The sequence below is a fragment of the Oryx dammah genome, unplaced genomic scaffold, assembly GCF_014754425.2.
Source record: "Oryx dammah isolate SB20612 unplaced genomic scaffold, SCBI_Odam_1.1 HiC_scaffold_21, whole genome shotgun sequence".
Taxonomy (NCBI): Eukaryota; Metazoa; Chordata; class Mammalia; order Artiodactyla; family Bovidae; genus Oryx; species Oryx dammah.
In genome coordinates this window covers 39,645,229-39,717,317 of record NW_024070205.1, presented here as the reverse complement: position 1 = coordinate 39,717,317, position 72,089 = coordinate 39,645,229, and the positions used below count along the sequence as shown (strand labels likewise).

The window sequence follows — 72,089 nt, the reverse complement described above, 5'->3', positions numbered from 1 at the left end:
TCTTCATGACCCAGATAATCACGATGGTGTGATCACTCATCTAGAGCCAGACATCCAGGAATGTGAAGTCAAGTGGGCCTTAGGAAGCATCACTATGAACAAAGCTAGTGGAGGTGATGGAATTCCAGTTGAGCTCTTTCAAATCCTGAAAGATGATGCTGTGAAAGTGCTGCACTCAATTTGCCAGCAAATTTGGAAAACTCAGCAGTGGCCACAGGACTGGAAAAGGTCAGTTTACATTCCAATCTCAAAGAAAAGCAATGCCAAAGAAGGCTCAAACTACCGCACAATTGCACTCATCTCACATGCTAGTAAAGTAATGCTAAAATTCTCCAAGTCAGGCTTCAGCAACACATGAACCATGAATTTCCAGGTGTTCAAGCTGGTTTTAGAAAAGGCAGAGGAACCAGAGATCAAATTGCCAACATGTGCTGGATCATCGAAAAAGCAAGAGAGCTCCAGAAAAACATCTATTTCTGCTTTATTGACTATGCCAAAGCCTTTGACTGTGTGGATCACAATAAACTGTGGAAAATTCTGAAAGAGATGGGAATACCAGACCACCTGACCTGCCTCTTGAGAAACCTATATGCAGGTCAGGAAGCAACAGTTAGAACTGGACATGGAACAACAGACTGGTTCCAAATAGGAAAAGGAGTACGTCAAGGCTGTATATTGTCACCCTGCTTATTTAACTTCTATGCAGAATACATCATGAGAAACGCTGGGCTGGAAGAAGCACAAGCTGGAATCAAGATTGCCAGGAGAAATATCAGTAACCTCAGATATGCAGATGACACTACCTTTATGGCAGAAAGTGAAGAGGAACTAAAAAGCCTCTTGATGAAAGTGAAAGAGGAGAGTGAACAAGTTGGCTTAAAGCTCAACACTCAGAAAACGAAGATCATGGCATCCGGTCCCATCACGTCATGGGAATTAGATGGGGAAACAGTGGAAACAGGGTCAGACTTTATTTTAGGGGGCTCCAAAATCACTGCAGATGGTGACTACAGCCATGAAATTAAAAGACACTTACTCCTTGGAAGGAAAGTTATGACCAACCTGGATAGCACATTGAAAAGCAGAGACATTACTTTGCCAGCAAAGGTCCATCTAGTCAAGGTTATGGTTTTCCCAGCGGTCATGTATGGATGTGAGAGTTGGACTGTGAAGAAAGCTGAGCACCGAAGAATTGATGCTTTTGAACTGTGGTGTTGGAGAAGCCTCTTGAGAGTCTCTTGGACTGCAAGGAGATCCAACCAATCCATTCCTAAGGAGATCAGTCCTGGGTGTTCTTTGGAAGGAGTGATGCTAAAGCTGAAACTCCAATATTTTGGCCACCTTATGAGAAGAGTTGACTCATTGGAAAAGACTCTGATGCTGAGAGGGTTTGGGGGCAGGAGGATTAGGGGAATACAGAGGATGAGATGGCTGGATGGCATCACTGACTCGATGGAGGTGAGTTTGAATGAACTCCAGAAGTTGGTATTGGACAGGGAAGCCTGGTGTGCTGCGGTTCATGGGGCCACAAATAGTCGGACACGACTGAGCGACTGAACTGAGCTGAACGCTACTGGAGTTTGTCAGGGCAAGTCATTTTGATGGGAACCAGGTGTGAGGGCTCATCTTGGGTGGTTGTCCTATACAGCATCCTAAAAGGGGCAGCAGAACCCCAGCAGCAAAACACTGGAGATGAAAGCCAGATTACTAGAAACTAGAGGATGCACAAGCAACAATCCAGATTAGGGAAGTACCTTCTCAGAACAAGAGAACTCGTAGTCCGAGAGACTTGATCTTGGCCACCAAAGTGCTTCATGAAGAACTCTGCTTTAAACAGCTGACACACCTAAACTGACTTTATTAGTCAGTTCAACTGATGCTTTTTCTATCCCTTTTATACTCTGTGACCAGCAAGTTGGGGAAGGATGAGAAGATGGGCAGATGGAGATGCAGCCAACCACATTCCTCTTTCCCTCCAGAAGCTTCTAGGCTAAAAAGGTTGATTCAGGAGTAGGAGACGATAAGCCATTAAATCACACTTTGATATCTATTTAATATCTTCTCCTGGATATTCTAATTACTGAACGGGTTTGTTACTTACTTACCTCCTGAACATAAAAGCCTTGGGATCCACCAGTTTTCACTGGAGAATAGGAAAGAGTTCTTCTTCTGAATAAATATTAAATATATTTTAATGTTAATTTAATATCATTAATACTAATTTAAATAAATTATTGAAAATAAACATTAAAAGGATGTCATTAAAAGACGATGAACTTGTACTCTGCTTATGTCGTGAGTTATCCGTGGTCACTCTACCGCTTAGACTTCCTGTGATCCACTTGATAACCACTGAGGGACGAAGGGCAGTTCTAAAGCCAAGACCCACAAAGGTTATCTAAAGGGAACAGAATGTCAGTGAGTTCTCTTAGTTGCAAAAAGAGGATCTCTAGCAGCTAGTTTAAGCATAAAGGGAATTTATTATGGGATATTGGGTAGCTCAAGGGACCAGAGAAATAAACTTATGGCTGAGATTCCAAAATCTCCCAGAACTTCACCAGAGAATAGCTCTTCCATCATGGGTCGCAGAACCAAGCCACTACCATCTGTACCCAGCCCTGTTCCTCACATTATTTACTCCAAAGCTGCATGTCTGATTGGTGGAATCTAGATGACATGCCAGCAACATTCTATTCAACAAAGGTGGGAATTGTAACAGAACAGTTGAAGTATAGGGTCTATTTAAGACTTCGGACAGCCACAAATGACAGATGTCCTTATTCTGGTTTATTCTGGCTTCTCATCCTGTTTATTTGCACTATGGAGTAATTCTTGACTTTTTTCTGGAAGCCTGAAGGAATGTCTAGGTTTTGTAACTTTTCTTGGCAATAGAAGTTTTGTTCTTATTAGGCTTCATGAAGATTACAAGTTATAGGGCAAGCTGCCTAGCATTTTAATTTTTTCTGCTACTTAATCAAATCTCAACATTCAACTATAGCTTACCATATCCATGAAGATGTCTCAAGGAGCTCCAACTCACAATGACTTCTTTTGCCAATACAACAGTAGTTCATGTTCATCCCATTCACCAGCACTCGTAGAACCTTCCACTGTGTTGTTGTTGTTTCCACTGTTGTTGTTGTTGTCTTATTTGTAAAAGTAGCTGGAGTGGAGGGAAGAGAACTCCATCTGCGGATATTTGCCACAGACATTCATACATACACCTCCCATGCTTGATACCTGATAAACATTCAGCAAATATTTGTATAATAATCACATTTAGAAGCTGGGACACCACTAGGTAGTAAGGTTCTGAAAAACAATCCAGTCATGTGATCAGAGTTTCACCACTTTCCCAGCATGCACCCAGCCCTACCTAGTGGCTTACTAGGATCCTGCCCAAGGAATGTACCCAACTCAGTGCTTGCTGCCCATCACCCCTGTCTCAGCGTCTCTGTCCACTCCAGTGTCATCCCAGAAGGACTGCTGTCTTCCAAGCTGTTTTTTCACAATTCTCCGAAGAAAGTTTCTATGGTACCAAAGTATGAAAAATGAGGACATGTCATAAATAAGCTGTGTGACAGAAGTTGTAGGTCAGTGTCTCATGAAGAGCTTCTAGGACCTACGCAAGCCCTCAAAAATAGCTGGGTCTGCATTAGCATCAGATGCCCTCCTGCCTTCTTCCTCATATGAGTTTCTTCTAACACTGTGTTTCCTAACCAGAGGGAATAGTTCTGTTTGTTGGTTTCGGTGCCTCTTTTTTCATGTTGTGGGATTTCCTAAGGTTTTTGTCCATCTTTGTGTTGGAGAACTTGATTTGTTTTGCGTAACAATTTTGTGTTAATTATTTTAGACCCAAGATTATTCCAAAAAATCATAAGCAGTGTAATTCACTCTTGGCTAACAAATACTCCCAGTCAGGTTTCAATCTTTCCAAGACACAGATCCCAAGGAGGGCTAACATTTGGCAAATTATCCGTTCAGGAGGGAAACAAAGATCATGAAAGTGTGGGTAACAAAAACTGGGGTGAAAAGTCAATCTTACACAAAGAGTCAATGGTATCTGTGCAGCACTGGACACATGGAGACATTCTCCTCTAAACCCATTACTTAATCTGAAAACAGCTAGTCTGATTCCTTAGGTTATGTTTCATTTAAATTAGAGATGGTCTTCTCTCTGAAGAAATAGTCATCCTTGATTGAATTTTTACCTAAACCATGCTATGTGGGAAGAGGAGGAGGAAGAGTAAAGAGTACATATTGATAAGGGCAAATTACAGACAAAAGTGGAAATCTGCTGTCGTCTCCTGCTCCTGGGGAGCAAGAGGCTGTATCATGTGATATCAGGGGAACCAAAAAGGACCACCCAGTTCTTACATAGGAGCTAAACTCTGACATCTTTTTACAGTCAAAATAGCCCAACTAGAAGAAGTTCATTCAGATAAATCAAACGTTTTCATTTTGGTATTAATTCATTCGTTCATTCATTCATTCATTCATTCACTAGTCACCACAGAGTTATTGACTGCCTCAAAGGTGCCAGGATTGCTGCTAGATTTTAGAAAGAGAACTGTAGACATGACATAACTCTTGCCTTCACTGACCCTAAAACCTAGTAAAGGAAGCAGACAAGCAGTTTATCACTTCCAGTTGCCACCAGACAAGACAAAAAGTACAGGATTTAATGGAAATAGGAAGGGTAACTGTCTAGACTTAGAATGAAAAGGAAGCTTTCCTGGAATCAGCAAGTCAACATCTGGGCAAAGCAAGTCAACACTGCATGTAACTCAACTCTTTGGATATCACTCTAAAACTGAGGAAACTGGAGTGCTTATCCCATGATTTTTTAAATGCTATGAATCCATTCTTATTATATATGCACATCCATTTATATAACTTTATATATATTTGTAAATAGGACTTCACAAATCCTATTGTTTTTGATGAAGTATTTGATGCATGCAAAATAATATATACATTATAGAACATAGTGATAAAATACTCATTACTCCCTATCCAACTTAAGAATCAGAATGTTAGTGATACTTCCTTATGTTTAAAAGCCCTCACCCACAGACAGTCAAAATATCCATGCTTCTTGCTTACCTATGACCAGTTCTTTATAGAAAGAAGTGACAGCAATATGAGACCTCAAAGGCCTCATATTTCCCCCAGTGCCATAAGTTACCCAAAAGCCATAACAATAACACCATAAAAATAAAAACCATAACATTAGTTACCCTAATTCATAATCAGTGCTTACTCTATGCCAGGCAATCTTCTAAATATTTTATGTACATGAATTAACTTAATCTACTCAGTAACTCTGTTATCTAAATATTACTACCCTCCTTCTTATTTTAGAGAACAAATTGAGGCATGGAGTAGTCCAGTATTTTGCCCACGGTCACACAGCTAGTGAAGAGTAAAACCAAGATGCAAATAGTTCATCTGATTTTTGAGTCTGTTCTAGCCACACTATCCCACTGCAGCAGACAGGTGATAATGATGATGGTAATGGTGCTGAAGGCAGTGCTGGTGGTACCTTTTCCTCTTAAATATGGCTGGTCCTCTAGTAGAATGTTAGATTCAAAGTTTGAGGGAATATATTGACAGATTCATCCATCCCATAGATTTAGAACTTCTTGACAATAAGAATTAGGATGAGAAATTATAGATCTAAGGCTCATGGTTGTGAAGTGAGTGGCAGACTTTGTTCTGGAACCTGAGGATCTTTCCCTAAGTACATCACTGATTCTAGAACACCAGATTGGCTAGGTTTCACAGGATACCTTAACTCTTGACTTGGAAATAAAGCACGAGTAATGAATTAAACCAGAAAAGTCAATGGTGAAGTTTTCGTCTCTCTGCTTGATTACTACTGCAACGAATCTAGAGATATTATGTTTGTAAAAATTTCAAGTGAGTCATTTTAAATCTCTTTGGAGCAAAGATGTGGACTCTCAGATCTTTTTGGGGTAGTGGTGGATAAGGTTCTACTCCAGGCACCTAAAACAGTGCCTGCACGTATAAGTTCCATGAAAATCAACTGCTAACATCATAACCACTATTCTATGATTTCAAACTAGGAAAAGGCCCCTGGGAAATAATTGATTTGAAGATCTCACTGCTGTTTGTATTCAAGACTTTATTTTAATGGTTGTATTAAATATTTAGACTTCTGAAGAATAATTTGTAGTACTGCCATATTGCATGAATTAATCTGTACAATTACATTAGAAAGTACACAAAACAAAGCATCATTTGATTACAAGAGTGATGGAAAGCTTACATCTGACCACTTGTATTTTTAAGACAAATATAAACATGATTACTCCCCACCAACATGCATTAACCTCAGCACAATTAGGAACCAGACCAAGCACAGTTTTACAAGCTTCAAGCTATGTCCAAAAATATAATAGGTGTAAAAATGATAAAGGTAGATTTGAGCTGATTCCTTGATGCTCTGAGGTTTCTAACATGGCTCTGAGTTGTTCTTTATACCGTCAATTTCTTATTCTCTCCAACTGTTTTAGCTAAGCAATCCTAGTTACTGTGAAAAATAAAAAAACCAAACCAGACTCTCAATAACTTAAAGCAGTGGAAATTTCTTGTGTATATAGACCAAAAAGGTGTTTCTGATTGGTGATGAGAAAGGGGAAAGATATTCTATTGCATGTAGTTTACAGACCTAGGTTGAAGAGGGTTCAGAGTTGCCCTGGAGATCAATATTCAGTCCGCATATAGGAGAAGAACATGGATGATGACAGTAGGAAGGGCTATGACTCACATCAATTGGTCAGAATTCGAGCACATGGCCACCTCCAACTGTGAGGGGGGCTGAGAGTACCAGAGAGAAAAGACAGTTTTGTCAATTAGTTAGTAGCCTCTGCTATTGTAAATCTGTTTTCTCATCTGCAAAATGATAAATCTGTCTTTTGTAAAACTTTCTTAAGCCTCTATGTGTGTGTTAGTTGCTCAGTCATGTCTGACTCTATGCAACCTCATGGACTGTAGCCCACCAGGCTCCTCTGTCCATGGGATTCACCAGGCAAGAATACTGGAGTGGATAGCCATTTCCTTCTCCAGGGAATCTTCTCGACCCAGGGATCAAACACAGGTCTCCTGCATGGCAGGCAGATTCTTTACTGTCTGAGCTATCAGGAAAGCTTGATGCGAAAGTCACGCAGTCATGTCCGACTCTCTGTGACCCCATGGACTAGAGAGTCCATGAAATTCTCCAGGCCAGAATACTGGAGTGGGTAGCCTTTCCCTTCTCCAGGGGATCTTCCCAACCCAGGGATTGAACCCAGATCTCACACATTTCAGGAGGGTTCTTTACCATCTGAGCCACAAGTGAAGCCTTCAGGAAAGCTTAAGCCTATATAATTTTCAATAATAAAACAAAAAGCTACAGGTCCACTGCTTCATATAGATCATAAAGTCTTTGCTGTTTGCCAATGATGCAAAATATTCCATTTATCTTATTCATCTTTCTTGTAAACCCACAAATTTTTCTCTCTCTCTGCTTATTTAAGAGGCTCTTATATCTCTGATTTCTGTTACATAAGACACTACAGGTAGTGACTAAAGATTACTAAATATCTTGAAAATGTAATGAACTGAACTGTGCTTAGGGCTTCATTTCACCTGCACAACAGTCCAGTGAGATGGGTTTCATTATCCCTATTTGTACAGTGGTAGAGGAGAGGAGGCAATGAGTTCAGTTCAGTTCAGTCGCTCAGTCGTGTCTGACTCTTTGCAACCCCATGAATCGCAGCACGCCAGGCCTCCCTGTCCATCACCAACTCCCGGAGTTCACTCAGACTCATGTCCATTGAGTCGGTGATGCCATCTAGCCATCTCATCCTCAGTCGTCCCCTTCTCCTCCTGCCCCCAGTCCCTCCCAGCATCAGAGTCTTTTCCAATGAGTCAACTCTTCGTATGAGGTAACCAAAGTACTGGAGTTTCAGCTTTAGCATCATTCCTTCCAAAGAACACCCAGGACTGATCTCCTTCAGAATGGACTGGTTGGATCGCCTTGCAGCCCAAGGGACTCTCAAGAGTCTTCTCCAACACCACAGTTCAAAAGCATCAATTCTTTGGTGCTCAGCTTTCTTCACAGTCCAACTCTCACATCCACACATGACCACTGGAACAACCATAGCCTTGACTAGATGGACCTTTGCTGGCAAAGTAATATCTCTGCTTTTCAATATGCTATCTAGGTTGGTCATAACTTTCCTTCCAAGGAGTAAGAGTCTTTTAATTTCATGGCTGCAGTCACCATCTGCAGTGATTTTGGAGCCCCCTAAAATAAAGTCTGACCCTGTTTCCACTGTTTCCCCATCTATTTCCCATGAAGTGATGGGACCGGATGCCATGATCTTCGTTTTCTGAATGTTGAGCTTTAAGCCAAATTTTGCACTCTCCTCTTTCACTTTCATCAAAAGGCTTTTTAGCTCCTCTTCACTTTCTACCATAAAGGTGGTGTCATCTGCATATCTGAGGTTATTGATATTTCTCCCGGCAATCTTGATTCCAGCTTGTGCTTCATCCAGCCCAGTGTTTCTCATGATGTACTCTGCATAGAAGTTAAATAAGCAGGGTGACAATATACAGCCTTGACGTACTCCTTTTCCTATTTGGAACCAGTCTGTTGTTCCATGTCCAGTTCGAACTGTTGCTTCCTGACATGCATATAGGTTTCTCAAGAGGCAAGTCAGGTGGTCTGGTATTCCCATCTCTTGAAGAATTTTCCACAGTTTATTGTGATCCACACAGTCAAAGGCTTTGGCATAGTCAATAAAGCAGAAATAGATGTTTTTCTGGAACTCTCTTGCTTTTTCGATGATCCAGCGGATGTTGGCAATTTGATCTCTGGTTCCTCTGCCTTTTCTAAAACTAGTTTGAACATCTGGAAGTTCATGGTTCACATATTGCTGAAGCCTGGCTTGGAGAATTTTGAGCATTATTTTACTAGCGTGTGAGATGAGTGCAATTGTGCGGTAGTTTGAGCATTCTTTGGCATTGCCTTTCTTTGAGAAATGAAAACTGACCTTTTCCAGTCCTGTGGCAGGGGACCTACAATTAAATAATAGCCAAAGAACACAGCTCATAAGTAATGGTAAAATCTCAGCTTGAAGTTAAGCCTCTGTTGATTCCAAATCTTGGGTTTATACCAATCAAATCACTCTGCTTCCTTTTTATATATCTCTCTCAGATTCTCCAGAATACCTACAAGTGTCAGGCACCTGGTGAAAGAAACTGAACAAATACCTGTTCAAATAAACTGAATTGAAATAATAATAAACCTTTCTTGTAAACCTCAAGTTTAATAAGCCTCTATTATAAATCTATGCTCTTATAGGACATTTATACTGTCCCTTCCTAGATTTGTTTTGTCTTCTCCATGCCAGTTTTGTATTTGCTTTTACTTCATTGCATTCCCTCATTCCCTTTCTCAGTGCCCCCAAGGGCCATCTTAAGCCTTCCTAAGAAGGAAGCTTTTATTTAGGAAATTATATCATACATTGTGCTGACTGCCACTTAGCCACTCAAGAATTTCTGGCAAAAGTCTTATGAAGAGCATGACTTATAATAATTTGAGAAAGCTTCCTATCTTATTTAACTTTATGGGAAAAACTAATTCAATGGAATGTGGATTTAGGCTCAACTGTCTGCTTGTCTAGACTTAGCTTGGGTCATTCATTTCCTTGTCTCCTTAGCTAGACATTTATTCCTCTTCCAGCAATATTCCTGTTGCATACTAACTGAGTTATATTTTCAATTGACATGAAATTAATAGGGAAGTCAGCCAAGCCAGAGGAAAATCTTTTTTTTTTTTTCCTAGTCTAAGAGCAGCCAGCAGAAGCTTCCTGTTACAATTGTCTTCTGTGTGTAAGCACGTGACCAGGCTACAGACTCAGAATGAATTCTATCGCTACTTTACAGTCTGTATAAGGTAACCTATTCTATGCACAAAGAAGCTGTGGGCAGGTGATTAATAATGATATGATTTTGTGTGGGGGTGGGTAGCTAATTATGGTTTATGAGACTTGTCTAACAAATTATATCCACAGGAACTAACTACCTTCAGAAAACAATAAAAGTATGGGTCCTTAGGGACCTAGTTCCATACTACCAATGTAAATAAAAACAAATCACTTGGAGGCAGGATTCAGGCTTATATAAGGAACATTTCACTATTTCATAAACTGACATTATTAACAAAGATTCTCTATTGTTCAGACATTGCAACATTTTAGAAAGCAAGAAATATGGACCCATTTTATTAGCAATATCAAGGTATTATCTCTGTATCTGCTGTTTCTTCCAGGTAAATCATTTATGTGTTCACAAAAAATTATGGCACTGGCCAGCCTTATATACTCAGCACTGTGCCAGGTATAGAAACTCATCATTATGTTGCCTGAGAAAAAAACTTGCTTCATCACTATAGCAAAAATTTTAAATAATGTGTCATAAAAATAATTCTATAATGAGAACTTAAAGAATGGAAAAGAGCTCTTCTTCCTAGTAGAATTAAAGGAGGACTTAACAGAGAAGCTTTCTTTGAGTTAATCCTTAAATGATGATTGTACCTTTATTTTATTCCACATTTCTACAACAGTTTCAAAATAGCAATACTAATATAACTACCATCTATACAGTTTAAAATATATTTTTAATATATCTTCCCCTTCCCATTTTAAAGTCATGGTGTTAGAGGATATAGCCATTGTATACTATAACCTCCTCCTTTCAAGTCTTATCTTTATTAAAACTTGGTTTCTCAGATCACAAGTCCCTACATCAAAGTCTATCTAGTTGTTATAGTTTATTTTCTAATAGATTCTTCAGGAAGGGTTCATGGGAACAATATTTCCTGAGTTTTTAAAGTTGAAAGCAATTTTTCTATGCCCATTGTACTTGAATGTTATTTTTGCTGGATATAAAATTTTTGTCTTGTATTTTCTTGAGTATTTTAAATGTTTTCCATTTTCTTCTGGCTGTGTGTTTTTAGTAGACTGTATAATGCCTCTCCCCACTCAAAAATCTCTATGTCCTAATGTCTGCAATCTGTGTATATGTCAACTTATATGGCAAAGGGGGTGTGGAAGATGTGATTAAGAGTCTTGACATGGGGAGGTTACCCTAGATTTTCCAGATGGACCTAAATGTAATCACAGGTATCCTTATGAGAGGGAGGCAGGGGCAGATTTAACTACAAAAAAGAGAGAGGGCAATGTGATGATTGAAGCAAGGGGAGAAAATGTGAGGTGAGCCAGGGTTACTGACCAATGAATGAGAACAGCCTATAGTAGTTGGAAAAAGCAAAGAAATGGATTCTCCTTGAGAGCCTCCAGAAGAGTCGGCCCTTCTGCCATCTTGATCTTAACCCTATAGGATTCATGTCAGACTTCTGGCCTCTAGAACTGTAAGAGAATAGATTTCCATTGTTTTAAGCCCACTAGTTTCTGGTAATCTTTTACAGCAGAAAAAGAAAACTAATTAAGTGTTAGTCTCAAAGAGTCTGGTGAAAACATTTCTGCCAAGATGCCTATTAAATTATTTTCTTTTTTTAAGTTCAGTAATTTTACTAAGTCTTGGTGTTGGTCCTTCAGGGTCAGTATTCCCATGCATGTAATATGTGGTTTCAAATTTTATCATTTCAGAAGAGATTTTTTTAAACTATAGTTTTTGACACATGTTTCTGTTTTTAAAATTGGTTTCTTCCTCAAGGACTCCTATTATCTTACATATTGGAGCTTCCTTGCCTTTTCTCCATGCTGTCACTTTCTCTTGAATACTGGACCCAGGAAGATGACATTTTTATCCCTTAATAGCTGCTCCTTCATTTCCATCTTCTAAATTTCATGCAGTCTTCTCCCTGCAAGCACACAGGAAAAAGAAAGCTAAGAATTAAACTTCAAGGTTAGCTAACTTGTATTAGTACAAACCCACCCTTGGTCAACACAGCATCTTTTAATCATACCAATTTCCAAATAAAAATAATACCAAAATGATGCTTCCACCCAATGATGGAGCTATTCCTTGTATAACCAAAAACATGTTAACTCTCTCCCACAAATAAGATACAAAGTTCACTTATTCATTTTTGGATGATGTTCCATTGCTCTTCCAGCTGAGTCACACTAACATATAAAGTTAACACTGTGAACACAGTTACAGTGTTCACAGTGGAAGGAATGGGAAAGTGGAAGGAAAAGAGTGGTTAATTTATGTGTGTGCTGTGCTATACTTAATCACTCAGTCATATCCGACTCTTTGCGGCCTCATGGACTATAGCATACCAGGCTCCTCTGTCCATGGGGATTCTCCAGGCCAGAATGCTGGAGTGGGTTTCCATGTCCTCTTCCAGTAATATATACATAAACATGGTCATATCAAAATAACAAAAATACCCATAATTATTATAGTTCTTATTTATAAAGTTGGTCACATGGTCATAGAAGTGACCGATTTTTTAACTTCCTTTTTCATAATCCACCCCCACCTCATGATGTACTCTGCATATAATTAAATAAGCAGAGTGATGATATATACTCTGCATATAAGTTAAATAAGCAGGGTGACAATATACAGCCTTGATGTACTCCATTTCCTATTTGGAACCAGTCTGTTGTTCCATGTCCAGTTCTAACTGTTGTTTCCTGACCTGCATACAGATTTCTCAAGAGGCAGGTCAGGTGGTCTGGTATGCCCATCTCTTTCAGAACTTTCCACAGTTTATTGTGATCCACACAGTCAAAGGCTTTGGCATAGTCAATAAAGCAGAAATAGGTGTTTTTCTGGAACTCTCTTGCTTTTTCCATGATCCAGCAGATGTTGGCAATTTGATCTCTAGTTCCTCTGCCTTTTCTAAATCCAGCTTGAACATCAGAAGTTCACAGTTCACATACTCTTGAAGCCTAGCTTGGAGAATTTTGAGCATTACTTTAAGCATGTGAGATGAGTGCAATTGTGCGGTAGTTTGAGCATTCTTTGGCATTGCCTTTCTTTGTGATTGGAATGACAACTGACTTTTTCCAGTCCTGTGGCCACTGCTGAGTTTTCCAAATTTGCTGGCATATTGAGTGCAGCACTTTCACAGCATCATCTTTCAGGATTTGAAAGAGCTCAACTGGAATTCCATCACCTCCACTAGCTTTGTTTGTAGTGATGCTTCCTAAGGCCCACTTGACTTCATATTCCGGGATGTCTGGCTCTAGATGAGTGATCACACCATCATGATTATCTGGGTCGTGAAGACCTTTTTTGTACAGTTCTGTGTATTCTTGCCACTTCTTCTTAATATATTCTGCTTCTGTTAGGTCCATACCATTTCTGTCCTTTATTGAGCCCATCTTTGCATGAAATGTTCCCTTGGTATCTCTAATTTTCTTGAAGAGATTTCTAGTCTGGACTGGAAGAAACACAAGCTGGAATCAAGATTGCTGGGAGAAATATCAATAACCTCAGATATGCAGATGACACCACCCTTATGGCAGAAAGTGAAGAGGAACTAAAAAGCCTCTTGATGAAAGTGAAAGAGGAGAGTGAAAAAATTGGCTTAAAGTTCAACATTCAGAAAACAAAGATCATGGCATCCAGTCCCATCACTTCATGGGAAATAGATGGGGAAACAGTGGAAACAGGGTCAGACTTTATTTTAGGGGGCTCCAAAATCACTGCAGATGGTGACTGCAGCCATGAAATTAAAAGACGCTTACTCCTTGGAAGAAAAGTTATGACCAACCTAAATAGCATATTCAAAAGCAGAAACATTACTTTGCCGACTAAGGTCCGTCTAGTCAAGGCTATGATTTTTCCTGTGGTCATGTATGGATGTGAGAGTTGGACTGTGAAGAAGGCTGAGCACCAAAGAATTGATGCTTTTGAACTGTGGTGTTGGAGAAGACTCTTGAGAGTCCCTTGGACTTCAAGGAGATCCAACCAATCCATTCTGAAGGAGATCAGCCCTGGGATTTCTTTGGAAGGAATGATGCTGAAGCTGAAACTCCAGTACTTTGGCCATCTCATGCGAAGAGTTGACTCATTGGAAAAGACTCTGATGCTGGGAGGGATTGGGGGCAGGAGAAGGGGATGACACAGGATGAGATGGCTGGATGGCATCACTGACTTGATGGACGCGAGTCTGAGTAAACTCCAGGAGTTGGTGATGGACAGGGAGGCCTGGCGTACTGCGATTCATGGGGTCGCAAAGAGTCAGACATGACTGAGCAACTGAACTGAACTGAACTGACCCCTACTTCATCGGCCCCTACCAACATGTTTGCTTCAAACAGGTAGTTTCTTCTGATTTTCTCATCTTGAGTTAAATGGCATCTCCTCAACAAGGTCTCTTCCCCATTTGAAGTCAGTAACCTCACATTTATTTTTCTCATAGCATTAATATTTTTATTTCTTTTATTTTCACTTGTTTCTTATGTCTTCATGACTCTCAAAATATTAGTTTTAATGAATGAACAAATGAATTCCTCACCACAAAAATCTACAGCTCACATCTTACCAATCAACAGGTCGTATTAGTTTTCATTCCTGATATCAAATCGATTCCTTTCTTTATAGTTATCAACACCAGTTTTTATTTGACATCCTGATATCAGATATCTAGCTTCTCCTTATTCCACTTAGCACTACATACTATACTCAGTACTTACTGGAAAGAACTGATTCTGTATTTTTCGTTATATTTTGACTACCTAGCATAGTAGGCACACCATAATGCAAAGTAGGAATTCAACAATTATCTGCAGATGAATAAATAAAATGTTATCAATGATATGCTGCTGCTGCTACTGCTAAGTCACTTCAGTCGTGTCCAACTCTGTGCAACCGCACAGACGGCAGCCCACCTGGCTCCCTCATCCCTGGGATTCTCCAGGCAAGAACACTAAGGAATGTTATATAAGAAATCAGGCTTCCCAGGTGCCTCACTGGGAAAAAAAAAATCCATCTGCAATGCAGGAGATGCAGGTTCGATCCCTGGATCAGGAAAATCCCCTGGAGGGCATGGCAACCCACTCCAGTATTCTTGCCTGGAGGATCCCATGGACAGAGGAGCCTGGCAGACTAGAGTTAGGGTCACAAAGAGTCAGACAACTGAAGCAACTGAGCACGCATACATGCATATAAGAAATGTATTAACTCAGCCTCTAGTCTCTTTATCTTATAATTCAACATTCTAAAAATGAAAATTCATAGGCAAACTTATTTTGAACTTTCAGATGTCTGTGCTTTCAAAAATGCTATGTATTTGACCTCTAATAAAGTGAGATTTAATTGTAAATGGATTGAGAATTGCTTATTGCCTAAAAGAGCGTGTTTGCATAGATTTTCAAGAGTTTAAAATAGTATGACTAAATGGAAATAGTATAAATGAAAAATATACATATAATGTATATTTTATCAATGTTTTTATTAACTGAATAGTATTCTATAGTGCATCTGGATAATACACGAGTGCTGGTGCTACGGCTTGCGACCCCATAGACAGCAGCCCACCAGGCTCCCCCGTCCCTGGGATTCTCCAGGCAAGAACACTGGAGTGGGTTGCCATTTCCTTCTCCGGTGCATGAAAGTGAGAAGTGAAAGTGAAGTCACTCAGTCATGTCCGACTCTTAGTGGACTGCAGCCACCATGGACTGCAGCCCACCAGGCTCCTCCGTCCATGGGATTTTCCAGGCAAGAGTACTGGAATGGCGTGCCATTGCCTTCTCCAACATGAGTGCTAGGAGAGGCATAAACAATAGACAGAACAGCAGCAAGTATTTGGGGTTTGAGGGTAAAAGATAAAAAATAATGGCTTATTATCATTTCTTATGAAGAAGAAAGATATCACTAAATGCTAAGTATAATGCCTGGTATACAGTAGTAGTAGAGCACATTTATACTGACTGCCTATTGCTTAATTTATAATAGTGAATGAGATTTTTATAAATTGAAAGTTTCAAGTTGCCTTACTTAAAGAACAGTCAAAGGATAACAGAATATTAACTCTTAAAACTGATTATAGGGGGTGGATATAAATTGTCATATCTTAAAAACCACTAAGATGATAAATGTCCTTACTAATAGTACACCCTAAATAAAAGTAAAGAGCTGGGTTGAAATGACCTTTAGAAATTATTTCCTGCTTGTATTTCTAGAAACAGATTACTCTGTTACTGTTTTACTTTTAACCTCAAACCTCCAAAACTAAAGGTCAAGACTGAATAAATCAGGAGAAAAATAAAAGGTCTTTTATATCTATCATCAATAAAGAGAATGTATGTGAATGTAAAAGTATTTTTTCAGCCTCGGCACGACTCCAAGAAGACCCAAGTGCTGCGGTCTGTTTCAGTCCTAGCGTTCCTCTGTTCCTCTCACGGACAGACCATAGAAAGATGAACAAAGTCAACAAGTTCCGTAATCAAAATGCTGGTCAAGGTCCATGTCTAAACACACCCTTAGGCACCGTGGCTCCAGATTTCTGAAAGGCTGTGTCAGAATAATAGGATTCCCTGGAAGTTCAACATTCTCTTCCTAAGGCAACTCCCTGACTGCTTCTGGATTCAGTGCTGCCCTATTTGTCCCCCAGGCATCAGTCAGAGCTAAAGGTCCTTACATCCCACATCCTCAAGACTGGAATGAATCATATGACCAGCTTTTGGCTGGGGGGAAAGTGGTGGTGATAAAGCATTAACAGGCTCACATGTCTAAGTAATATTTACGCTTAAATTTTTACGATGCCTTTAAACAACACCATGAATCAGGAAGAGGAGTGGGTTTGGTGAAGGAGAGGACATTCTTCTGTGAGCATCCTGAGTAAAGTACCTGTTACTTCCACATGGAGCTGCCCAGAGGCAGGGAAGCAGTGGTTAAAAGCATGGTGTCAACCAGCCTTGGTCTTGAATCTGAGCTTTACCACTTCTTAGCTGCATGTCTTGGGACAAATTAGTTTACCTCTGAGGGTTTGTTTCTCATATGTAAAACAGGAATAATACGTACCACAAAGAGCTGTTAGAAAGACAGAATTAAATTCATATAACTAGCAGAAAGCTGATGTATAGCACAGGGAGGCCAGTCTGGTGCTCTGTGATGGCCTGAAGGGGTGGCATGAGGGGAGAGGAAGGCTCAAGAGGGAGGGATATATATATATATTGTTATAACTGATATACATTGAGGTACAGCAGAGACCATCACAGTATTGTAAAACAATTATCCTCCAATAAAAAAAAATTCATATAAAATGGCTAATATGTCTGGCATATACATACTCATTATGTTATTACAATTATACATTATTACAATTATACAGATGATTAAAGTAAGTGTGACCATGGAGTGGGTGTCATTGGTGTAGGAGCAGTGGTTGAAGGCATAAGAATCAATGAATCAGGCAAGTCTATGAAGCAGAGATCACAACTCTAATGCCCCATGGCCAGCAAGTGAGTGAAGTGAGTCGGTGTAACCACATTTGCACACAGTGTGAACTGGGGGTACTCTAGAGAAATGGAGAGTGCATAGCTTCTCTAAAGAGGAGGCTGCTGCCCAGACTGAGATGATTTCTGGCATGTCAAAATTGGGCCCGGCATCACCAGATCTTCTGTTTTGCATTGTTTTATCAAAACAAGTCAAAAATTTCCCAGTGTTTAAGTGTTGGTGACTAAATTCAAACTTAATAAGTAAACTGAACAGATACATAAGCTAGATTGTGGCTTATCAGCTGCTAGATTGTGATCCCCCCAGTGTAGAGAAAGAGGGCTGAGGATGGAGCTCCATAGAGCATTATCACAAAAGAGATAGGCAAAGAAAGAGGAGGGGTAAAAGGAGATCAGACAGGTGGAGAACAGAGATGAAAGAGTGGCCCAGAAAGAGGTGACTGCAAAGAAAGTCAAGGAAGAGGAGCATTCAGGAAGGAGAGGAGTTAACACCATCGCGGGTGGCACAGGGGTCGCTGTGACCAGACCGTTGCACACACACTCATTAAGAGCTGGGACCTCTGCTTGAGAAAGCAGATGTAATGACTGTGAAGGAGAGGGGGTGTAATACTCAAGGAGATCATCCCAGACGTAGAAACAAGACTAGTAGTACTGAGGGAAAGGACAACAGTGAATAGAATTCTATTTGAATCCACCTCTAGAACCAGGAAGAGGGACCCTGAGAACTTATGGTGAATACATTTTCAAAAGCAAAGGTGGAGTCTGGCAGCTCAACCATCCCTTGGATATAATCCAATGGCTGGAATTGGAGGCAGATAGGAAACCAGAAAGTTTGCCCTGTCCTCCCCTATTCGGGGAATTAGCTGATCAGAACACAGAAAGGAAGAGAAAGATAAATAAAAACTCTCAACACTCTAACCAGTAGTGAATTCTAAGATCTTTTATTTGTTTCCATGTAAATATCAATATTATTATTAGCTATATTATTAATATTAATATTAACACTCTCTGAGAGCCAGGAGAGCACTAAATACAAAACTATGATTTAAAATAGGGGACCTGCCCGATATGCTTAAGAACAAATTACGATTTGAATCAAGACTGGAATCCTTACAGTCATTGCCTAAACAGAAAGTCACTAAGTAACAACTGGCAACTGTTCTCAAAGGAATCAGGGCCTCCCAGATGGCTCAGCGGGCAAAGAATCCACCTGCAATGCAGGAGACACAGGAGACATCAGTCTGATCCCGGGTTGGGAAGATTCCCTGGAGAATGAAATGGCAACCCATTTCAGTATTCTTGCCTTGAATATTCCATGAACAGAAGAGCCTGGCGGGCTACAGCCCATGGGGTTGCAAATAGTCAGACACGACAGCACGCACGCATGCTCACAGAAATCAAAAACACTGAGGGAAAATACTAGGTTGTCCAGAAAGGAAAAAATTGCTCCACACATTAAAAGAGATTATACATCTTGACTCACAGTGACCAGTACATAGGTATTTACTATGTACATTCACATTTAGCTTTATGAGCATAAGATTCTAAAATGATCATTCATTTTAGAGACGAGAGAAAAAAGCAGGATCCCAAAATAGGAAATTAGTTGTCCGGGGTCCCGTGGCCAGTTAGCAATGGAGTCAAAGTTAGAATTCCAATCTCCTGACTTTTCATTTATACAAAACTCCACTGTTTTCAGAGAAAGGTTAATTATCCCTTTGAATGAATTATTTAAATGGGACACATGTACTTTGATGGGTGGAAGCTGGCAGAAGTGTCCCTGTGTCACTGAAGGAGACCAGCATGGGAGGAGCAGGCCATGTGGACCTAAAAGGAGGGGGCACCTGTGAGGAGAGGCCACAACACAAAAGACAGCCAACTCACAAAACAGCTAAGCTTTGGCCTGGAATGCATATGTCCAGAAGAAATACAGTCAGAAATTCTAAACTTAGAAAACATGTTATTTTCTTAAATATTATCTACAGTGAACATGTACTTATTAGCAACCACTCTGAATAACTTTGACTTTGCAGAACACAGTCAATAACAAACAAGTACACATACACACACACACACACATACACACACACACATGTAAATCCTCTAAAGTAGTCAAGACACATATCATAGAATATCTTGCTCAGAACAATTCATGTCAGGGACCTCCCTGGCAGTCCAGTGGTTAGGACTTGGCACTTTCACTGCTGTGGGCCTGGGTTCAGTTCCTGGTTGGGGAACTAAGATCCTGTAAGCCATACAGCGCAGCCCAAGGGTGCAGGGACAATTCACCTAAAGCAATTTTTTGAAACTAGCAAGGTGGTACCTGAGCACAAGATGTGGGCTGAGTATGTATCTCAGCATTAGGCATGTGTTACACTGCTTCTCTGTGGCAAACAATGTGATTTTTCTCCCCAGACTATTCAAATGTCCACTAACTTATCCTGAGAGGTCCAGTTTCACGGCACTCCGGTGTGATAAAGATAACCCTCGCAATAAATTATCTCACTCTCTCAGCTTTCCTTCAATCACTGATTAGGTTTTTCAAGCATCACACTCCCAAGATGGTTCTTTGAAGGGAAATTTCTATCAAGAACATTTGGAAGCTGGGAGAGCAAAATGGATAAAACAAGGGGAAAAAAAAAAAAAAAAAAAGCCCAGCGCGGAGTATTCCTTAGCCAGCTATCTTCATCAAGTCCTGACAGCTGTTCATGAGGTGATTTTCCTTTTGAATTCCTCCACATGAGACAGAGATTGGGGCACTATGCAGACTACAACGAATTTCACCCTGGAGCGGCACCTCTGCCTGCGAGCAGTCAGTCCACCGGTTTTGGCAGATTCAAAACCCCTCTCCCTGGTCTTCTCCATTTTGACAATGTCAGATGACAAATGGTAGTCAAGTGTCTTTTTCAATAATGAAAGTTTATTACGATAATTTCCTGACCCACAGGAACAACATCTTGAGGAAGAGGCACCTTTTTTCTCACTCTGGCGGAGGTGCCTAACAGGCTTGAGGCAATCTTGAGGGATGAGGAGGGCTAGGTGATTTAGAAGATACAGGATAAATACATAAAGTTAATTGGTATGTAAAAATAAGTTTTAAATATCCCTGAGTGGGGGTGGGAGTGATCTGCTTCTGGTCACATCTCACGTGGTCAAATATGAGGGCTGAGCTGGGACAATGCCTCCACTCCCAAGGAAGAATCAGCGTCCTGTCCACCCCCAGCATGGCCTTCATGCTGGTTCCTGGCTTGGGTGCAGCCATCAGGTCCTCAGTAGACACAGAATCCACCAGGATTTTGATGAATGAGAATCAACTCCCCGCCATTCACCTGGATGTCTTCACAGGAGGCATTCTGAGTGGTCACATTTAGGTAGACTTTGTCCTTGAAACGCAGATAGGCCACTGTGACAGAGTCCACAATTTTGACCATGTTCAGGGAGAAGAGAGGTTCCCGACCCTTCCGGTACAGAAGCCTGAGGCTGAGCTTCTGGGAGAAGTAGCCCTTCAGAGAGATGAGATAAAACCCATCACAGGCGATGATGATTGAGTTGTTCTGCACCTGCATGGTTCCATCTGCGTCTGGGGATGTGATGATGAAACCATTCTCATTTTCACACTCTAAGAGGGTAGGGTAAAAGAAAAAAAAAAAAGATTCCTTAGCTCAGCATTAAGCAACAACTGTCCAATATGTCTAGAAACATATGAAGAGAAAGTGATAGGGACAGATTTTGAAAAGAATAAAAGTAAGAGAAGACTATGTTTCTACATGAAGGTTGGAATCCACTTTTCCTGTGAAATGGAAGAAGCAAAGCTAGTACTAGTAGCCAAGAGAGTTTCAGAGGGGGCTGGGATTCAAGAGTGGAGAGATTACAGCAACTGGCAGTTGTCACAACACACCTGTGGCAGGAAATGGAGTCTCAAGGTTGCCCTGATTTTTTCAATCCCTCCCATCAGGAGGGATTGGTAACTTCAGTGCTGCCTTCTTTGTTCAATGGATTGATTAGGGCAAAGGGTGGTAGAAGTGCCTTTTGCCTGGGTCCTGCACACCCCGTCCACACAAAATAATTGCTTTTAACTCTTTATCCTCTCTCCAGGCTTCCCTGGTGGCTCAGATAGTAAAGAATCTGCCTGCAACACAGGAGACCCAGGTTTGATCCCTCGGTTGGGAAGATCCTCTGGAGAAGGGAATGGCTACCCACTCCAGTATTCTTTCCTGGAGAATTCCATGGACAGAGGACCCTGTTGGGCTACAGTCCATTGGGTTGCAAAGAGTTGGACACAACAAAGTGAATAACACTTTAATTTTTCTTTTATTCTTCTCTCCATGTCACCATGAAATGAAAATTCTTCACATGCCCTGGCAACTAGACTTCCCAACAACATGTATTACTGGCCTTCGTCAACAATCACTTAAACTTAGTTATGTTTCAATACTAAGTAAAGCTTAGTCTGTGGGTTCAGGTTCTGATATAAGAGCTCAAGAACATAGACTTATTTCTCCCTTCTCCCTTCTACCTATTTATTGTCAATTTTTACCGGAAGGTGCCTTGGGAATAGTGGTTGCCACAGGAAAAAGAAAAAGAAGAGTAGTAGAACACAGAATAACTTTAACAGCTTTGTGTGGGGCCATTTCAAGCATAAATCAAAAACTAAATGTCTTCTATTTCCATGGCAGCCTCAGTATCACCTGGAATGGTCAAGTAACGACACTTCAAACTCTCCACTCTGGCCCATGACCCTTGGTGACAGGAGACAGTAAGTTGCAACTGCTGGACACAATTCAGTAATTCTTGCTCTGAATCAAGTCCATGGGAAATACTTCGAATTGAAAACGAGGATCACTTATAGAAGGCAAGATATACTTTCCTTTGGTTCAAGAGGACTTAATAAATGAATATCCATACAGAAACCACTGGTGGTTGTCCTAGTATTAATCTTGGATCCAAATAATGCTCTCTTGTTAAAGATATCACATTGCCTTTAAGTCTCCCAACTCTCATTAAGGTAAAATTTTGTCCTGTAATACAATTACTGGGGAATGATATATCTTATAGCCAGACAGACTTGTAAGAAGCCTTCATTTTCTTACCTAAAAAAAGTGAGAGTAATTTCTACTCAAAGGGTTCCTGGGAGGATTAAGTGAGGAATATAATGTAATCAGTATAGTGACAAGCACTTATCTGTTAACTAATTACTCCCCTTTTCTTCTTTGACCTTAATGAAAATAATATGCAGGCCCCAACAATTTCAGGATTTAATGTTTCCCTAAGAAAATGGAGAGATCTTATGTTCTAGGGGAAATTAAGAAGGTGGAGAGAAGATTATTTTAAAACTATGAACCAACTAAACTTTTGACAATACTTACTGGTAAACTGTACTCTGATACTCTGGATTGGAGGGTACTGAGATGGCACCTAAAGGAAGAAAAAGGATATATTTTTAGGGAAAAAAAATGAACAAGTAGAATTGATGAGTCACATCCATCCTGTGAAACAGAAATGCATCAGGTAAAGGGACTGACTTGAGAAGAGACTTGCCTTTTTCTATGTGAGTTAGATGCAGCCTTCCGCCTGCCCCATTGCTTTTCTGTAACATCTCATAAGGTAAGTTAGGAGTCTTCTGCTCTTTCATGCAAGCATCTAAGTAAGATCTGTCCTCACTTGCCAAACTCTTCCTTGGTATATTATTTTGGCTCCCTGAGCCCCAATTTCCCATTTTAGAAAATAGAGCACTTAAAAGTTATCTTGTTAAGAAACCCATTCAGTCATAGAGATTCTTCACGGACAAGGTTGTGACCAGACAATCCTTCATGGCCACAGACTCCCAGAATGGACTGGGAGTGAAGTCTGGGAGCCTCCTGGCTGCTCGCTTTTTCACTGTAAAACAGGATTAAGAGTGTCCTACCTTCAGGGCCCACAGGCAATAAAAACTCTTCAAACCCTTCAGAGATGAGTAGATCTGTGTGTAAATTTTTAAAATGTTGGGTCTTTCTCTACTCTTTAGTCGTGGGTAAAACCTAACTTGAACTCAAAAGCAAGAAAGAAGTAAAGCAACAAAGAAAGAAAAGTTAATAGATAAAACACCTATGGAAATTTGGTGGTTAAAAGAACAAAGAAGTTCAATATGGGGCAAACTCCAAAATATATTAAGTGAAAAAAGCCAAAGCAAAGGGGAGAATCACGTATAAAGTACATTTCCATTTGTGTTCAAAGGAAAAAAAAGAATTTTTGTGTGAGTACAGAATTTATCCAGAATAAAGCACTGCCTCTGGAGAAAGGAACTGGAAGCCTGAGGACAGGAGTGGGAAGCACATTTATTTTCCATGGCTTACTTTCTTGTATTTTGTAAATTTTACATTACCTACAAAGAAGGGAAATAGAAACTAACAAACAAACAGAGAAACCTACCACCTATTGTGCCTGCAGAGAACAACAGCTCCTCCCACCAGGTTATTTTTGGCAAGATGTCCGGATCAAAGGTCTGGGGAAGAATTTGTTTTCATACTCTGGGGTGTGGAGTCCCTGCTTCCCACTTTTATGGCACACTCATAGCAGCAGTCAAACGGACTCACTGGGGCCTGCCCACGCGGATGAAGAATCCCCTACTTCCCTTGTACGTAAAGTCACAAGCCTCACCAAGCTGAAACCAACAGGCGGTGTAGGAAGAAGGGAGAGCCTTGCTGAGCCCTGCCAGTAGCTGGGCCCCTAGAGCGATATTAGTCAGTGGTGAGCACACAGAGAGGTGCTGACTCGGGACGACCTGACACTCTTTGGCTCTCTCCCCTCTGTGGACTGTTTGTGAGGCTGGACTAGTGTCCTTCACGCTTAAAGCGATGTTCTAGAAGAAGGCCTCTCAAAAGGTACATTACCCAAACACCATAATTCCCTGGGTAAATGAATGCCCCCACTGCTCTCCGGGCAGGCTGGTCACTTGGCCACCTTGTTGAAGTCAGAAGCAGCCTGTGCAGCCGCGCCACGAGCACAGGGCTCAGCGTGCAGCAACCTGGTCCTGACGCCAGCCAGGCAAGTACTTAGGCAAGTTGCATAACTTCTCTGGGCGTCAGTTCTTTCCATCTTTAGAAATTCCTCAAAGATCAGTGACATCCCTTTCCGCACTGTTTATGATTTAAATTTTAAAAGTTGCAACCCTACACCAATTTCAATGAAAGAGAGAAACAGGAAGCCTCTGCATCCCAAATTTGCGTCAAACTCTCTAACTTAAAAGTCCTCATGATCTGATTATTTGACTGACTGTGTAAACTTTCCATAATGTTCCTCCAAAACAATGACATTTCCCAATGTTCTGAAATACTGTGATGAGGAAGTCAGAGCAGTAATGATCAAGAAGACATTCTGAGACCAAGATGCTGAGAGGCAGCAAGGAAAGCACACAGGACTTCCTCTTTTAGGTAGATTAACTCAACTCCAGGCTTCCTTTCCTCCTGAAGGTTACCCAGCATTAGAAATTCACATTTTCTCATCTTCCTAGCATCAACACCACCAGGCCTTGGCCATTTTGTGAAATAAAATGGTTCTTTCTCTTGCTCCATGACCATCCACAACCTCGCCCTTCATCCTCCAAACCTGATTACTTCATGCTGACTACCCCACTGCCCAGAAATACCCCCACAGTGCCAAATTCAAGGCCTTCTATGGCCTGGTGCCAACCTCCTTGTCAAGCATTACTGCAACCCATATCCTTTCTGTGCTTTATGCTCTAATCAACTCTTTCCTCTAATTCTTTAAATAAAGCCTGGTAGGACAAAACAAGAGGGTGCAGGCTTGGGAATAAGATTTTGTTCAAATTGTGACTTCTCTAGTTCTGTTGAATTTGGATGTTATATACCACATCTGAGCTTTAGCTTTCATGTCTGTGAAAATAAGGTATATTCTTATTACAATGCTCAAGGAGATGACTGTAAAGCTCAAATAAGTTAACATATGTGAAAATACTCAGGAGTTTGACTGGCACGTGGTAAGCATTAAAAAAATACTTGCTTCCTTTGTTCTCTCCACCAAGAATGTCCCTTCATCTATGTCTACCCATCAAAATATAAACTTCAAGGCCTAAATCAAATCCCTGGCTTCTGGTCTCCCATAGCAAGTACTTAAAAATTACTCTATTCACATGGATGTTTATAATAGCTTTGTTTCTTATTGTTAAAACTTGTCAAGGAAAAGCAATCAAGATATCCCTCTGTAGGTTGAATGGATAAATAGACTGTGATACATCCAAACAATGGAGTAACACTCAGTGTTAAAAAGAAATGAGCTTTCAAGCCATGGAAAGACATGGACACACTTTAAATGTATATTACTAAGTAAAAGAAGACAATCTGAAGAGACTACATAATGTATGACTTCAAATGTGTGACGTTTTGGAAAAGGCAAAACTACAGAGACAGTTAAAGAGCAGTGGTTGCCAGGGGCAAGGAAGGAGGGAGAGATGAATAGGTGAAGTATAGAAGATTTTTAGAGTAGTGAAACTATTCTGCACTATACTCTAATGGTGGGTACGTGTTATTGTTCATTTGTTAAAATCCATAAAATGTACAATACCAAGAGTGAACCCTGATATAAGAAAAAAAAACTTAAATTACTCTACTGATTTTCATTCTACCACCACTGGATACATGTCTCCTCTCCACTACAAGACTACCTAGCTGTGTGCTCTTGGGAAAATGTCATTACCTTGCTGACTTTTAGCTTCTTCATCTATAAAATGGAAAGAGTGAACCCTGTATCTCAGAAGGTTGTTGTGAATGAGATCATGTACGTAAATTTTTAGCACCTGACCTGGAACACTGTAAGGAGGTGATAAATGTCAGCTATTATTCTTGGATGCTCATGGGAGACAAGACCCATGTCATGTTCTTAATTTAGCCTATATAACACTAATTTAGCTTTATATATGACTACAGAATGAGAGAACTAATAAAAAAAAAGGAAGTCCAACCAAATCCCTAAAATATCAGCTCTCTGTAGCCCAGAAGAACACCACAAAATGATTCTGGCTTTATAAGAAAAATTACCAGAAAAAAAATCAAATAATATTAATTTTACCCACAGGCATAGTTTTATATATATATATGTATATTAAGAAAATAAAAATCCTCATGTCTTCACCAGATAATAGAAAAAAATGGACTATATCAAAGATCCCAAAGGACTTTCATGTAAGGACAAGCTACAAAGTCTGAAGAGCTCATACTATCTTCAAAGGGGACTAGAAATTCTTGTAAGTCAGTACACCAGGATCAAAGTACAGTCCTGAAGTTTCAATGAGATGGCCTCAGAAGCATGAGTATAAAAGAAGTCATCTTCCGACTGAACACTGTATTCTATAGATGAAGAAAATGAGACCCACAGAAGTAAAGGGATTCAACTCCAGCCCCCTGGAATCCAGAAGAAATTTCGTTGTTTCACACAACAACAGTTTTTCTTCTCCTCATGCAAATTTAAAGTGGAGAGAAATTTCTTTGAAGATTTTACTAATGGTCCATTCCTTGTGTCCATTTAGTGCCAAGTTGGAGGAAGAAACACGTGTTTATACACAGCAGATTGGCAGGGTGATGGTCTCATGATGACCTCATCATGGGAATGCAAAGGGATAGCCAAAAGTTTAGGCTTCTCTCCTGGGCTTGGGGGCTGTCATAAATAGAGCCAAGAACACGGAATACTCAGAGGCAGCTGATACATGGGCTATCTGACCAACTGACTGAGTAATGCGTATGCCCTGTCTAGGAGCAGCTGATGATGCAACTAAAGGTCAGCTGGTCCACCATTATCATATACACTAGAGTCACCTCGGAAATCTATAAAAATGTGTAGATTGCCAGTTAAAGATTGCCATAAAGATTCCATTTCAAAAGGTCTAGATGGACGTAGTAATCTCATTTTTACAAACACCCAAGGTTCAAGGTTTGAGAATTACTACACTCTACTGTGAAGGCCCAAATCCAGAAAATATATCTTCAACCATTCCCTTGGCAAAAATCATGCCTATCCTAAAGCTGGTGCTCAACTATCAGTATTATTTAATAGTTGATTGAATAGATTATATGATTGTCATATTATTGGTGATTTGAAACAGCATTGATCATTATTGAGTACCTACTATTTGGCAGGTATTACATTCAACTCTAAGAACACAAAGGGAAAGAATACACAGTCCTTAGTTTTGACAAACTTGTATGTCAACTGGGGAGACAATTCCTCCACATAAAATCAATGGCAAAGAGCAATAGGCAACTTATGCCACAAGGTTCCAGAGAACAGAAAAAACAACTGCAGGCTTTGGCAGCTCAAGGAGGAAAGATGTGGGCTTAGGCCTTGAAATAGAAAGAGGACCCGGAGAATCCAAAGGCACTGCCTAGAGGAAGGGTCTAGAAATTAAACCACTTTTGGTGTATTCAAGAAAAACAGTAAAAACTTACTTAGAACTTAAAACATGCCACGCACGGCATTACTCTTTCTGAAATGCATTACCTTGTTTGCTTTCAAAATAATACTATTAAGTAGAAATAATGCTCATGTCTTATAGATAGAAAGAAATGAGAATCAGTGTTGTTAAGAACTTGCTCAGGAATAAACAGGTATTAACTTGAGTTTGACTGAACCTCAAGTTCATGGTAACATCCTTTCTCTTTATCCTATTCTATCTTAAGAGTAAAAAACCCCTATGAAAACATTTTTCTGAGGGTTCAAGATTAATTTATTTTTAATTTTCAATACTAAACAAGATTAAAAGATTAGGTTTTCAATAGTTGTCAAAATACTCAGATATATCTCAAAATATCTAAACATTCTCCAGAAAAGAGCTCTTCAGTCAACTCTCCAAGGTTGTTTGTATAGTTCAGGTTGGCAAAGCCATTAGCTGGACTCTAATTAGATGCAACTGTCCTGGCAAGGGGCAGCAGGACAAATAAAGTAGGCAGCAAGTAGGTGATGCAAAGAAGAGTCAGAATAATGTCCTTTCCTGACCTCTCTCAGTACCTGAAACACTGAACTATCTGAGAACAAAGATGGAAAATGTCTGATATACAGCATTTATCCAGCCGCCTGTACCATGTTCCCCAAAAGGTGCTGCTTGCTTCATGAGCTCATCTCTAGAATGTGTGAATTTCTTATTCTGACTCACTGGGATGTGGCATGAGGCTGCCAACCTTATACTCATGTGGCATTTGTCCTGGAGGGGGTGTATCTGTGGCAGGAGGGAATGATACTCATCAAATGTGAAACCAGGAAGTGGGCTCTGCATTCACTATGTGGGCCTTGCCCTTCCTCACTTGCTATCAGTCAAGATCCCAGGTCAGAGTGGGATGAGATGTGAGTCAGTGGAGGACAGTGCAGAAACAGGTATGCAATGGGAATCGTGGTTCAGCATGCAACCTTCACAGGGATGTGAATGTCTCCTCCCCCAACAATGGGCTTCACATCAATCAGAGAAGACCTGAGAGATTATGAAAGCAAAGTCTTCTAGGCTCTGAGGGTGTTTCTGAATGAGCCTCCGAAGAGGAAGATGGAATTTTCCATATTTGCCCATTACAGTAGGTTGGGAAGGCAGAATCTTCTCCTGGTGGATTTATACTCGATGGAAACTCCCTTTACAAAGAGACAGGCCCCGACTTCTGATCAGGAAAGTTCAGAATCCAACTCAGAGAAAGGAATAGAAATGAACAAAAATTGATTATTTGGCCAGTCTTCCATAATCAGGAAAGTTTATCCTCAAAGTGATATTTCTTAGACATGAAGATGTGTGACTTTGAAAATCATGTTGAATAAAGAGTCTATTAAGATGAAAGAACACAAAGAAAAGCCATTTTAACTGTCATTCTAGACTTTCTTTTTCTCTATCACCACCCTTCACCATGGCTGCCAGCACCTTCTTGCTGTAATCCCTCTTTTTAAATTCTTACTATACTCTCTACTACACAGCCCATGTGATATTCTAATATAGCCCCCTCTCTCTAACCACTTCCACTTTTCTTGTCAAATTTATTTAGTAATGGCTAGCCTCTACTTACTGACCCTCTCCTCTCTATCTCAGAGAAGAGGAACTATGGTTTCACTGTCCCAAACACTTAGCAATTAATGGATCCCTAAGAGGAGTATCAAGTACTCAGAAAAACAACCAAATGAACCAAAAGCATCCATGTGACATGAACACACCTTCAAAATTTTGTGATTTGCAATTCTTTATATCCTCAAGGGGAAGATTTTCTTTTATCTGGGTTTCCATTTCCACATTTGCTGGCAAATTCCTCACGTACCCTAACAGAGGGGTCTGCCAAAACATTTCTAAGAACTCCCATAGAATAGTGAATATAACAAAAAAAGAAACAGACTCACAAATATAGAGAACAAAATAGTGGTTACCAGTGAGAGGAGAGGGAAGTGGGAACTGTAAAGTACAAACTACCAGGTGTAAAATAAGCTACAAGCATGTACTGTACAATACAAGGAATAAAACCAACATTTTATAATAACAATTTATGAAATACAATCTTTAAAAATTATGAATCACTATTATACACCTGAAAAAAACTTACATAATCTTGTACATGAACTATACTTCAATTTTAAAACATTAAATTGAAAAAAAGAAACAACTCCCTTCCTCACCTTGGGAATCAGGTAATTTTCAAAATATCCTAGTCTTTACCTTGGTGGCTCAGTGGTAAAGAATCCACCTCCAATGCAGCAGACCTAGGTTGGATCCCTGGGTCAAGAAGATCCCCTGGAAGAAGGCATGGCAACCCACTCTAATACTCTCACCTAGAGAATCCCATGGACAGAGGAGCCTGGCAGGCTGCAGTCCACAGGGCTGCACAGAGTCAGACACAACAGAAGTGACTCAGCAGCAGCAGCAGCAGCAAAGCAACTGGAAAAGTTGGCTTACAAGGTACCCACTGCATTATCATAAATCTTACAATGCCTTAAACATAATGGCAATTATAACTAAATGGTTACTGAGTCCCTTAGACTGTGCCCTGACACTTGCTCTATGCTATGCATAGTCACTCAGTCATGTTCAACTGTTTGCAACCCCATGGACTGTACCCCATCAGGCTCCTCTGTCCATGGAGATTCTCATGGCAAGTGGGTTGCCATGCCCTCCTCCAGGGGACACTAGCCAACACCATATGTGGCTCGAGGCTTTTATTAAGCTGCCCCATTCATCCTTGAGTACAAAGGGGATGGCACAATTATTATGATCAGTATCTTTCTATCCAAAGTTACTCATTCCCCATCTCATTGGCCATATAAAAGAGTAGGCACTATTGCCTTGGAAAGGCAACTTAGTAGAAATGGACCAGGCATTGGGCTGGGAATAGAACACTCAGGTCCGGTCGTAAGCCAGAACAAGTCCTCTCCTTTCTCAGTTTTGAATTTCCTCATTTTTATGTCCTCATTTTTTAACTCTCAATTAAGATGGTTGAATAAGCAGAGTGGAATGGGGACTATCTAAGGACTTTTTCCAATACCAGAGATTAGGAAAATCAAAACATTCAAAAGAGAAAACCCAAATTATTGGTGGATAAGAAGATTCTTTGAACCAAAGATTTTTTTCAACACAATAGTACACGATAATAAATCCCTCAGCTGTAACAAAAGAACAGGTTTTTTCCCCAAGTGGCTCCCTCTGATAGTTAATGAAGAATCATGAGTATCTTTTGTGTTGTTTATGCAATGAGGCTCTTAGCCTCATTTGCAGTAAGGCTAAATAATCCTCAAGCTACATTATAGTGTGAACTAAGACTGGTGACTGGTAAAAGTCATCACAGAACAGCAGTGGAACGATGATAGTGCTGGTGGTAACAATAATGATAATGACATTTTAAACTAAAGCCTTCCTGTTAAATAATGGAAGAGAAATGAAGCACCTGATGCAAAAATTAAAGTATGCTCGCTGTATAATCCCAATCGAGAAACTAGCTATTGAAGCTAGCCCTCTGTGAAATTCTTACTGAAGAGCTGTATTCAACTAGGTCACCCAGTACTATCAAGCCAGGGAACACTAAGGATTGCTGGGAGCCCTCAGAAGCTAGAAAGAGGCACAGAAGGATCCTGGAGGAGTCTTCCCTACAGCCTTCAGATGGAGCAGGGTACTGCTGACACGCTGTCTTTGAATACCTATCCTCCAAAACTGTGAAAGGTTACATTTCTTTTAAGCTACCAAATTTGCTGTGCCACCCTGGTTGAAAAGATATTTGCATATAGTGTGAAATCACACGTACAACATTGAAATAATTCTTCGAATCAGTCTGACAGAACTAGAAAGCCCCATGGAGATTATATTGTCTAATCTCCTTATTGTTTAAAAAAAAAAGTACAGCTTGGAGTGAATAAATGACTGAGCCAATGCCCCAATCCAAATCCCCTTTCTCTTCTATGAATGAATCATACATGGCAATGATTTATCAAAATAACCTATAAGGTATTACACATTTGTTAAAGCTTCATTGATTGTGTTATTTGAATTTGTGGCAGGAGATTCAGATTCTTTTTTTAAAAGAATCTTTCTTCCTTTTATTCCAGGTTATAAATCTTCCCCCCAGTTTTTCTACATAAGCAATTAATGTCAGGAAAGGAAAAAATTTTAAAACATCCAGGTAAAATGCTTACAGCTTACAGCCACGGAGTCTTGGCCAGGTGTAATGGAAAGAGACAGGACTAGAATTTAAACCTAGTCCTGATTTATAACCAGACCTTCCTATATTGACCTAGACAAGTCTCTATGCCTCAGATTTCCTCATTGTAAAAGTGCCTACAAAGATCTGTCACCATCCAAGATCATAGTGAAGAAGTAAGGACAACATAGGGACAAGATCACAAAACCAGAGATGGTATTGCAAGTAGCATCACGAGTGATGCCTGTCAACCTCTCCCTAAAAAGAGCTGAGTTTCCAGTCTTCATCATACCACATTCAGGGCCAGATTGAGATTTTTACAGGCCTTGGAAATTAAAAACATTAACCACCCAACACATCGCTAACTTAAAATACATTTTACATTACTGAGCAGTAAAACATGTCTTTTACAACTTCTTTTATAACCCAGTAAAGATTTTATAATTTCCCTTGGTGAGTATTTGAATGCTTATAATTTTTTGCAATGTTAATTATCATTTTCATTTTGATCTTAGGTTCTGTAGGCTCGTGCTATGTGACCTACAGGACAGCCCAGCCAGAGGGTATATCATTTACACTCATCCCCCCAGATCCCCACCTATATAACATCCTGGGAGTGAAGCTTTCTATCCGTAGCCCTTATTCAATGGAAGAACTAAAGTTTGGGTCTACTTGCTGCTCTTTCTGTCAGAGTGTGTTCTTAACTAGCATTTTCAATGTTATCAAAGCGAGACAAATTTATGCAAATTAATAACACATCAAACTTGCATTTCAGAATGAAAGATTTGCTGAGAAGAAAAAATATATATAATTATGCCCCTCTTAGCTCCAACATTTCTAGTATTGTGAACCAGACCACTCTTTTAAGTATAAGTTTCTGCCTTATTTGGCAACCAAGTTACTAGAGAATTGGATGAACTACATTAATGTAAGGGGAGATGGAACCCCTCTGGGCCATGTCTCCAAGTGTGTCATTTTAGATTTCTGAACCACTTTCAGACACTAACCTGATAATATTTTATATGCTCATAAATTCTCCCCTTTATTTTTCCTTTGCTAATACAGCCATGGCATCTTAATTAGACATCTAAATTCAAATAAGCTAAAATTATTTCAAGGGGTTTTTCTTAATCTTAAAAATTACAGTATGAAAGCCAAATTCATGAAGTTAAGGTTGACCTTACCTATGATATGCTTTCTGAGATTTGAGTTATGGCATTGCATGTGTGCTACATGGTAAACACTTTAGTGTGTGGTATGCTTATTGAAGCATGTTTATAAATAATAATAATTTTAACATTTACAAAGCTCTGTAACAGATTTGTTCCTCACAATAATCAAATTCCAGTTTTGGAGATGATTAAATTGATACTCAGGGAATTTCAGGGAATTTACCCAGAGTCACAAAACTAAAACATTGGACTGAATCTTCTAGTTCCTAATCCAATGTATTCTCTCCTATACCTCAATGACTTCCCTAAAATTTTGAGAAGATATATTGCATTTTTATATAAAAATTGTTTTAATTCCTTCATTTACCTACAAACAAAACACACAAGCCATAAGATATTGGGAAATCCAATTGCATCCAACACTACCCTATATTTTATCTGTGACTATGAGAAATAACCTTTCTACTTTGCTATTCAGCTGCTATCCTTTCATTTCCTAAATAGGAATGACAACACTGTACCTGCCTCCTGAGAAATCTGTATGCAGGTCAAGAAACAACAGTTAGAACTGGATGTGGAAAAACAGACTGGTTTCAAATCGGGAAAGAGTATGTCAAGGTTGTAAATTGTCACCCTGCTTATTTAACTTACATGCAGAGTATATCATGAGAAATGCTGGACTGGATGAAGCACAAGCTGGAATCAAGATTGCCAGAAGAAATATCAATAACCTCAGATATGCAGATGACACCACCCTTATGACAGAAAGCAAAGAAGAACTAAAGAGCCTCTTGATGAAAGTGAAAGAGGAGAGTGAAAAAGTTGGCTTAAAACTCAACATTCAGAAAATGAAGATCATGGCACCTGGTCCCATTACTTCATGGCAAATATATGGGAAAACAATGAAAACAGTGACAAATTTTAACTTTGGGGGCTCCAAAATCACTGCAGATGGTGACTGTAGCCATGAAATTAAGACTCCTTGGAAGAAAAGTTATAACCAACCTAGACAGCATATTAAAAAGCAGAGACATTACTTTGCCAACAAAGGCCCATCTAGTCAAAGCTATGGTTTTTCCAGTAGTCATGTATGGATGTGAGAGTTGGACTATAAAGAAAGCTGAGTGCCAAAGAATTGATGCTTTTGAATTGTGGTGTTGGAAGAAACTCTTGAGAGTCCCTTGGACTGCAAGGAGATCAAACCAGTCCATCCTAAAGGAAATCAGTCCTGAATATTCATTGGAAGGACTGATGCTAAAGCTGAAACTCCCAATAGTTTGGCCACCTGATGCGAATAACTGACTTATTTGAAAAGACCCTGGTGCTGGGAAAGACTGAAGGCAGGAGGAGAAGGGGATGACAGAGGATGAGATTGTTGGATAGCATCACCGACTCAATGGACATGAGTTTGAGTAAACTCCGGGAGTTGGTGATGGACAGAGAAGCCTGGTGTGCTGCAGTCCATGGGGTCACAAAGAGTCGGACATGACTGAGCAACTGAACTGAACTGAACTGAACACTGTACATGGCTCCCTCAACCTAAATGGTCCCAGAAGATTAATATTCATTAGCCATGAATGCAAAATTCCTGAAGTGGGTGGGAACCTGCGGGTTCTCTGAGAGTGAGGGATACAAAAATAATTTCTATTAAAAGAAACAGAATTGGAAGGGCAAGGTGGTCAGCCATTAGGCAAGGCTAGGTCTAGCAGCTAGGAGCTGAAGTCAGAGGAATAGGGAGGTTATATTCCAAGGTCTATACCAAAAGCTTCTCTGCTCACTTTACATCTCTCCTCTGAGTGTGTGCATTTGTTTCTATTCATGTGTATATACTTGACATTTTCCAGCATGATTCCTGTCCAAACAATCTCTGTCCTATTTTAAGTACTTGGGTCAGAACCTATATCTACAAAAATTAATTAATTAATTAATTAATTTTAAAAAATTGTTTTAATTAAAAAAAATTTAAAAAAGAACCTATATCTAAATTTTTCTTGTATAAAATATCATCACTGTATAAACAGTGAACAATATTATGTGCTCCTGATATTGTTCATCCTCTTTCACATGGATGAGCACTTGGCTTCTTGAGAAAAGTGTTCTAATCTTAACTCCTCAGGAAAAAAAAAAACAAAAAAGAGTGGGTTCTCTTTAACAGTTAAAGAACTGTTAGTTTTACTGTGGTGCCCCCTAGCGCTACGTGAGATGAGACACATTTTCTGTATTTGCCAGCATGTAGACCATGTAAGGCAATGGCACCCCACTCCAGTACTCTTGCCTGGAAAATCCCATGGATGGAGGAGCCTGGTAGGCTGCAGTCCATGGGATTGAAAAGAGTCGGACACGACAGAGCGACTTCACTTTCACTTTTCATTTTCATGCATTGGAGAAGGAAATGGCAACCCACTCCAGTGTTCTTGCCTGGAGAATCCCAGGGACGGGGGAGCCTGGTGGGCTGCCGTCTATGGGGTCGCACAGAGTCGGACAAGACTGAAGCGACTTAGCAGCAGATCATGTAAGCGGAGAAGGCACTGGCGACCCACTCCAGTACTCTTGCCTGGCGAATCCGATGGATGGAGGAGCCTGGTAGGCTACAGTCCATGGGGTCGCTAAGAGTCGGACACAAGTGAGCAACTTCACTTTCACTTTTCACTTTCATGCATTGGAGAAGGAAATGGCAACCCACTCCGGTGTTCTTGCCTGGAGAATCCCAGGGACAGGGAAGCCTGGTGGGCTGCCGTCTATGGGGTCGCACAGAGTCGGACACGACTGAAGTGACTTAGCAGCAGCAGCAGCAGCAGACCATGTAAGAGAAGTGAAATCTGGAGAAGCAACAACTTGGGTAATTTTTCCTGTATTTTCTTTTGTTCAGAATGGAATGAAGTTTGTTCCCTTAGCACACATCACAAGACCTTTTGTGTCCTGTCTCCATCTAGATTTTCAACTTCATCTTCAACTACTTTCTCCAATGAACACTCACCTCCAACCATTCTGAACAACTTGCCTTTTTACCTAGAAAGCCTTCTGCCCTTACCCAGCCACCATCATTCCTCTTGTCTATTTAAAGAATTTCTACTATTTTTTAAAGACTTTTTGATGTGGATCATTTTTTGTCTCTACTGAATTTATTACCAAATTGCTTTTGCTTCATGTTTTGGTTTTTTGGCCCCAAGGTATGTTGGATCCTAGCTCCCCAACCAGGGATCAAACCTGCACCCCCTACAGTGGGAGGCAAAGTCTTAGCCACCAGACCACCAGGGAAGTTCCTCTACTCCTAATATCAGCTGAAGCATCACCTCCTTCTCCTGCTTCTATCCTCTCTGAGTTTCTGTTTTCCTATCTGCAAGTGGACTGTGTCTAATGTCTGTTCAACCTAACAAATCTATGCATTTTCAGTAGTATCTCCTTTAAGAGCCTCAAAATACTTAATGACAAATCAGTTCAATACTTCAGGTGTTTCTTTTTAATTCCCATAAAATTGCCATTCCCTCCTCCAGGGGGATTTTCCCAACCCAGGGATCAAACCTGGATCTCCTGCATGGTATTTAGGCAGATTCTTTACCACCTCAACCATCAGGGAAGTTCATAAAATTGCTTCAGTTGAGTTCAGTCGCTCAGTTGTGTCTGACTCTTTGCAACCCTGTGGACTACATCGTGGCAGGCTTCTGAGGCCCAAGAATCCTGGAGTGGGTAGCCTATCTCTTCTCCAGGGGATCTTCCCAACCCAGGAATCAAACCAGGGTCTCCCGCATTGCAGGCAGATTCTTTACCAACTGAGCGATCAGGGAAGCCCATAAAATTGCTTATAAAATGCAAATTCAATTGCACTGAAAATTATTTATTTCCATGTCTATCATTAAAAATGTCTTTAAAAACATGTTAAAATCACATGGGGACACATCTAATTTGACCTAAAATCTGAGACGAAAATTTTTAAGCAAAAATGCCTCTTCTTCTTCCTAAAGGATATAAAGTCCAAGTTACAGTCTGAAACTTCACCAAGAAACTGAATTCTAACTCTGGCCATTGAGGATATAGAACTGGTCAGCTCAATGACCTCCCCTTCTGTCTTCTCCAGGAATAAATGCGGTAAGAATATAAACCTTTAACTGTGGGTGGGATTTGCTGATAAATAATCACTAAAAGCACATCTTTCAAGTGCTCTGATACAGATCTTGGAAGAGCCCAGCTTCAATAGCTCTGAGATACATGGGTATAATTTACAAAAGCTTCTCACCTTATACATCAGCTTTTTTCTGCATCATTCCCAGCTGAAGTTACTGGGAAGCCTGGAAGCCTGATACTTTAAGTGGCAGCCCCAATAATTGTATTGGTTTTTGTGACTCAATTTTGTAACCTGCATCATGGGTATTGTTCTACAGTGTCTATTTCTTTCCCCTTTCTAAATAAGGTATTTTGCTAATCCAGAATAAGTTATTTAGAAACATGCATAGTATATGAATAAATACAGGTCACATGTATATGTACAAATATACTGATTTCCCCCAGTCCCTTCTTAAGAACCAGGGTATTCATAAGCTTAGGCACAAAAATCTGTTCACTTAGATTTGTATTTCTCAGATCCTCATACACATTTTATGAGTATAAACTACATATTCACAGGATATTGACCTGGAAGAGATATTTCTGACCATTTGATCCAACTGCCTCATGTTTCAGATGAGAAAATCAGTGTCCAAAGAGGGAAGTGAATTACATAAAGAGTGGGTAAGGTCTTTTTATGTGCCATCTCAAAAACAAAACTTCTGCTTTTCACATAGTAAAACTTAACCAAGTGGTAAGAAAACAAAGATTACTAAATAAACTTGATTGAAAGGAAGGCTGACTGCCAAATGGAGTTTAACAGTTACATATCTATTTTTTTTTCACAGAGTCATCCACACAGGAAAATTTTTATGAAGTTAAAAATTAAATCTAAGAAATAAGGAAAAATCATGATTATTCCCCAAATATCTTTCTCCTACAATAAAAGAGATCCAATTTAACTAGGTAAATGATGAGTATTTCAGCTCTATAGATCATTGTAATACAATGTCTTATAAAAGTAGAGCTTTGATAGGCATCCCCACCTACCTATCCTTCAACCAAAATCCCAAACAATCTTACCCATGAATTTAGAAAAGCTCCTAGTCTATGTTCATTCTTCAGCAGTTACTTTATACTCTTTTCTCTCAGTCTGTCTCCTCTACACACTGCTGCCACCATGACTGATCAAGTTCTGGGAAAAACACACACGACCTCTCTAAGCTATCCTTTCCCTTAACAAAGTGTATGAGATTACAACTAAGGACACATCGTGCTGCCTTGGGTAACATTAATAGTGTAAGAAATTGTGTCAGCTAAAACAGTCTAGTGAGAAATAAGAAAATAATTAATGTCAAGTGAACAATTTCAAATATCTGAGCCACAGAAAATTTTGTATCTAGAGTATATAAGAACACATTTTTTTGAGCAAACAGCTCTAACGTACCTCTTCCATCTTTGCTTCCATTTCTGTGCCAGGACCAGAGAAAGCTAATTCTCTCCCAAAGATCAGCTCACCGTGAATTCTAGTATCCTGGAGGCAAGCATTCAGCTGCCCTTCCACGTTCTAGCACAGAATTGCTGGGTGACTTGCTAGAAAGAATCCCTCTCCTCTGCCTCCCCTGGGTATTGATATTCCAGGGTGCCCCCTGCCACCAGCTACCTACACATCTGTATCTGTTTCATGTTTTGCTCTCTCCCATCCTCTGAGCTCTAGTGCAATTAACTGTTGAGGCTTGACTGGGGCCATCTGTTCTGTTTTTTTTTTTTTTAATCATCCCACAGTGCAAGGAAATATGTAACACTGCGGTTGTTTCAAAAAGCAGTCGTTTCAAAAAGCAGTCTCAGGGCTCCCGGACCTGGTGAATAAACTCAGCTGTTCTATTTTGGGTTACTCTGTTTTCTTCTCGGAAGAGCCTAATTCCGGTCTTTGTCTTGGGCATCCTGCCATGGACACTTTGCTCCTCCCCCGACACCCTCTCCCCAAAATCACCTACTCTAATTTCACCCAAAAGGTTCTGCGCAGAGAAGGAAATGTGTGGCGTGATAAAGACAGTACGGGTGTGCTGGGGTGCTCACTGGTCTGCAGACTTGAGAATAACACTAGTACCCTTTGGGAATTTGGAGACACGAGCACCCTCTGCGGGACAGTGATCACAACCGCACCCCCATTAGACTGCAGGCACCGAAACCCGTTTCCTGTAGACAGAGACATGCCCAGGCATCCTCTAGGACTCTGCTCATCTTATCCTGATCTAATTTGAGGTACCCAGTCTCTGACCTGGCCATCAGAAATGAAAGTTCTCATTGTCTGACCTTTACCAGTGATTTTTCTAACCAAGAGCAACCACCAGGCAAACAAGAATTATCAGACTAGCCCCAACAAAGGAACACGGGGCCACCTCACATTTATTTTCTTTTTCAGTGGAATCTCCTGCAGTCAAGAACATCCTTAAAGAGCTAAATAATGTTTTTATATATGAACAACTATGGAAAAAAAAATAATGTAAACAGGGCCAGAATAAAGAGATGGAAAAATGGAAAGAATTTCTTCATTGGGGGGGATACTAAAATGATGATCTTCCACTACATAATGTATTGGACAAAGTGATGTCAGCAAGTTGTGATTGGTAGAGAAAGACTGTGAAAAACAATGTCTGATCAAGTTGTTGGGATAAACGTTCAGCCATGTGCACATACAGACATGAACACATATATCTCTGCTCTTAAATATATATAGGTTAGCTATTTAAAAGAACTTAATATTGATACCTTCAGCATTCTTCAGAAAGCATATCTCCTTGAGTCTATGGGGTTTATGAATACAATGAGAAAGTATAATAATGTAAAAAGGAAATTAAAAATTTATTATTTCCTTTTTACATTAATTCCCTGATCAGTTGCTTACTAGCAGAACAGATAAACCAAGTAGGTATGTCAGGGACTCAAAGCTTCAAAGTGACAGTTCACAAAAGAACACCAGGATTTTTGTGTTGTAAAGAAAAAGATTAATCCAGAAGCAGTGCCCCTGCCCTATCTCCACTGTGTCTCACCACGGCCACTGCTGAAAAAAAGGAAGGAAAAGAGAGACACGAGGGTGCTTGACCACATTTTACAATCGCTGAGCAGAAAAGGGAAAACAATTTTGGTGTCAGACTATTTCCAAGTGACCATTTGGAGCTGCCATCCGCCTGAGCTGGAGGAAAGGACATGTTGGTTGGTGCATCTTACCTGAGCATAGAAGTGCAGACAGATGTAGGTGAGACACAGAAGAAGCCCCAGCCCCTGAATTATGGAGGCCACCAGCAATAGCTTGTTCCTCAAGAATCTCCGGCCTGGTGCATTTCCCACATTCTCGTCCAGGGGCTGGACCCCTTCCATCTTCACAATCTGGATGCAGGGACGATGAAAACTGTGACAGGGGGAAACCTGAGGGAGAACTGACTTCTTCCCCAAAAAGAAGGAGATGAAGCCAACACAAGGTGTATCAATTAGAAGATACACAGAGGTCCCAGGACCAGAGATAAGAGGCGATTGAAAGAGCAGAGAGGACTCTCTCAGTTTTAATGCTTCAGCTTTTGCAGGCAGGCGGGGGAACTTCTTTGTGACTAATCTGAATTTCCCCTTTACTTTCTTTCTTTTTTTTTCTCTGGGCTAACAGGGAGTTGTTTTTGTGGCATTCCAGTTCTGATTTGAGTGACTGTGAAAAGACAGTCATAAAAGTGTGCTATTTTCTTAATTTCTCATTGCACCAGTAACCAAATTGTGGGTCACTTGATAAAGATAAAAATCATCATCCGTTGATCTAGAAGCTCACCTATCTCTTCCTCAAGCTGTCTTAAATCATAGAAGAAATTTGAGGAAAATGCTAGCTTAAGTTCTTGCCTGAACTTCATTTGGTAACTAAGCATAGAATCCATTCTACAGATTCAGGAAAAAAAGGCACACAAAAACCATCCTTGAAGTGAAAAAAAGGAAAAGAAAAGATGAAGATAGGATGGCAAGTTATGCAGAATAAAGGAGTGCGATCCTCTAGTTTTAGTCCAAGGTATTATAATAAACTAGTATATACTGAGCATATACACTGTGTCAGGCACTGTGCTAAACAGTCTTACTATCTTTTTCTCATTTAATCTTTGAGGCAAATTCAGTAAATACTTATATGACTAATTTTAAGCATAGCAGGAAAGAAGCAGAAGAGTATCCTGACTTTTCCCCTCTTCTCTACTTTACATTTTCTCCATACATAATTTTTGCATGAATGAAAAAATGAATAGCTTTAAATAAGCTTTGAAGGTTGTATATTTCTTTGAGGTCAGGGGTCGACTTAGAATTTGGAAGGTAAGAGTATCCTACCAGTAAGCACTGCTTACCCTTTACCACCGAAATGAATGATAAAATGAAATAAATGATAAAATTATTGATAATGGCAAGTTCAAATTAATAAATATTTACCGAGTACACAGTAAGTGCTATGCTATCCTGGGCAGCACAGGTGCTCTGGAAGGGGCTGTTTAAGATACAGCAACTCTTCCATGGGCCAGTATGTCTCTCTGAGCCCCCCAACAGCTGCTCAACAGATATTTAAAGAAGGGAAGGGGGAGGAATTTTTTAATATCAACAAAATAAATGAGCTGTCATATGCAACCTATTTTTATAGAAAATTGGTATGAGGCACACTCAAAAGGGAAACAGCTTATAGGAAATGGAAAGTACGTTTATTAATATAATAACAGTTTGAATCAATTAGTATATGAATTGATACCCTTATTATAATCATCTTACTTTGCATTTGCAGAACATACTGGTCTTTAAGTTTTTGTCTGAAATATACAGTGACTGTGACACTACACTACATACTCCAAGCCAAAACTGGACGTCAAGTTCTGTCTAAACTTAATTCTAAACAGTTATTCCTATGAGAGTCTAATTCTTGAGTAATAGTTAATAGTTAATAGTTAAATAAATAAACATTAAAATCGGTAACTATTTCAAAAACTGACTAGAAGAGTCACAGCAACAACAACAAAAAAGCCTAATGTAACTGTTGGAAACAGTGAGACCAGCTGAAAAATAAATAGTGAAAACTATTAAGGCTGAAAATAAAAAAACATTTTTAAATAAAAAAATAAACATTTACTGAGTTCACCCTTGTGGCCTAAGCAGCATGTTTTCTCATTGTTAACAGCTTGGCTTCTATGAAGCAAAATGGACAATTACTGATATACAAATTACTGTCTTTACAGACCAATGAGAACTCTGCAACAGAATGAATTTCCAATTTGGTGATGTCCCAGGAAAGTTAAACCAACTATACCAACACTTGGGCCTGCACATCTGAGACACACCTCTCATCTCCTACCTGCCATGTTTTATCTACTTACAATTTTTTATTGACACTTAAATGATGTTTTACAATTAACTGTTTCTTTTTAAACTGAATACATTCTCACAACTTTTTCACATTCTTTGCGGAAAGAGGAGAAACACACATGGAAAGATAAATAGCAACTGGGTTGGAGGTTCTGGGCGAGAACTTCTGACAAGATTATGAAAGCATTTCAAAAGTTCATCATTAGGCTGGTCTAAGCATTTGGAACAAATGAAGCCGTCAATCAGAGATCAGTGTTGGGCAGATGGACACAGTCCTCTATCTCCAAAGTTGACATGTTTTTTAGAGGTCAAGTATGTCAGCAAAATGACTGCAGATGGTGATTGCAGCCATGAAATTAAAAGACACTCCTTGGAAGGAAAGTTATGACCAACCTAGATAGCATATTCAAAAGCAGAGGTATTACTTTGCCAACAAAGGTGGGTCTAGTCAAGGCTATGGTTTTCCCAGTGGTCATGTATGGATATGAGAGTTGAACTGTGAAGAAGGCTGAGTGCCGAAGAACTGATGCTTTTGAACTGTGGTGTTGGAGAAGACTCTTGAGAGTTCCATGGACTGCAAGGAGATCCAACCAGTCCATTCTAAAGGAGATCAGTCCTGGGTGTTCTTTGGAAGGAATGATGCTAAAGCTGAAACTCCAGTACTTTGGCCACCTCATGCGAAGAGTTGATTCATTGGAAAAGACTCTGATGCTGGGAAGGATTGCAGGCAGGAGAAGGGGACGACAGAGGATGAGATGGCTGGATGGCATCACCGACTCAATGGACGTGAGTTTGAGTGAACTCCAGGAGTTGGTGATGGACAGGGAGGCCTGGCGTGCTGCAATTCATGGGATCGCAAAGAGTCGGACACGACTGAGCGACTGAACTGAACTGAACTGAACTGATGTCACCTGAATCTGTGTGCAATTTTTTAAAAGCATTTCGCAAAGATCCAATACACAGACCCGCCAGAGCAAATCAACCTTGGAATGGCAGCCTCAGATTTCATTCAAAGCAATTATCTTCTCACAGATCTTCAATCTCCAAATAAACAGCCACTTCAAGACTACAGAAAAGTATAGCGGAAGGGATTAAGAAAAAGTTTTGACAACTGACAGAATACATCGTGTTTAGGAAGTAGCAAAACTTTTTTGTGTAGGAGGGTGGTGTCTGCCTTTTTTGTTGCTTAGTTTGGGGGAAAACTGTTTTGATTTGGGGAGGGGTTTGGGTGGTAAAATCCACACTTTTCACTTGTTTCTTAAATCATCAGTCTATTCAACAAGCATGAGCCAGGTGCCTACACTGTGGTGCTGGGGGAAAATAAATGAACAAACAGGAAGGAAGAACTAGCAGAGTCAGGAAAGGACTGCATCCGAGGTGGTTCTACAGGGCTGGGTTAAGAACTCTGAACTGTGTCCTGAAGGCACTGGGGAAATACGGAAAGCAGGGCACAACAGTATTACATTTTAGGGAAAAAATCACTGAATGAAACAGAAATGGCAGGGTGGGATCCAGGAGATCAACCAGGGGACTTTTCCAGGGTGTTCTGTGCTAGTTGAGGGGATGGGTAAGCCTAAAAGCCCACCTCTGCACTCAGCTCTCCATGCCTGCCGACCTAGAACAAGAGGTTTCATTCTATGAAGGGGAGCCTTTACCTTCTCACAAAGGCGTGCTCTGCTTCCCAAGTCCTGAAAAAAGGGTTGCCTCCACACATATAACTGTAACTTTCTCTAATTCATAAACTCAGACAGGGCTCCTTGTTCTAACTCACCCAAAGAATGGGAGCTGGGGTAAGAACAGGGGTTGTCCTCAAGCCTATAATTATTCAAGAGAAATATTACAAGGTCCTGGTCTAGAGCAGAGAGGTTAAGAGAGAAGATATTCACAGAGGATATACAAATTCATCAAATATTTTCAGTGCTTACTTTGTGCTACCCTGAAAGTGTACTGCTACTGCTAAGTCACTTCAGTCGTGTCCAACTCTGTGCGACCCCATAGGCAGCAGCCCATCCCTGGGATTCTCCAGGCAAAAACACTGGAGTGGGTTGCCATTTCCTTCTCCGATGCATGTAAGTGAAAAGTCAAAGTGAAGTCGCTCAGTCGTGTCCGACCCTCAGCGACACCATGGACTGCAGCCCACCAGGCTCCAACGTCCATAGGATTTTCCAGGCAAGAGTACTGGAGTGGGGTGCCATTGCCTTCTCCGTGAAAGTGTACAAAGGGAGTCATAACTAAGCTCTGAACTGGGACAGGTGACAGAGTAAGATGGGAGGTGATAGAAACAAATGCATTTCAAATATCAAAAACACCTGATTTGCCATCTGCTGTCATAATCTTCTCTTGATCTTAATGTTCCCATTCTAGTTAACTTATGTTAACTTAGCACTCCAAAATCTCAAAACCCCAGAATCAGCTTTCATTCCTCCTTGCCTCAATCAGTCAGACTTCTAGGCCTAATCCTTGCAGTACAGCTCATATTTACTGAACTAAGCTTTGCTTCTGTTCCAAGTCCTTATCACATCTCATTTGAATCTCTGAATTAAACCTATAGCTGTTCTCCCTACTTCCATTCTCCTTGATGTCTAATCCACACTGCTTTGGCAGGATGAGTATCTATCTCACAGAGGATTAAGTTGAAATTCTTTAGCACAACACTCAAGTCACTGTGTAATGAAACCCCAAGTCTCTCCAAATTTATCTCCATTTTCTGTTTATTTCTGATGATCATTTTGCCTCAAATATCCTTATCCTCCATCTCTAATGATCAAAATCCTACACCCTACACAATTTCCATGAAGGGCTAGCTGCCTTGTAGGTAGTGAGCTTATGGTACTCCAAAGGGTCTAAACAAAAATCCTGAAGGAATGAGTACTATTCACAGAATTCTGGCACTGAGTAGGGGATTTGTAGGATCAGAAGTCGCAAAGCCTAGTTGATCATCAGAATAACTGGGAAAGCTTTCGAAAAAGTCAGATTCCTAATACCTATCTCTAGAAACTCTTTAAGTTTGGAATAATGCCCGTGAATCTGTATTTCGAAAAGCTTCCATAAGAGCCAAAATTGTGAATCTCCCCAAATGACTACACAAAGTCTGTTTCATTGTTATAGTTCTATGATATAAATCCTTGCTCAGGGCCTCCCAGAAGGATGCTGTTGTTCCTGCTCCTGTGTAGACAGCATTTTTCATGCTCTGTCTTGTCTTACACAACTATTCAAATCTGTTTCCATTCCCCTGCCCTGCCCCCCGCCATGATACTGAAAGATCTTGAGGTCAAGAGTCTTCTATTGCACACACTCACATGGCCAAAGTAGTATAGTCTTTCTATAAAGATTTGCCAAATTAAATTAAATTTGCTTGCAACAGATGTGAAGTATGCTATTTTCAGGACCAGAGAAGAATGAGAGTCTAAACAAAACTGAAAATGGCACGATTAAATACAGAAGTCTCCTGATAAGTGGACTTTGATCTTAGATGCGAAAGATTAGCAAACCTGAAATGTGTACTTTTCATTGAAACCGGATGCACACCATTAGTACAAATGTACATGTGAACTCGTATAATGATATTCCGTTGGGTTTCAGACTCATTAGCCCCTTATTTGTCAACTTCTCTTCTTCCGATACTGATTTTCCCTTTCATTCTTCATGTTTGTTCCTTTTCTTTATCTTGAATCGACCACTGGAAGTTATTTTAGGGCATGATGATAGATTCTAAAACTTAGTGGCACAAAACTGCTGCAGAATCTTTTTCTCTCTATGGAAATATGCCCGTGAAGTACTACACCATTATGGAAAGCAAATATATAGACAGTATTTTTGGCTCACAAAATTACATCTTAAACTGTGCATTTAAAATATGTATGCAATGCCAAGAATATTAAAAAAAATTGTAGGCAAATCTTTCAACTAATAACAGTATAAGCCTTTTTTTTAAATCAACTTTACAGAAATAGTTACAGATAAAACTGTATCTACTTCAAGTTAACAATTAGATGAATTTTGACGGTTGTACACTCTCAAGAAAACCACCGTCACACACAGAACATTTACTCATTCCCAAAAGAAAATTTTCTTTAAATAAAAATCATTCCACAAACAAATTTAAATGGAATACATAAGAAATTCCCTTCTCTTTCCAAAATATTTTAAATTGGGTATAAATTGTGTAAACAAGTGATTCTCAACTGGGTGATTTTAACTGTTCTACCCAAGGAGTCATTTGGCAATATCTGGAGATGGTTTTGATTACCCGGATTTGGGGTGGGTGCTACTGATATCCAGTGGTTAGAGGCCGGGCATGCTTGCTGCTGAACATCCTACAATGTACAGGACGGCGCCCACTACAACAAAAGATTATTGGCCTAAAATATCAGCAATGCTGAGATATTGAGATATTCTCAATATGTTGAGAAACCCTGGTATAGATGTCCATGTCCCTAACTGATTAAATGAGGCAATACAATATTCACTTTCTGAGTCTTCACGTTTGCTTATTGTCCTGCCTTAAATGTCTCTCCAATGCCCAACAACAAACCTATGAAGAGGGCACTATTTTTTTTCCCCATTTTATAATTGAAAGAAACTGAGGCTTAGAGAGGTGAACTAACTTGGTCAAGGTCACACAATAAGTGTGTGGCAGGGCTGGGATTTGAAACCTGGTTCTTTTACTCCAGAGCCTGTTCTTAAATTCCACTATTTATTTTTGTGACACTATTGATTTTTCTAAATAAAAAAATAAGCTCTATGTCTGGCCTGGGCAATTCAGTAAACAGTCAATACATCTAAACAGATATTAACATGTCAAATGTATACAACCACTATTCAACAAGAGAAAATAACTTCTTTTTATCAGTTAGAGATTTTTTTCTAAATTATTGGTGAATGGGAATATATCTTAGGCTCTTATAGATCTTGTTTGTACATAGCACTAAAGCCTCTCTTCATTCAATTTTCCTAGGAACACACTGAATGGTAATTACTAACCACATCTTTAACATGAGGAACCAGAGTCTCAGAAAAAATTAACCACAATAGTGTTGGGATTTAAACCAAGATCATCTGGGTTTGTCTGTTCATTTAATTGTACCAAACCCTCAATAGTTGGTATTTTTTTTTTTTAATTTGGCCATGTCATACAGCATGTGGGACCTTGGTTCCCTGACCAGGGTTTGAACTTGAGCCCCCTACATTTAGAAGCACAGAGCTTTAACCACAGGACCACCAAGAATGCCCAATAGTTGGTATTTTAAACTGCAAGTCTGCATCCCTCCAAAATCTATATGTTGAAGCACTAATCCCCAATATGATGGTATTTTGAGATAGGGCCTTTGGGAGGTAATAGATCCTGAGGGCAGGACCCTGATCAGATGGGATAAATGCTCTTAGAAGAGGTACCAGTTGCTTTTTCTCTCTACTGCCAAGCGAAGCCACAGTGAGAAGGCAGACATCTGCAAGCCAGGCAGAGAACTCTCATCAGAAGCTGACCATACTGGCTCTTTGATTGCCTTCTAGGCTCCAAACTGTGAAAAAAAAATGAATTTCTGTTGTTTAAGCACCCACTCTACAGCATTCTGTTATGGCAACCCAAGCAGACCAAGACAGCTGAAAATAATAAAAACTGTACCAAAAGAGCATTGTTTCTTAAACTCTCGTTTCTACCCTTAGATATACCCACTCTAACGAATTTCACCCTATCATCTTCAATGTCCTTCTAAGAACTCTTTTCTGAATGTTCTTCCTATATTGTAGCTAGGATGAAATAAGCTATACAATACAGAGTAGGCCCTAAACAGCTGGTATTGTTTTGTGTTTTTTCAGTGTTTATCCTTTCACTGATATTTTACATTAACCACTCCTTAAAGCTTCTGGAAGGTTCAATCAGCAGTCTCTCTTTGTGAATGTAGTACTCCCTATGTCTCTACCCCCAACACCACTGTATATGGTTTGTTCACTCATTTCTGCCTCCTAAACTGTACTGATAAGCCCTTGGGGTATATCTTTCTGCAAAAATCACACACACACACAAAAACCCCTACAGCTTTATGCAAATCAGCTTAGGGAATTCCTCCAGGCCTCCCCTTCCTACTTTCTGCTGTGTTCCTTGGTGCTTTCTGCAGTTCCTACCATTTTCCTTCCTGCATTAGCTCAAACTTATCTTGGTTAACTTGGAGCCTAGATCTCAATTTCCTGTTGTATAACTGATCCTGAAGTCCCAAAGGATGTCTTGCTAGGAACTGCTCAGGCTCCAGGTCCCTCCAATCCCTCTGCCCAAGTTTGCAGTTCTTCACCATACCACCTTCCTCCTGCTCTAGGCTAAGTCTGGGGAAGATGGATTAGGCTCTTCTTTTATCACAGATCACAGTCTGCCCTATGTCAGAGTTCTCTGTGTATGTGCCTGTCTCCCCACATGGAAAAGAGTCCATGCCCCATTCATTCTCATATGCCTGTGCTCCCCCAGCACCTGTCCATGGCTGTGCTCAAAATTGTAGGTGAATCAGACTGAACTGGGGCTACAACTGTACTCCAGTTCTTTAGAGTTTTTAGCCTTCTTTTCTTCTATCCTTCTAGCTTCTTCTTTGATTCCACTTTGCTTTTATTCTTGACACTTTGGACAAAAGTCAGAAGACTTGTATGCAAATCAAAGCTTTGCTACTTGCTGTTGGACAAGTTATTTCACCTCCCAGCCTTCATGCACTCATCTACTATAGATGAGAGTGAGTATCTGATATAAGTTAGCATCCAACAATTGTTAATTGTCACTGTTAGTATCATTATTGTAACTTGAAAATTGCCATGGTGAGAGTATTTATATCACTGAAATTAGTTAACACTTCAGATTTTTTTTTCAGACAGCTGCTTTACCAGCACACCATTATGCTAGTACTGTATATTGAAATGATGATATACTTGATCTATTAGGCTAAATAATTATTAAAATTAATTTCACTTGTTTCTTTTTACTTTTTAAATATGGCTACTAAAGAATTTTAGATTACATTGTGATATTCTTTTTGGATAGTGCTGGGCTAGAGAGACCCTAACCCACATGGTAGCATGAACCCATCAACACCCCAGAATGTGGTTCCCAGATATTTGGGGACATTCAGGGAGAGCGCAGGTGCTTCAAAAAATGGTCCACATTGATATCCGCCACCTTTATCAGCAGTTCTGTCTGTGAACCATTGTTCTTCCTGAGTCATCATCCAACCACCTTGACATTCCAGACTGATCTCTCTATATTCTTGTTCAATTTGCTGTGGGTTAGGTCCCTTCCACAGCTATTAGAAATGTCTACTTACAGGATGCAAGAGCCCAATATCTCTATTTTAAGGGTCTCTATCCACTTCATCACAGTTCCAGGTGGCAAGGTAAAAGACAACTCAATGCCCACCAATGAAAAAATCCTAAGGCTCCTTATACAAAAAGTCCCTTCTTCTTTTATACACTCTCCCTAGTTACTGAGACCTCACGATCCATTCCCGGCCCAGAGAAAGAAGGAGAAAATTCCACAAGGAACAAAATTACCTTAACATACAAAAAACTACTTTGGATGTTAACTATTGTCCCCACCTCTAACTTGTTCATTAAAGCCGCTTCATAATGTGTTAAATATGAGGTTCTGTTATTGAAAGTTTAGTAAAAATAATGTTTTTCTGAGTCTTTTAGTTACTGCTTAGATAAACAAGAGGGAGAAAGATTTACTTCTTTTTTTTTTTTAACCTGCTTATTAACACTGATAGAAGCAGTTAAGACCCAGTAGTCAAGGTATGATGTGAAATGGCTTAACTACTTGGGTCATGGTAATAGAGATGGTGACAAATGACCAGATGTGGGCTAGACTCTGCAGGCAGAACACTAAGGCTTACGGGATTAGATGTGGTAGGTGAAGGAAATCAAGGACTCAAAGGTGATTTCTGAGTGATTTGGCTGAGTCATTGTGCAGTGGTATCATTAACTGAGCATAAGAGGAAGACAGGAGAAGCAGACAGGGGAGACAGTTTGCAGGTCAGGAGCTCTGCTTTGGACAGTTCCTCATTCAAACACCACAGAAGTGTTTAAAAGGACTCCGGGCATCATTTTATTTTCCCCATTTTACAGATGAGGAAAATAAATCACAGAAGGTTATGTAATTTGGCCAAGATCATTTGGCTAACTCACTCCATGTGACATTTCCCTTTACACAGCAGCATAGAGGTTAAGATTGCTGAATCTGAATCCCAGGACCACCATATACTAGTCGTGTGACCCTCTGACAAGGTATTTAACTTCTCTGAGGTGTGATTTTTGTCCTCATGAAAATGGAGAGTTTCAGGATCCGTGTGAGGGTTAAGTGAGACAAGACAAGCAATGTGCAAGACACGGCGTAAAATAAATGTTGGGTAAATATTAGTGAATATTACAGTTGGTCGCTTTCAAAGTTAGTAATATTGCAGCACTATGATCTTGGGTGGACTCCAACTAAAAAGACCCATCTAGGAGATATATTTTCTCTATCCAATTGTCCTTCAGCTTTGGCACTAGCTGAAGACTGGTTATGACTCATTATGAAGACTACATACCAGAATGACAACTTAGTTGCCTATGATGTATATATTCTAACATCTAAAAATTAGGTGGGGTGGGAGGAAGGGGACAGAGATGTACTAAATGAAACCAGAAATAAAGCCTGACTAAGTAAAGGAAACATCAGAGACAAAAGACAAGATGCAAAAACTCCACTGAACGGGTCTGAAATGACCAAAGAGAAAAAGTCCCAACCTTAATCAGGGAAAGTTAGTTGCATCAGTGAAAAAAAAATAACCACACACACGATATAATCATGCAGTAGAAATCTTGATACTGGAAAACCAAAGGTGAGGAGTATTCAAGAGCCTTTCCCCTACTCTGACCTCACAGGAAAAACTGGTTCAAAATTAGCAAGATTGAGAGGTTCTAGTTTAAATGCCTGGAAAATTCCTTCCCTGAGTAGCAACCTCTTCCACCATCCCAATGGACACCCTAACTTCAGAATGTTTTTGGTGATATCATCCCTGGCCAAAAAAACCAGCAGTAAAAAAATCAGTGACAACGGAGGGCAGGGAAAGGGAAGGGGAATGACCCACTACACAGTCACCAAAATGGTGCCTTTTCAATAACTTAGAAAAGTGACACGAGGATGTGACTATTGATTTTGGTATGAAAAGCAATGAGAGGAAGTAGGGCAAAAGCAAGACCACAGAGAGACAAGTGAAAATGGCTGACGTGTCATGCCTTTTTTCAGAACTATAGGGTCCACCCCACCCCAGGCAGGCTTCCTCCAGGCTGAACCCTGGCTACACCTCTGGGTGGGTCTCCAGTGCCTGCAGTCTGGGGAGGCAGTCTAGTAGAACTATTAAGAGCAAGAGTTCTGGAGGCAGGCTGCCTGAGTCTGAATTCCAGCTTGCGTCAAGCTTTATAAAATCATAATGGAAGAATTATTGGAGTAACTGGGAAAATTACTTAACCTTTTAAAGCCTTTGTTTTTCTCTATAATAAATGAGGGAAAGATATAGTGACTGAATCTAGTATCTAACTCTGCAAGGTTGCTGTGAGATGTCAGTGAGGTAATGCATGTAAAGTACCTGGCACATAGCTTTTAATAGGCATTTACATTATTATATCATTATCTGTGGTTTCATTCTGATTAAACCAGGATTACAAAAAAGTCAAGAATTTGTTCCTTTTCTGTCCACTTCTGTGGCTTGCCACCACTCTAGAAACGAATATTATTGAGCACTCACTAAGGGCCACTCCAAAATTGCTTTAAAAATTTAGTAGGAAACCATTACTTAAAGTCCCCAAAATTTAAAAAACAGAGATAGGAAGACTGGACGAAGGTGTATTTCATGAGTTCTTTGAAAGAGATCAGTGAGGAGGGGTAAGAAAGGCCAACTTTTACATGCCTATGAAGGTCAAGATCATTTCTAATCTGTCGTAAAGAATTGTGACTTCCTCTTGTAAATTATTTTTATTCTTCTTCTTTCTTTTCCCAAACATATCAGAGGAAACCCACGCAAGGCAAGGGGAGAAACTCTATTGTGTCTTTATCTTGTTTCAGTAAGAGCTCCAGGAGGAGAGAAACCCCAGGGGAAAGAGTAAGTGGTGGCCGAAAGCAGACAGCCAGCCAGTCAATCCTGGGGACCCCCTGACAATAAAGACACAAACGAGGTGGTTGCCTGGGGGGATGCCTGCCAACTCCCCAGCTTCTCTGTAGGGATACGCCCCCGTCCAAAGCCCCCAGGTGATTTCCTCCCCAGAAAGGGCAGCGTGGGATCATAGCTAGAATGCTAAGACTGGAGGGCAGGAAGGTAATGGCAGTACTAGGGTAACTTATTGCCAAAACAAGATTCTTCGTGAGGGAAAAGAAAGATTACTCAAAGTAATGCTGCTCAACAGCTCATACCAAGAGTACCTGGGCAAGCCAAGACAAGACCCTCATCAACATCCATTGTCCTACTCTCTGCACAAACACGTATCTAGAAATCTAGAAGCTGAATGTTGGAGAACAAAGAAAAAGAGTAGAAGGCAGGAGGCAGGTTCAAGAAGGAGAGGACATATGTACGCCCATGGCTGGTTGATGCTGATGTATGGCAGTGTGTGTGCTCAGCCGCTCAGCCGTGTCTGACTCTATGTGACCCTATGGACTGCAGCCGGCCAGGCTCTTTTGTCCATGGGATTTTCCAGGCAAGAACACTGGAGCACGTTGCCGTCACCTCTTGTGTCTACTGCTTTGCAGGCAGATTCTTTACCACTAGCACCACCTGGGAAGCCCTATATATGGCAAAAACCAATACAACACTGTAAAGCAATTATCCTCCAATTAAAAATAAATAATTTTTTTCAAAAAAAGTGGATATGTGGAAGGTAACAAACATTTCATTTTTATTTTTTCAAAACAACTTTTTATTGAAATATGGTTGATTTACAATGTGTTAGTTTCAACTGTACACAAGGTGATTGAGTTTTCAATATATTTGTACATTTTTTTATATATGTATGTTCTTTTTCAGGTTTTTGGAAACAGACATTTTTTAAAGGCATTGCCGTGTACCAGGCCTCTGTGGAGCAATTTCATGTTCATGATCTCACATAATCCCAGCAGAGTGGGAACTATAAGGGGAGTGATATTGCTGGAATGTGAACTCGGGACTGTCTGAGGTTAAAACACTTTAGCCCTTCTGGCTCCATCCTGCCACCTGGGTCCCAGCACTCATCATCTCACTGTCAGGCTGTATATGGCCATAGCAGCTAGTCCTACTGAGTACTGTGAAAATTCTACTGGATACATTATATATGGTGGTTCATTACAATAATCAAAAACCTGCAAGGCAATAAGGAAACCTAGGTTCAGAGAGGTTAAGGGCCACATAAGGGTAAGTAGTAAAGCCAAAACTCAAACTCAGGTCTGTCTGGCTGCAAAGCTCCTGAGGCTATAAACAGTAACGGGAATAAACTGACAGTGAACGAGCAAACCTGCAGGGCTGTGCAGCACAAGCAGATAGAGAAAGCATGGTTGCAAAAGCAAACCTTCCCACCCAGTCTTTGGCTCGAGCCAGGCTTGTCCTCCCTGACACTTCGGCCCCCTGCACACAGGGTCCTTGCCCTCTTCCAATTAACTGGCCACACTATTCCCCGACTTATAACCATCTCCCCCTCCTCTCTGCCAATCTATAAATCAGCCTTGTCATAGTTACACCTTATTTGCATCACAGTGTTTTACCAGTACGCTCTATTTATTGCTGGTCTCTGCAGGCTGCAACCTTTCTTTGCATAGACTCTAAGCAACTTTCAGAACTGTGGCTCTTGGTCCCTTCGTTATCCCACAGTGACTAGAAGGCTACCGTCATGTGGTGAGAGGTTGGTTAAACCCTCTTGCTTTAGGCTGCGTGTTTATAGTGCTCTTCCTCCCCTGACCCCAACATCAAAAGAGGAATTCCCCAGGAGAAACAGAAGCCACCCTTTCTCACACACACACATCCTCTTCTAAGTCTCTTCTGACTTCTAAACATCACCAACTCTTCATTTTCAAAGACCATGGTGGAATGACAATTCTTCAAAATGAAAAATATAAATAACCCCCAGATTTTTAGTCATTAATTTTAGTCATTAATTTCTTCCTCCTCGCTTTGAACCAATCTTTCAAAGTGACTTCTGTCTCTAACACATGCTTAACCCAAGCTTGACCTTGCTCTTGGGCCAGATTTTTTTCAAAATGCACCAAAATTCACTAGATGGTATGTTCCAAAAGGAGAGGGACTCGTGTTTCTCAGAGCCTGACATGTAGGTACTTTACATATTTTTTAAATGAATGAGGTCCAAATGGATGATAGCTGTTCTAACAAACACCAGGTTAGACAGAGCCCCGATAATTTCTGTGTGCTATGTAAGCCCCTAGAATTTAGGTTCAATCTGAGCAAAAAGAGGAACCATGAATTGAAATTAAGTTGCCATGCCTGGGCCAAAATAAGTGAAGGTTAAAAATAGAAAAATAGAAATTAGGTTGGTTACAATTCTTGAACACAAAGATTGTGCAAGAAGACTCCTATCAGCTACAGATGTGGAGGAGGAATAAGAATCTTCTAGTCATTTTACTAGAAAATGAAAGAACGAAACAAAGACTATTAGGCACCCGGTAATCTAGTAAATCCTCAAAACTAGTTTATTTTACCTGACTTACAAAATGTGAGTAATAGTGGTATATATGATCTTTCTTAAAGAAACAAATCAGGTATTGATTTGGCTGGGGCATAATTTGGCATACCTAATTATGGCACCCCACTCCAGTACTCTTGCCTGGAAAATCCCATGGACAGAGGAGGCTGGTAGGCTGCAGTCCATGGGGTCGCTAAGAGTCGGACACAACTGAGCGACTTCACTTTCACTTTTCACTTTCATGCACTGGAGAAGGAAATGGCAACCCACTCCAGTGTTTTTGCCTGGAGAATCCCAGGGACGGGGGAGCCTGGTGGGCTGCCATCTATGGGGTCGCACAGAGTCGGACACGACTAAAGCGACTTAGCAGCAATTACAGGTACCTCATCCCTTACACCACATATTGTTCAGAGTATGATCACAGAGTCAGTTTTGCACAAATATTCGTGGGGCAGATGACTAGTTGTCCCTTCTCTTATTCCTGGACTCTGTCATCCAGGTAGAGACTACATTTCCCAGCTTCTCTAGCATTTGTGATCATGTGATTTGATTCTCCCTAATAAAGTGTGACAGTAAGTGATAAATATGCAAGGAGATCAAACCAGTCAATCCTAAAGGAAATCAACCCTAAATATCCATTGGAAGGATTGATGCTGAAACTGAAATTCTAGTACTTTGGCCGCTGGATGTAAAAAGCTGACTCACTGGAAAAGACCCTGATCCTGGGAAAGACTGAAGGCAAAAGGAGAAGGGGGAAAGCAGAAGTTGCAATGTTAGATAGCTTCACTGACTTAATGGACATGAGCAAACTCCAGGAGATAGTGGAGGACAGAGGAGCCTGGCATGCTGCTGTCTGTGGGGTTGCAAAGAGCCAGACAAGATTTAGCAATGGAACAACAACAAAAAGTGATAAATATAATATATATTCTATATCACTTGCTTAAAAAGAAATAGCCTGCCTTAGGCTTTCTCTCTGTTCTCCTTTGAACTGAAACATGGATAGACCACATGATTTAGCTTTGTCTATGCAAATGAGCATTACTTCATAGAAGGCAAAGGTACAAGGTGAAAGGAGCCAGGATCCTCACATAAGAGAGACATGACTTCTGCTTTAAGTCACTGTATTTTGGAGTCCCTTTTTCCATACCTCCCAGCTTTTTCCTTAACTAATAGAATTTGGGAGAGATTTATCTATCTTCTTAAAGTCTCTCTTAATCCTTGTGTATCAAAATCATTCTTCTTTGAATCAGCTAATCATGTTATCATCTTTATCAACTCTTCTTCAGTTGTCACCCCATGAGGATGGACAAGTGACTATCTCTAAGCTCCTGTGCCCACTCCAGAAGGCTTTACAGAAGTACTCTACAAGGCAGCTTGCAAATGTTGTAAACATCACAAGGATCTCGCAAATAAATGATTATGCCCACTTCACATATGAGGAAATTTAAGCTTAGTGATGCAAATGACTTACTGTTTGTTAGTCACAAACCCAGTGAGTGGGCACTGGCTTGTATGACTTTGGAGCCCACATTATCTCTACCAGACTATTCAACCTCAAATGATGAGTATCAGTCCTCTTCTGATGATGATTACAGATCTGATGATGCAATCATATAGAAATACAAGTTTGAGCCTAGTGCCTATGAAACAGGAACATAAAAAGAAAATATTAGAGGACTGATTAGAAGTCTATGGATTACAGTACACCATTATAGATGCCCTAAAAATGAAGAGAAAGAAACTGGAAATGACCAAAATATTTTTTGAAGTGAATTACACAGACTTACTGACATGGCAAAATATTACATTGATATATATATACATATTACATATGTGTATTAAATATTACACATATGTAGGTAGGTATGTGTGTGTATGGAATATACATATAAACATGTATTTTATATATACACATTTTTTCATCCATTCCTTAAAATCTTTACATTTTTTTCATTTTCAGGATATGGTTTTTGTTTTATGTATTGTGGTTGAGGAAGAAAAAATGCCCATGTACATATGACTAATATGTTGTAAGAAAAAGAATTTAAAGATCTTACTTTACAAATCTTATACGTTATTATATGGTATTCCTAAAAGATGAGAGATCACCAATCTCTTAACAGCTGATAATTTTCCTTTATATATATATAAAATATAAACCTAAGATATAATATAAAAACTATAATATAAAACATATAATTACATATATAATATAAAACATAATATGCAAAGATAAAACTTTACATATATATAATATAAAACTAAATTTCATAAATAACATAAAACTAACCAGTCCATCCTAAAGGAGATCAGCCTTGAGTGTTCATTGGAAGGACTGATGTTGAAGCTGAAACTCCTATACTTTGGCCATGATGCGAAGAACTGACTCATTTGAAAAGACCCTGATGCTGGGAAAGATTGAAGGCAGGAGAACAAGGGGACAACAGAGGATGAGATGGTTGGATGGCATCACCGACTTGATGGACATGAGTCTGGGTAAACTCCAGGAGTTGGTGATGGACAGGGAGGCCTGGCGTGCTGCAATTCATGGGATCGCAAAGAGTCGGACACGACTGAGCAACTGAACTGAACTAAACTTCAGTTGTCAACTGATCTGAATCTGCCAGAGCCTTCTTTTTCAGAAGTTTTGTGATTCTCCCATGCATTTTTGCACATGTAGATTTTTAAAAAGATGCACTATGTGAGAGTTTTGAGTTAAGTTTTATTTGGGGGAAAATGAGGACTGCAGTCCAGGAGACAGCACCTCACACAGCTCTGAGAAATTGCTCCAAAGAGGTAGAGGGGGGAAGGTCAATACATGTGATTTTAATGACGAGGGAGTTTATGCAATCAATCTCTTACCTTACAAAAGGTTTTCTGCTAGTCACAAGGAGCTGATGCCACCATGAAGACGTAGTGCTTTTCTAGATTTAGTGCTTTTCTAGATATGAAGAGAGGCAAGGACTGGGCTCATAAAATAAGTTCTTAAAAATATCTAACTATCTAAAGACCTGTCCCGCCAGTTTTCCTGGAGCACAAAGTGCCTCATTCCAGCTCTCCACATTGAACTTTCACGGCGTGTTGAAGGTCAACAGCTGCAGCAGCGCTGGATTCAATCCCCACAGAGGCAGATGACAAGTGTCCTTGGCAAATGCCTATCTATAGTTGACAGAGACTTCTTAGTATCTTGACTCGCTTACAAGATTTGCAGTTTTACTCATCACTCAGTTTATTCTGCATTCAAATATTCACAATCATGGACTTAGAAAAGACAAGGAAGGATGTTTACGTGTGGACAAACTCCACTATTAGCCAATTCATTAGTGAATATTTTATGCTGTGAAAAATTTTGCTTCTCCCTGTGATCTAACTGCAGAGACTTGGGTAGTAATATTTAAGTGCCAAATTATCATACCTGAGAAGAATTTCAAGAAGTATTCAAGAAAGGGAGACCTTTTTGGTATCTATTCTTTTTGTGGTTAATCTAGATTTTTTTTAACATGCAAACTTAACAAGCTCTGAATTTAATAAATACTTTCAGCCTTCTCAGAAACACTACATGTATCCTACAATGTTTCAACCCTTACCAGCATCACTCCTTGAAATTAAATTCTATGATTATCTAGTATTTTGGTTCTATCTTGTATTTGTCTAACCAATTAGACATTATTATTGTTGTTGCTGTTTTATACAATGCTTGTTCTTATTTAATAATCTATTTGCTCACCATTTCTTTTTGCAACTCAGACTTTTCATTCACACTCAAACCCCAGAGAAGATTGGCTTATGGCTATAAAATCTTAAGAGAGAATTTTTTCCCTCCATTCAAATCATGGTCAAACCAGACAAGTTTCCTTATTGTTCCATTCCACATGGCAGGTTCATTTTGAGATTAATCTCAAACTGAGCTTTGGGTTTCTTATATGAAAGCCCCCAAGTTAGCCAGTCTTACACTTTACCTCTTGCCTTCTAAGTCCTGTGTATCCATCAAAATAAACCTCAGGGTCAAGGTTTGTCAAATAACCTCAAATGAAATCTGCTCGGTATTCATTTGCCTTCAAGGTTCCCACTTTCAGTTAATTTTCAACTTCTGCAAATGTCTTCCTTCCTTTCTTGCTCAGAGAAGTGGTTTTTAAATATTCTTTATATTCCATTCATTTATTTTGGTTGTTTTCAACCAGGGGATAATTCAGGATACCTGATCCTCCTGCTGCTGGAGCTGGCAATCTGCAACCCCTCATTTTAAACAATTAACATTTTCCTAAATAAGGAACCTGCCATTGTAATAGTCAAAAATAGCTAATATTCACTAAGCATTACTATAAGCTGAGTACTGTTAGATACATTTAACTTTATTAAGTCAAATAATCTTAACAATATCACTAAAACATCAAACCCAGATAATCTGATTCCAGAACTCATGCTATTATTAGGTTGGTGGGAAAGTAATTGTGGTTTTGCATTGTTGAAATTTGCCTTTTGCTATTGAATACATTCCTAAATAAATGTGCATTTATACATCATTTTAATGTGCATTTCTCCCTTTATGTTTTTTTGTTAATGACATTACTTGCTGTTTATTTTATATTTGTTTTAGTCTATGGAAATGATGTTAGACAAAAAGCAAATCTGAGCAATTTTCGCACCCAAGTTCAAAATGGGTCATAAAGCAGCAGAGACAAATTGCAATATCAACAACACACTTGGACTAGGAACTGCTAATGAACAAACAGTGCAACGGTGGTTCAAAAAGCTTTGCAAAGGAGACGAGAGCCTTGAAGATGAGGAGTATAATGGCTGGCCATCGGAAGTTGACAATGACCAACTAAGAACCATCATCAAAGCTGATCCTCTAACAACTGCACAAGAAGTTGCTGAAGAAATCAACATCAACCATTCTACAGTGATTCAGCATTTGAAGAAAAGCTCAATAAGTAGGCGCCTCATGAGCTGACCAAAAAAAAAAAAAATCATCGTTTTGAACTGTCGTCTTCTCTTATTCTCTACAACAACAATGAACCCTTTCTCAATCAGATTGTGATGTACAAAGAAAAGTGGATTTTATATGACAGCTGGTGATGACCAGCTCAGTGGCTTGACTGAGAAGAAGCTCCAAAGCACTTCCCAAAGCCAAACTTGCACCCAAGAAAGGTCCTGGTCACTGTTTGGTGGTCTGCTGCCCGTCTAACCCACTGCTGCTGCTGCTGCTGCTGCTGAGTCACTTGTCGTGTCTGACTCTGTCCCAGGGATTCTCCAGGCAAGAACACTGGAGTGGGTTGCCATTTCCTTCTCCAGTGCATGAAAGTGAAAAGTGAAAGTGAAGTCGCTCAGTTGTGTCCGACTCAGCGACCCCATGGACTGCAGCCTACCAGGGTCTAATCCATTACAGATTTCTAAATCCCAATTACACCATTACATCTGAGAAGTATGCTTAGCAAATTAATGAGATGCACCGAAAACTGCATGCCTGCAGCTGGCACTGGTCAACAGAAAGAGCCCAATTCTTCTCCATGACAAGTTCGATGGCACATTGCACAACCATTGCTTCAAAAGTTGAAAGAGTTGGATTATGAAGTTTTACCTCATACTCCATATTCACCTGACCTCTCACCAACTGACTACCACTTCTTCAAGCATCTTGACAGCTTTTAGCAGGGAAAATGCTTCCACAACCAGCAGGAGGCAGAAGATGCTTTCCGAGAGTTCACTGAATACCAAAGCACAGATTTATGCACCACAGGAATAAGCAAACTTATTTCTCATTGGCAAAAATGTGTTAACTGTGATGGTTCCTATTCTGGTTAATAAAGACGAGCCTAGTTATAATGATTTAAAATTCATGATCTGAAACTGCAACGTTTGTGCCAACCTAATAACTATTGCATATTCTGTGTCTTTAAAGTTTAGATGACAAAAGAGGGTTCAATTTTACATGAATAGGAGGAAAACTATGCAAACCTTATCTAGTGAATGCAACCAGTGAAAACTTCACAAATATGCCAGTTTTTTTTCTAGGACTAGGAATGAACCATACAAAACTTCTTGACAGGTTCTGTGTTTGAGATGAGGTTACAACATAAAGTTACGATTGTGGTAAGGTTTCATCATATATGCCACATCCTTTCCAAGGAATGACTGTGTAGAACTTGATCTTGAGAAGGAAACTGGGGCTGTCTCTAAACTCAGTGACTAAGAGAGTTTTGACCAGTGACCAAGGTCTGCCACGGACCAAGATGCAGAAGTATCACCTCTGGGCTATTCCTTATCTAAGAGGTGGATGAGGACAAAATCCAGTCCTTGGGTCAATCTTCCTGCCATCTACTCTGGTTAACTCAGCCCACCTTCATTAGACTCTCCAGTTATGCCTTCTCTGTCTCCTTTTTAAGCAGGAAGTGAAAAGTCTTACCCAGCTAGGTCTAAAGCCATTTTCTCTCCACATTTTCTTTCTGTGGACTGTATTTTACCTAACTTTATTAAATGCAGTTTTGCAGATAAACTGGCCCATGTTTTCAGAACTGAGAAGAAACAAGGATAGAAAAAAAAGTGAGCTTAGAAAATCCTGTTCTGTGAGTATGAGGGGGTGGGCAGTGGTGGTGGGGCGAGATACCACTGTCCTGAGTTTTCTGAGCTTTCTAAATCCTGAAATACCAGAAGGCATTTTCAATGGTGATAAATATAAGTTCTGGAGTCATTCTTCTGGAGTCTGAATCTTAGCTCTACAGAAACTATTTGACTTTGAGCAAGTTACCTAGTATCTCTAAGCCAGTTCCATCATCCCTAAAATAGGGATAACAGCTGTACATATATTACAGTTGTTCTCACACTTTTTAATATCAGGACCTCTTTTTACTTGAAAATTATTAAGAATTCTTAAGAGTTTTATTTATGTGTCGTGCATCTACTGATACTTACCACTACAAAAATTTAAGCTGTGCATTTAAAAAATATTTAGGCCTCTCTTGCCTCCTAAGATGGCCCACACTCTGTCTATGGAGTATGTTTCCTCTCTGAATTAACCTTCTCTTAAAAAACTATTTATTTACTAAAATTAGCCCTATTACATGTGAACATAAAGAAGTTTTTATGGAAAAAAGCTGTATTTTCAAAAAATTAGGTGAGACGAGCTCTACATTTTTATAATTTTTTAAATGTCTTGTTTAATGAAAATAAGTGGGTTCACATATCTGTTGTGACATGCTACTTTGGTTGATGTATACGAAGAAAATAAAACCAACTACAAACGTGTAGTTAGAAAAGAGAGGAGTATCTTAATATTCTTTTCAGATAATCATGAATTTGTCATTTGATTACACACCAAAACTCAAAAGTGGTAGTTTATTAAAGGTTAGTTGTCGTGTAGAAACAAAAATCACATCAATGAATTTATTATTCTGTTACTTGAGGATACAGTGGAATATCTTACACTTTGAAAAGATCTTTTACTATTGTGAATTTGTAACATTACTCATGGGTCATTTTAAAATACTAGTTTACTAAGTTACACAGATCTTTCAAATACTGACCCATTGCCTTTTGCTATGGCTAAATAAATAACAAATAAATAAATCACATTCATTAATATCACCACTAAGCTCACCATAAAAGCCTTTTAAGTATTAGAAAGCTGTCAGTCTCAAGGTAGCAGATGCAAGTTTTCCCCAGGTTAACTTTCACTTGAAAGCCTGACTTTTATCACTGACAAAAAATACTGTCACTTGTTCTTGAAACAGTTTCAAGAACTGTTTCACTTCTTCCATTTTAAAGAAAATGTCTGCCAAATACTTCAGCTGGAAAAATCAGTAAGACCAACTCTTTTCAAGTAAAAGTAAAATTTTTACTTTTTCTCAAGTAAAACTTGTGTTCTGTGGAAAGAAAAAAAAAAAAAAACAGTGAGTTTAGCTCCCAACTCAGTTACACAAGGGCTTTCCCTTCAGACAAATATCATATTTCAGTGTGCAACAGAAGCACTTTACTCACACGTCCCATTTCACTACCTAGAATAGTAAAAAGATTTATACTTAGTCAAAATTTAATAAAAAATTAATTTCCATTGCTTCATCAGGACATCTGAAGTAAAACTGGCTTTTTTGTTTACTGTGGGTACTTGACGAATATGATAACTATTACAATGTAGCACCAGTACCTCAACTGACCCTAAAGTGACAGCAATTATACCTGCCATCAGTTCAAATGTCAACACAGAGACTAAGGCAAGAACGTCTTAGTTTGTCATGAAAATAGACCTCACAGACCTACTTAAGAACCCTAGGATTCACAGATCACACTTGAAAAAATTACCAGGCTTCTGCAGTGGCTCAGCAGTACAGAATCTGCCTACAACGCAGGGGACACAGAAGATATGTTCGATCCTGGGTTGGGTTAGAATGATCCCCTGGAGGAGGGCATGGCAACCCACTCCAGTATTCTTTTCCTGGAGAATCCCATGGACAGAGGAGCCTGATGGGCTACACCCCATGGGGTTGCAAAGAGTCAGATACAAGCACACACTCAAGACCACGTGTTAACAGACTTTTTCTGTAAATAGCCAGAGAGCAAATATTTTCAACTTTGTAGGCCAGTCTCTGCCACAACTACTTAACTCTGCCACTGTAGCACAGAAGTAGATGTAGGCAACACATTAAAAAGTGAACATGACTATGTTCCTGTAAAACTTTATTTACAAAAACAGGCAGCAGACAGGAGTTGATTGCAGGCCATAGTTTGTTAATCCATGGTATAAACCAAATGAGATAATGAATTAAAAGTACTTTCACAATTCTTGGAGTACAACTTAATTATAGTAACTACTCAGCTAATGATAGCTATGGTGACAAGTTTTCTTAAATATCACACACACACAACCCCACAGCAAGACTGACAAGCCTTAACAATACGACACTGCTTTCTGTTTTCTGTCTTTTATAATAAATTGACAGTTAATCCAACTTACTGCTGAAATGATCAGTTCAAATTAGTTAAATAAATAATAAGGAGGCACTAGCTCTATACAGTCAACAAAAACAAGACCAGGAGCTGACTGTGGCTCAGATCATGAACTCCTTATTACCAAATTCAGACTTAAATTGAAGAAAGTAGGGAAAACCGCTAGACCATTCAGGTATGACCTAAATCAAATCCATTATGATTATACAGTGGAAGTGAGAAATAGATTTAAGGGCCTAGATCGGATAGACAGAGTGCCTGATGAACTATGGAATGAGGTTCGTGACATTGTACAGGAGACAGGGATCAAGACCATCCCCATGGAAAAGAACTACAAAAAAGCAAAATGGCTGTCTGAGGAGGCCTTACAAATAGCTGTGAAAAGAAGAGAAGCAAAAAACAAAGGAGAAAAGGAAAGATATAAGCATCTGAATGCAGAGTTCCAAAGAATAGCAAGGAGAGATAAGAAAGCCTTCTTCCGTGATCAATGCAAAGAAATAGAGGAAAACAACAAAATGGGAAAGACTAGAGATCTCTTCAAGAAAATTAGAGATACCAAGGGAACATTTCATGCAAAGATGGGCTCGATAAAGGACAGAAATGGTATGGACCTAACAGAAGCAGAAGATATTAAGAAGAGGTGGCAAGAATACACAGAAGAACTATACAAAAAAGATCTTCACGACCCGGATAATCACGATGGTGTGATCACTCATCTAGAGCCAGACATCCTGGAATGTGAAGTCAAGTGGGCCTTAGAAAGCATCACTACAAACAAAGCTAGTGGAGGTGATGGAATTCCAGTTGAGCTATTTCAAATCCTGAAAGATGATGCTGTGAATCATTGAAAAAGACTTTGATGCTGGGAGGGATTGGGGGCAGGAGGAGAAGGGGACGACAGAGAATGAGATGGCTGGATGGCAACACTGACTGGATGGACGTGAATCTGAGTGAACTCCGGGAGCTGGTGATGGACAGGGAGGCCTGGCGTACTGCGATTCATGGGGGTCGCAAAGAGTCGGACACGACTGAGCGACTGAATTGAACTGAACTGAACAGAAGTTTGGTAAAAAGGTATTACATTAAGAATTCAGGGAGTTTGTAAATCCACTTTGTAGCAAGGCACAATTTATTGGGCAAGCATAGGTCCAGCTAGCTACCTGCAGTTCTGAGTTCTAGTTTCAGACATGTCACTAATCAGTTTTAACACTAGGCTTTACTGGGTCTCAGTCTCCATATGTTCAAAATGAAAGACATTGAGATGGATAGTCTATCAATTTCCCATTACTACAATAATGTTGTGTAACAAACAACCACCAAATATCAGAGGTACATAACAATAAGCATATATTTAGCTCAGACATTTGTGTGTCAACTGAGGGGTCAGCTGACTGAGGGTTATGGCAGGGACAGAGTAAAGGGGCAAAGTAAGTGATTAAATAGTTAATCCTACAAGAGAATTGTAAATAAAGAAAAAACATGGGAGACCCCTGTAAATTAATGATTATTCCAGAAAGCAGGTTAGTTCAGTTCAGTTCAGTTCAGTCTCGCAGTCGTGTCCGACTCTTTGCGACCCCATGAATTGCAGCACGCCAGGCCTCCCTGTCCATCACCAGCTCCCAGAGTTCACTCAGGCTCACGTCCATTGAGTCCTTGATGCCATCCAGCCATCTCATCCTCTGTCGTCCCCTTCTCCTCCTGCCCTCAATCCCTCCTAGCATCAGAGTCTTTTCCAATGAGTCAACTCTTCGCATGAGGTGGCCAAAGTACTGGAGCTTCAGCTTTAGCATCATTCCTTCCAAAGAAATCCCAAGGTTGATCTTCAGAATGGACTGGTTGGATCTCCTTGCAGTCCTAGGGACTCTCAAGAGTCTTCTCCAACACCACAGTTCAAACGCATCAATTCTTCAGCGCTCAGCCTTCTTCACAGTCCAACTCTCACATCCATACGTGACCACAGGAAAAACCATAGCCTTGACTAGATGGACCTTAGTCGGCAAAATAATGTCTCTGCTTTTGAATATACTATCTAGGTTGGTCATAACTTTTCTTCCAAGGAGTAAGCGTCTTTTAATTTCATGGCTGCAGTCACCATCTGCAGTGATTTTGGAACCCCCCAAAAATAAAGTCTGACACTGTTTCTACTGTTTCCCCATCTATTTCCCATGAAGTGCTGGGACCGGATGCCATGATCTTCGTTTTCTGAATGTTGAGCTTTAAGCCAATTTTTTCGCTCTCCTCTTTCACTTTCATCAAGAGGCTTTTTAGCTTCTCTTCACTTTCTGCCATAAGGGTGGTGTCATCTGCATATCTGAGGTTATTGCTATTTCTCCTGGCAATCTGGATTCCAACTTGTGTTTCTTCCAGTCCAGCGTTTCTCATGATGTACTCTGCATAGAAGTTAAATAAGCAGGGTGACAATATACAGCCTTGACGTACTCCTTTTCCTATTTGGAACCAGTCTTAGCTTAACCACAAAACCAAGCAGGCTAGCTCAGCAGCAAAACCATGCAGCAGAAACATGAGACATGCCCCCAATCAAACATTGGTGATATGAGACCCACATCCTGCCCAGTGAGCTCAGTAAGTTAATGACTCCTAGGACATGCTCTCTGCACACATAAAAGAACAATAATTTATGAAAAGATGACACTTTAAAGTAAAGACCTTCACTGTGAGACCTGAAATAATTTTTCCATAGTGCCATGACAGTCCTGGCTTGATCTCGTGTATGTACAAGGAAACTCCCGTGCCCAACCTGGAGGAGGAGTTGGTGATGGAAGCATGATTATCTACTCAAGAATGAGGGAGGAGGTGGCCTTTTCCCTCCCCACTTTTCCTTTGATTATAAAACTGTAGCCCACTGAGCTCTCAGTGAACAGCACCCTCTCCCTTGGTCATTTGTAAGTCTCACAAGCACCCTGTTCTAATAAATCATTTATTCATCACTTTGCCTCTCACTGAATTCTTTCTGCACTGAGACAAAAAGGCCTGGAGTTCCTTGGAGCCCTCTGAAACACCACTTAGCAGTTTCAGTTATGCTCCACCATGTCGCTCATCCTCTTTCCGGGACCAAAAGAACGGTCTGGGTATTATCTTCTGGTAATGACTGAGGTACAAAAAAGCAAAACAAACATCTAAGGCCTCTTAGGTCTCAGACTTGAAAGTGGTATCGCACCATCTCAGCCTCATTCTATTGGCCAAAGAAAGTCATGTGGCCAAAATAAAGTTAAAGGGTGGAGAATATATCTCTACATTTTCAAGGAATACAACTTCATAGTCACATGGCAAAGAATGTAGCTACAGAGAAGAACCAGGACCATTCATGTAACATACTGTAATTTGTATCTAAGATCACATCCGTCTCTAATAAAATGTATGTGCTGTGCTGGGCTTAGTCGCTCAGTCATGTCCAACTCTTCGCAACCCCACAGACTGTAGCCCCCCAGGCTCCTCTATTCATGGAATTCTCCAGGCAAGAATACTGGAATGGGTCGCCATTTCCTTTTCCAGGGATTGAACACAGGTCTCCCACATTGCATGCAGATTCTTTACCATCTGAGCCACCAGGGAAGCCCATAAAAAGTACAGCATATTTCAAATTACAAGGCTTGCCAATGTAGTTTTTTCAAGATTGAAACTCTTATTTATATAATTTCTTCAAGTTCACTTGGGTCCACAAAAAAAAGAGAGAGAGAGAGAAAGAAAAGGCAATCAGATGATTATGGAAATGGGAAGGAAGCATGGCATGGAGGAGGGAGGAGGTATGAAGAAAGAGAAAGGAGAGAGAGAAGAGAGGGAGCAAGAAAAGGAGATAGACGTGAAAGAGAAGGGAAAACGGATGAAGAAGGGATTTGAGGAGGAAATTAATGACTAAATTTGTTCTTGGAGAAACATTATCAAAATGTAACTTCAGCCAGCAAAGCTATTAGAAGCCTATTAGAAGTCCATGGGGTCGCTAAGAGTCAGACACGACTGAGCAACTTCACTTTCACTTTTCACTTTCATGCATTGGAGAAGGAAATGGCAACCCACTCCAGTGTTCTTGCCTGGAGAATCCCAGGGACAGGGGAGCCTGGTGGGCTGCCATCTATGGGGTTGCACAGAGTCGGACACAATTGAAGCGACTTAGCAGCAGCAGCAGAAAAAAAAATTAGCTCATTCTTAAGAACTAGGTTTAAAAAAAAACATCTATTATGAGTCCACCCAGAATAAGCTGCATGGAAAATGTGACTGTTGAATATACATTTTTAATCTTTCTGTAAAGCTGATTTAGCCAAACCATGACTAATTAAAACTTTTTAAATTAATAAACTTTTATATAGAACAAATCAAATTTCACAGAAAATTATCCATTTCTAAAAAATTAAAAGTGAGATTTTAAATCACACTTTTTTATTATTGAGGTTATTTTCTACCACAGTTTCAGATCCTATTCATATAGCTTTACCTCATCTTTTCACATTTACTGATTGGTGTTGGCACTTTCAGACTCTAAGTCTCTGATTTGAAACTAAATTTGATTTTAAGGCATTTCCAACACTATGTTGTTAGTTTCATCTTGCAAGTTTTCTCCTTATTTTGCATGATTTCTTTATTAACTGTTTCCCGCAAAATAAATTTAGATCTACAAATAACATTTTGAAGAGGTCACCTAATTTAATAAAAGAGAAAATATGCTTGCAACTCTTTATTTTTATTACGGTGCTATTATGACAAAAGTTAAGACATGTTTATAACTGAAGAGTTAGAAAGCTGGAATCAGCCAACAATCTGAAACCAGTGATTAACATTTTCCATCTGCAAAGTTTCTAAATTCTGAAACTAGTTTGAATCAATTTGTGTTTGGAGGCAAGTGACGTGTAGGAGGCAAGAGCACAAACCAAGTCTCAAGCATATACGTTCCAGCCCTAACTCTGCTACTAATAACCTGACAGGTGACCTAACCTCTCCGCACCAATCTTGCCTGAATCATAACAGAAGGAAATCTGAAAAGCAAAGACCATGAAGTTTTCTCCTAGTAGCCATGTCTTGCAAAATATTCTTGCCAATTTTCATTGAGCTATTTTTCTTTCTGCTGCTTGATGACCTACTGGAACCATTGAGATTTTTGGTGTTTTTTTTTTAATGACTTTGGTCCTTTGCTATCATCAGATATCAGTTTAATTATATCTCAGTAATAAAGACTCTCAAGCATCCATTAGATAAACCTTGTAAAGGAATCATCTATCACCAGGGGAAGAAAAAAACTGTTCTGAATGTATTATGATGTGCCAGGCACTGTGCTAGGTGCACTGAAGCACGTCATTTAATCTTTACTGCAATACTTTGAGGAATATTAAATTTCCTTTGATGACTGGAAAACAGAAACTGAGGCTCAGAGAAAGTTACCAAGTTGTTCCAAGTCACCAATTCACTGTTTTATCTATCAATTTAATAAGGATTTAGTGAGCAAATTTAGAGTCTCCAACAACACAAGAGAACACTCTACACATGGACATCACCAGATGGTCAATAGAAAAATTGGGTTGATTATATTCTCTGCAGCCAAAGATGGAGAAGCACTATACAGTTAGCAAAATGAGACCAAGAGCTGACTGTGTGGCTCAGATCATGAACTTATTACAAAATTCAGAGTTAAAGAAAGTAGGGAAAACCACTAGCCCATTCAGGTATGATCTAAATCAAATCCCTCACGATTATACAGTGGAAGTGACAAATAGATTCAAGGGATTAGATCTGATAGAGTGCCTGAAGAACTATGGATGGAGGTTGATAACAGTGTACAGGAGGCAGTGATCAAAACCATCCCCAAGAAAAAGAAATGCAAAAAGGCAAAATGGTTGTCTGAGGAGGGCTTACACATAGCCAAGAAAAGAGAAGCAAAATGCAAGGGAGAAAAGGAAAGATATATCCATCTGAATGCAGAGTTCCAAAGAATAGCAAGGATAGACAAGAAAGCCTTCTTAAGTGATCAATGCAAAGAAATGGAGGAAAACAATAGAATGGGAAAGACTAGAGATCTCTTCAGGAAAACTAGAGATACCAAGAGAACAACATTTCGTGCATAGATAGGCACCATAAAGGACAGAATACACAGAAGAACTGTACAAAAAAGATCTCATGACCCAGATAACCATGATGGTGTGATCACCCACCTAAAGCCAGACATCCTGGAATGCAAAGTCAAGAGGGCCTTAGGAAGCTTTACTATGAACAAAGCTAGTGAGGGTGATGGAATTCCAGTTGAGTTATTTCAGTCTAAAAGATGATGCTGTGAAAGTGCTGCACTCAATATGCCAGCAAATTTGGAAAAGTCAGCAGTGACCACAAGACTGGAAAAGCAATGCCAAAGAATGTTCAAACAACCACACAACTGCACTTATCTCACACACTAACAAAGTAATGCTCAAAATTCTCCAAACTAGGTTTCAACAGGATGTGAACCTAGAACTTCCAGATGTTCAATCTGGATTTAGAAAAGGCAGAGGAAATAAGAGATCAAATTGCCAACAGCTGCTGGATCATACAAAAAGCAAGAGAATTCCAGAAAAACATCTACCCTGGTGGCTCAGAGGTTAAAGCATCTGCCTGCAATGCGGGAGAACTGGGTTCGACCCGTGGGTTGGGAAGTTCCCCTGGAGAAGGAAATGGCAACCCACTCCAGTATTCTTGCCTGGAGAATCCCAAGGACAGAGGAGCGTACAGATCATGGGGTCGCAAAGAGTCAGACACGACTGAGCAACTTCACTCACTCACTCACTCTGCTTCATTGACTATGCTAAAGCCTTTGACTGTGTGGATCACAATAAACTGTGAAAAATTCTTCAAGAGATGGGAATACCAGACAACCTTACCTGTTTCCTGAAAAATCTGTATTCAGGTCAAGAAGAAAGTTTGAAGCAGATATGGAACAACAGACTGGTTCCAAATTGGGAAAGGAGTACATCGAGGCTGTATATTGTCACCCTGCTTATTTAATTTATATGCAGAATACATTATGCAAAATGCCTGGTTGGATGAAGCATAGCTGGAATCAAGATTGCCAGGAGAAATATCAATAACCTCATATATGCAGATGACACCACCCTTATGGCAGAAAGCAAAGAGGAACTAAACAGCCTCTTGATGAAGTGAAAGAGGAGAGTGAGAAAGCTGGCTTAAAGCTCAACATTCAGAAAATCATAGAGTATGGCATTCGGTCCCATTACTTCATGGCAAATAGATGGGGAAACAATGAAAACAGTGACAGACTTTATTTTCTTGGGCTCCAAAATCACTGCAGATGGTGACTGCAGCCATGAAATTAAAAGATGCTTGCTCCGTGGAAGAAAAGCTATGACCAACCTAGACAGCATATTAAAAAGTAGAGACATTACTTTGCCGACAAAAGTCTGTCTAGTCAAAGCTATGGTTTTTCCTGTAGTCATGTATAGATGTGGAAATTGGACCATAAAGAAAGCTGAGCAACAAAGAACTGATGCTTTTGAACTATGGTATTAGAGAAGACTCTTGAGAGTCCCTTGGAATGCGAGGACATCAAACCACTCAATCCTAAAGAAAATCAACCCTGAATATTCACTGGGAAGGTCCAATGCTGAAGCTGAGGCTCCAGTACTTTGGCCATCTGATGCATAGAACTGACTCACTGGAAAAGACCCTGATGCTGAGAAAGACTGAAGGCAGGAGGAGAAGGCAATGACAGAGGATGAGATGGTTGGATGGCATCACCAATCGATGGACATGAGACATGATTTTGAGCAAGTTGATGATGGACAGGGACGCCTGGCATGCTGCAGTCCATG

At 39.9% G+C, this 72,089-nt stretch overlaps 1 protein-coding gene and 1 pseudogene across 2 annotated transcripts; one reads left to right on the top strand and one right to left on the bottom strand.

Moving 5' to 3' along the window:
* Positions 1-18,756: 18,756 nt before the first annotated feature.
* TNFSF4 (TNF superfamily member 4) lies at positions 18,757-40,680 on the bottom strand. Of its 2 annotated transcripts, none has more exons than XM_040263477.1 (3): positions 40,531-40,680; positions 22,820-22,868; positions 18,757-21,072 (listed from the first exon to the last, which is right to left on the bottom strand). In XM_040263477.1, exons 1-3 carry the CDS (start codon positions 40,678-40,680, stop codon positions 20,723-20,725), a joined length of 549 nt encoding a protein of 182 aa, XP_040119411.1. In that variant the 3' UTR covers positions 18,757-20,722. The 2 variants fall into 2 exon arrangements, with proteins under 2 accessions (XP_040119411.1, XP_040119412.1); XM_040263478.1 differs by lacking the exon at positions 40,531-40,680 and adding an exon at positions 38,747-39,191.
* A 19,261-nt stretch (positions 40,681-59,941) lies between these two features.
* Positions 59,942-61,146, top strand: LOC120879845 (annotated as a pseudogene).
* The last annotated feature ends 10,943 nt before the right edge of the window (positions 61,147-72,089 follow it).

Coding starts and splice junctions, on each gene's coding strand:
- TNFSF4 (XM_040263477.1), bottom strand. CDS start 40,680: ATGGAAGGGGTCCAGCCCCTGGACGAGAATGTGGGAAATGCACCAGGC. Junction 22,869..40,530: donor GTCTGCACTTCTATGCTCAG/GTAAGATGCACC, acceptor TTCTTCCTTTAG/GTGCCATCTCAGTACCCTCC. Junction 21,073..22,819: donor TATCAGAGTACAGTTTACCA/GTAAGTATTGTC, acceptor CTACCCTCTTAG/AGTGTGAAAATGAGAATGGT.